This window comes from Lethenteron reissneri, chromosome 54 (genome assembly GCF_015708825.2).
Source record: "Lethenteron reissneri isolate LAM-NWPU_2019-01 chromosome 54, ASM1570882v1, whole genome shotgun sequence".
NCBI classification, from domain to species: domain Eukaryota; kingdom Metazoa; phylum Chordata; class Hyperoartia; order Petromyzontiformes; family Petromyzontidae; genus Lethenteron; species Lethenteron reissneri.
This window is the reverse complement of record NC_083832.1, coordinates 4,443,730-4,494,639: the sequence shown is the minus strand read 5'-3', so window position 1 is coordinate 4,494,639 and position 50,910 is coordinate 4,443,730. Positions and strand designations below refer to the sequence as shown.

The 50,910-nt window shown below is 49.6% G+C and overlaps 2 protein-coding genes across 2 annotated transcripts; both read left to right on the top strand.

Moving 5' to 3' along the window:
* Positions 1–3,767: 3,767 nt before the first annotated feature.
* Positions 3,768–43,812, top strand: LOC133356571 (N-acetylglucosamine-6-sulfatase-like). The gene is made up of 14 exons (XM_061574157.1): positions 3,768–4,998; positions 9,934–9,993; positions 10,696–10,899; positions 12,554–12,619; positions 14,802–14,900; positions 15,454–15,627; positions 17,734–17,816; positions 19,349–19,467; positions 19,930–20,033; positions 21,875–21,976; positions 24,402–24,518; positions 26,317–26,427; positions 39,672–39,836; positions 40,198–43,812. Exons 1-14 carry the CDS (start codon positions 4,831–4,833, stop codon positions 40,201–40,203), a joined length of 1,578 nt encoding a protein of 525 aa, XP_061430141.1. The 5' UTR covers positions 3,768–4,830; the 3' UTR covers positions 40,204–43,812.
* Positions 43,813–45,488: 1,676 nt separating this feature from the next.
* On the top strand, positions 45,489–49,301 carry LOC133356576 (uncharacterized protein SPEM3-like). Its single transcript, XM_061574164.1, has 2 exons — positions 45,489–48,688; positions 48,727–49,301. Exons 1-2 carry the CDS (start codon positions 47,897–47,899, stop codon positions 48,856–48,858), a joined length of 924 nt encoding a protein of 307 aa, XP_061430148.1. The 5' UTR covers positions 45,489–47,896; the 3' UTR covers positions 48,859–49,301.
* The last annotated feature ends 1,609 nt before the right edge of the window (positions 49,302–50,910 follow it).

Here is a 50,910-nt window from a genome sequence, read left to right as displayed (position 1 = left end):
AGACGGGCCTCACGCCCATCAAGTGGTGGACCCGCAACCCCCATCCAGAGCCACGTGATCTCAACGTGGCCGTGCCACGGCGCGCGGCGCGCGATTTGCTCGTGAATGATTCCAGACTTGGGCGCTTTTCCGCCTTGTGGGAAAGATAACAACAACGCCGCCCGGTTCGTCATAATGTCGCCCTCGATCAAGGGGTGGGAAACGTCCGGCCCGCGGGCCGTATGAGGCCCACGAAATCATTTGGTCTCTGGCCCTGCCAAGGCAACCGCAAGCGGGACTCGGAATTCAACAAATCTAGGAGCAAACCTGGAAAAGCAGTTGCGAGTAGCAACATCGTCAATACCAGCTAACATCACACGCCTCGCCAAAGAGAAGCAGTTCCAGCCCATCGCATTAGGGGGGGGGGAGTTAATTAAATGTTTGACTAAATATAACGAGCTAATTTTTTAATTGATCATTTTGTATGGCCCGCGAATGGTGCTATAGATATCCAAATGGCCCTTGGCAGATAAAAGTTGTCCAACCCCTGCCCTAGACCGTCACGGAATAAGAAAGGTCATGTGCTCGTCGGCAAACGGGAATGTACAGCGTGGTCCAGATGTCTTGTGACCCAAATTTCATTCTCTATAAACGTAATTTTTCTCAAAAGTAAGGTGTATTTAAAACGGCAATGAATATGCAAAGGAACACACAAGACATCTGGACTACCGCCTTGCTTAGAAGGGGGGCATTGCGGAAGGGATCTGTCAGATGCGGTTGTTCCAGCTACGGATATATCTTGTGGGTTACTGAACCCGGTCAGATGGTTCTAGATTTGAAGCTTTCGTGACTGCAGGGATTCATACTCTTAGTTTTATCGGTAAAGTCACGTAGGTAAAAAATGAAATTAAAATTAATGAAAATAAAATACTAAAAATCAATTACTCAGCTGAGTAATTAACCTCGGTGATTTTTATTATTTAATTTTCATTAATTTTAATGTCAGCTGAGTAATTGACCTCGGTGATTTTTATTGTTTTATTTTCATTAATTTTAATGTCATGTTTTACCTACGTGACTTTACCGAAAAAAACTTAAGAGTACCGGCCAAATGTGGCTGAAGTTAAACCCTGGTCATCAATGCAGTGGTGGGCTTAACGATAAACCCACCCCACCCCCAACCCCTGTTTAAGAATGTGGAATTTCCTCCCGTGCAATCACACGGGCCATAGTCGCCAGCTCAGACACGGGCCGGTTCGAGCCGTCCCTCTGTGAAAAACAAAGCAACGATTAAACTCGACTGCCAATTTCATGCCCTTGCATTCTCTGCCACGTGACCTCTCCCTGAAGAAGAGTTCAGGTTAATGAGACACCGGAGGTGGTGAATTGTGTTAGGCAACAGCCAAAGGCCGCGTTGTTGCCCCTCTATCCAGTGCCAGATTATCGTAGTAGCACAAGTAGCTACATATGTGTAGTAGCTACTACTACACATGTGTAGCTACTACACATGTGTAGTAGCTACAACACGTTTAGCAACTACTACACGTGTAGCAACTACTACAAGTGTAACAGCTACTACACGTGTAACAGCTACACATGAAGCAGCTACACATGTAGCTGCTCCACATGTAGTAGCTACTACATGTGGAATAGCTACACATCTCGTAGCTACACGTGATATGTAGCTACTACACATGTAGCTACGAGATATGTAGTTATTACATGTCCAGTAGTAACACGTGTAGTAGCTACTACTATTGTCACACGTATAGTAGCTACTATTGACATTGTAGTGCGTATTTAATGTGGCTCTGCACTCTTGATATTGTAGGAGTGTTGTTATAAACAATTAGTGTTGTTCTAACAATTCCACATTTATTAAAAGTTGCGCATTTCGATGTGACGTCACATTTCTCAAACACCCCCCCACCACCCCCCACACATCGTCACAAATGTCTGACCCCCTAGGTGCGTGACGTCATTTATGGACGGCCCCTTTGTGCGCGTGCGACTCCGTGCGAGGCCGCGCGCGTTCCCTGAACGGTCGGCAGAGGGCACGTGGAGCCTGGCAGGAGAGAGGGAGGGAGCCCACGTGTGTTGGGATCATATGATCGCAGCATCATCATCATCGTCAGCTTCACCCAACTCACGACAACTTCCTTGTTGTTAACCAGCGACGGCCAAACCCCACCCCACCCGCTCTCCTCTCGCCATACAATCAGCAGCAGCATCAGCTGTGCTGGCGTGAGTGCTGTCAAGTACTGCTGCTGGCATCTGTAGTACATTCAGCAAGGCAGCGAGGTCTTGGTGGCTGTGTTGGTTACACAAGCAGCAGTAGCAGCAGGTAGTGCTGGCGTGAGTGCTGTCAAGTACTGCTGCTGGCATCTGTAGTACATTCAGCAAGGCAGCGGGTCTTGGTGGCTGTGTTGGTTACACAAGCAGCAGTAGCAGCAGGTAGTGCTGGCGTGAGTGCTGTCAAGTACTGCTGCTGGCATCTGTAGTACATTCAGCAAGGCAGCTGGTCTTGGTGGCTGTGTTGGTTACACAAGCAGCAGGTAGTGCTGGCGTGAGTGCTGTCAAGTACTGCTGCTGGCATCTGTAGTACATTCAGCAAGGCAGCTGGTCTTGGTGGCTGTGTTGGTTACACAAGCAGCAGTAGCAGCAGGTAGTGCTGGTGTGAGTGCTGTCAAGTACTGCTGCTGGGATCTGTAGTACATTCAGCAAGGCAGCGGGTCTTGGTGGCTGTGTTGGTTACACAAGCAGCAGTAGCAGCAGGTAGTGCTGGCGTGAGTGCTGTCAAGTACTGCTGCTGGCATCTGTAGTACATTCAGCAAGGCAGCGGGTCTTGGTGGCTGTGTTGGTTACACAAGCAGCAGTAGCAGCAGGTAGTGCTGGCGTGAGTGCTGTCAAGTACTGCTGCTGGCATCTGTAGTACATTCAGCAAGGCAGCGGGTCTTGGTGGCTGTGTTGGTTACACAAGCAGCAGGTAGTGCTGGCGTGAGTGCTGTCAAGTACTGCTGCTGGCATCTGTAGTACATTCAGCAAGGCAGCTGGTCTTGGTGGCTGTGTTGGTTACACAAGCAGCAGTAGCAGCAGGTAGTGCTGGTGTGAGTGCTGTCAAGTACTGCTGCTGGGATCTGTAGTACATTCAGCAAGGCAGCGGGTCTTGGTGGCTGTGTTGGTTACACAAGCAGCAGTAGCAGCAGGTAGTGCTGGCGTGAGTGCTGTCAAGTACTGCTGCTGGCATCTGTAGTACATTCAGCAAGGCAGCGGGTCTTGGTGGCTGTGTTGGTTACACAAGCAGTAGCAGCAGTCGAGTTGAGCGGTTTCGTAATCGGCAGCAGCAGCGCAAAGTGGATTAGCAACAGAAGCAACAGTCTCGAAGGGGGCAGCAGGGGCTGTGAGTCCCAGCAAGATACACACGCAGCTGGTGACTTCATTAGCAGCAGCAGTAGTTGTTGTTGACCGTAGTAGTTGTTGTTGACTGCAGCAGTAGTAGCAGCAGTAGTAGTAGCAGTAGTTGTTGTTGACTGCAGCAGTAGCAGCAGCAGCAGTAGTAGCAGTAGTTGTTGTTGACTGCAGCAGTAGTAGCAGCAGTAGTAGTAGCAGTAGTTGTTGTTGACTGCAGCAGTAGCAGCAGCAGCAGTAGTAGCAGTAGTTGTTGTTGACTGCAGCAGTAGTAGCAGCAGTAGTAGTAGCAGTAGTTGTTGTTGACTGCAGCAGTAGCAGCAGCAGCAGTAGTAGCAGTAGTTGTAGCTGCAGCAGTAGTTGTAGCAGTAGTTGTAGCAGTAGTTGTTGTTGACTGCAGCAGTAGTAGCAGCAACAGTAGTAGCAGTAGTTGTTGTTGACTGCAGCAGTAGTAGCAGCAGTAGTAGTAGCAGTAGTTGTTGTTGACTGCAGCAGTAGCAGCAGCAGCAGTAGTAGCAGTAGTTGTTGTTGACTGCAGCAGCAGTAGCAGCAGTAGTAGTAGCAGTAGTTGTTGTTGACTGCAGCAGTAGCAGCAGCAGCAGTAGTAGCAGTAGTTGTTGTTGACTGCAGCAGCAGTAGCAGCAGTAGTAGTAGCAGTAGTTGTTGTTGACTGCAGCAGTAGCAGCAGCAGCAGTAGTAGCAGTAGTTGTTGTTGACTGCAGCAGTAGTTGTAGCAGTAGTTGTAGCAGTAGTTGTTGACTGCAGCAGTAGTAGCAGCAGTAGTAGTAGCAGTAGTTGTTGACTGCAGCAGTAGCAGCAGTAGTTGTTGACTGCAGCAGTAGTAGCAGCAGCAGTAGTTGTTGTTGACTGCAGCAGTAGCAGCAGTAGTTGTTGTTGACTGCAGCAGTAGTAGCAGCAGTAGTAGTAGCAGTAGTTGTTGACTGCAGCAGTAGTAGCAGCAGTAGTAGTAGCAGTAGTTGTTGACTGCAGCAGTAGCAGCAGTAGTTGTTGACTGCAGCAGTAGTAGCAGCAGCAGTAGTTGTTGTTGACTGCAGCAGTAGCAGCAGTAGTTGTTGTTGACTGCAGCAGCAGCAGTAGTTGTTGACTGCAGCAGTAGTTGTTGTTGACTGCAGCAGTAGCAGCAGTAGTTGTTGTTGACTCCAGCAGCAGTAGTTGTTGTTGACTGCAGCAGTAGTAGTTGTTGACTGCAGCAGTAGCAGCAGTAGTTGTTGTTGACTGCAGCAGTAGTAGTTGTTGACTGCAGCAGTAGCAGCAGTAGTTGTTGACTGCAGCAGTAGCAGCAGCAGTAGTTGTTGTTAACTCCAGTAGCAGCAGTAGCAGCAGTAGCTGTGTTGACTAGAATAGCAGCAGCCGTAGTGGTGAAATAAGTTCCACATTCGCACGAGAACGGCAGCAGCAGCTGCTGCAGCTGCAGCAGGGACCATGAAGACCTCGCGGCTGCTCCTGCTGCTGCTACTCGGCTCCTGCTGCTTCTTCTCCTGCTGCAGCTGCAGCAGCGCAGCGCGGAGTGTGGAGGGGGGTCCAAGCCAGGGGGGGCCCAACGTGGTGTTCGTGCTCACTGACGACCAGGACGTGGTCCTGGGGGGCATGGTAAGCGGGGCGGGGTGGGGGGGTGTCTGTGTGTGTGTCTTGATGTGTGTCTGTGTGTGTGTCTGTGTGTCTGTCTGTCTTGATGTGTGTCTTGATGTGTGTGTGTGTCTGTCTTGATGTGTATCTGTGTGTGTGTCTTGATGTGTGTCTGTGTGTGTGTCTATCTTGACGTGTGTCTTGATGTGTGTGTGTGTGTCTGTCTTGATGTGTATCTGTGTGTGTGTCTTGATGTGTGTCTGTGTGTGTGTCTGTGTGTGTGTGTCTTGATGTGTGTGTGTGTCTGTGTGTGTGTCTTGATGTGTGTGTGTGTCTGTCTTGATGTGTGTGTGTCTGTGTGTGTGTGTGTGTCTGTGTGTGTGTCTGTGTGTCTTGATGTGTGTCTGTGTGTGTGTCTTGATGTGTGTGTGTGTCTTGATGTGTGTGTGTCTATCTTGATGTGTGTGTGTGTCTGTGTGTGTGTCTGTCTTGATGTGTGTGTCTCTGTGTGTGTGTCTATCTTGATGTATGTGTGTCTGTCTTGATGTGTGTGTGTGTCTATCTTGATGTGTGTCTGTGTGTGTGTCTGTCTTGATGTGTGTCTATCTGTGTGTGTCTTTGGGGAGCGGTGGTGTGTCGGTTAACGCGCTGCCCTGTGATCCCGGCGACCCGGGTTCGATTCCCGCTCACGGCCAACACCAGTGACAATTATCTGAACCGGTCCTGGGCCCCCCCCTAGGTCGACTCAGCCTCAAATGAGTACCTGGTGCGGTGTGTAGTAAACATTGCCGTTGGGGAGACACATTTGTTGATAACAACATACATGCCAGATCATTGTCTCGTGTTTGAATTCCTCTCGTTGTCTCTCTCTCTCTGCCTGTCCATCCGTAATGTCCGCCTGAATCACTGTCTGTCAACTTGTCTCATTGGTGGCATCACCAGCACGTGTCTCTGCCCACCTGTTTGATCGCCCGCCTGTCTCTCCAGCACATCATCTGTCTAACTGCGAGTGTCTCCCTGCCCGCTGTCCCATTCCCCGATTACATGCAAGTCCTAAGCGCCTGGCATTTGTGTTGTCTCGTTAAACACGTGGCCGTGCCCTGTCGACATTCACAATGTTTGTAGTAGTGATTATAACAATAGTGATTATAACAATAGTGATTTATAACAATAGTGATTATAACAATAGTGATTATAACAATAGTGATTATAACAATAGTGATTTATAACAATAGTGATTATAACAATAGTGATTTATAACAATAGTGATTATAACAATAGTGATTATAACAATAGTGATGTATAACAATAGTGATTATAACAATAGTGATGTATAACAATAGTGATTATAACAATAGTGATGTATAACAATAGTGATGTATAACAATAGTGAGTATAACAATAGTGATTATAACAATAGTGATTTATAACAATAGTGATTATAACAATAGTGATTTTTAACAATAGTGATTATAACAATAGTGATTATAACAATAGTGAAGACTTCCCGGCTCTGGGGGCCACGTGTGGCTCACTCAAGGGGCCGTCCATAAATGACGTCACGCACCTGGGGGGGGGGGGGGGTTGAGAAATGTGACGTCACATCAAAAAGCGCGACTTTAAATAAACGTAGACAACACGTTCTACTTAATTAAATCAACTTGTGTGACTTTACCGAAAGAACGAAAGAGAATACTTTATTATCCTTTTGAGACTCTAGTGGTAGTGCCTTACGCCGGCAATGCATACTCCAAGGCAGCCTATTTTAGTAACGTGATTGATTCAGCTCACGGCTAATACCAGTAACGAGTATCTGAACCAGTCCAGCCTGAGCCTGGTACGATGTGTAAACATCGCCTCTAGGGAGACAAAGGCGGCCGGGCGTGGTGGTGACCACCCTACCACCCCATCTTGTGCCGTTCCAGCCTTCATGAGGCGCTAACAAACCCTTGCCTCTATTCGGGGTGGGGGGGGGGGGTCTTTTTTTATATAAATGTATCAGTAAACGTTACGTAATGTGTCCTGAATGAATTGCTGTGACGTGCGTTGACTAATGCTCAACTCGTTTGACGCAATAACGCAGTGGAGTGTGAATACAGAACGCACTGCGTGGCGATGTTTCCACAGTCACGCGCCTGCGTTGACTCATAAAAGCGCAGGAGCTCAGCACGTGATGTCTCAACATTCCCTGAGCACCCTCCACCCAGAGGTCGCAACCGGGTACCCGATACCCGTACCCTACCCGATACCCGGCTACCCGTACCCGGCCGGGTACGGGTACCCGTTTGCGACCCTGGTGCGGCCGGGTACGGGTACGGGTAGACCGTGAGTCCACTGGTGAGTCACCGTTTGTCACTCATTTCCCAACGTCTTGTCTCTTCTCACAATTCAAGTTCCTAGAATCAACCCACCCACGCCTGCAACATGGCCTCATCCCAGAGGTCGCAATCGGGTACCCGATACCGGTACCGTACCCGTACCCGGCCGGGTACGGGTACCCGTTTGCGACCCTGGTGCAGCCGGGTACGGGTAGACCGTGAGTCACTGGTGAGTAACCGTTTGTCACTCATTTCCCAACGTCTTGTCTCTTCTCACAATTCAAGTTCCTAGAATCAACCCACCCGCGCCTGCAACATGGCTTCATCCCAGAGGTCGCAATCAGGTACCCGATACCCGTACCCTACCCGTACCCAGCCGGGTACGGGTAGGGTACGGGTACAGCCGGGTACAGGTACGGGTACCCGTTTGTGACCCTGGTGCGGCCGGGTATGGGTACGAGTAAGGAATCAAAACCCGTTTGCGACCTCTGCCTCCACCCCACCCCTCTAGGTCGACTCAGCCCTAAATGAGTACCTGGCCTTGTCGCCAGGTGTGCAAGAGATCGGCAGTGGGGATACAAAGGCGACCGTGTGTGAATGCTCGCTGCCCCAGTGCATGTTAGTGGCGTAACGCTGCAGGTCTTCTTCATGAATCGGCGATGGGTAACGACACGATATGCTCCCTACGCGTCTCTTAAAGATAACCGCACGTGCGTCTTGCCGGCTACAGACGGTAACCGCTCGGCGTCGACAATGATAACCTGGGGCACGTTACCACACGTGTTGCCACAGTCAGTCGCACGGATCCATTTAGTGCAGCAGCAGCATCGTGATCCATGGGCAGATAGCCCTCAGTCGGTGTCCACTGCACGTTTTCGTCATTCCTTTCCACTTTCCTCTCTGCCTTGTGCCGGTCTTCTCCAGGAGTGGCCAAATCTTCCTGGCGGCAATCTCCTCTTGTGTCGTCGTCATCGTCAAGACGTTCTCTGTGCGGTCTCCCTCTCTTTCCCGGTTACTTCCATTTTACCCAACAGCAACACACTTGAAATCTTCCTGTTGCTGTCCATGCTACGCGTGGGTTGTCCAAATAGTTTCAGTCCTCTTCTCATCACTGCCTGCATCATCAACAATTCTTCTCACTTCTACGCCGGTCACTCTTTGTGTCCAGCAAAGATCCAGCAGTATCCCTCTGTAGCAATGCGTTTCTAATGCCAATATCTGATCTCTGTCGGTCTTTTATTAAGTCTCGCAGGGATGAATGCAGCATAGGGATGTAGGGGATCTGCGAGCCACCCTCACGCACCACGCAAACACGACGTCACACGGGCCAAGGCGTGCCAGACGGGAATGTGTATTAGAGATGGGTTAAAGGGCGCTGTGGGATGTGTGTTCAAGGTTGGTTGTGGAATGAGTGTTGCTGTGCATTGGTGAATTGCACTGGTCAACAACAACTAAAAAAATTTTTTCTGGCCTGGACTTTTGCAGCTGTTTTAGACTAATTTGCTCTATCACATCTCTTTTTTATGCTAGCGACATACCCCATTTTCATTGATTTTACCCGAAATTAACTCTGTCACTTATGATTGCAAGTTGTTGCGAGTCAGTGACTGCTTTAGTGTTAAAATATGGTGCTGTCTTTTTAGAATAGTGTGTTTATAATATCATTTTATGTAGATATCCACATTTATTTAATATTTTTCTTCTGCAGTTTTTATTGAAAATGCAATATTTGATATCTCAAAAACCTGATGTGATAGACAAAAACTGATGCCAGATTTGGAATCAGCACCCCGTTGGAATAGCTTATACCAGAAAAAGTGTGTTGACCAGTGTTAAATAAGTGCTTCAAAACATTCTCGACTCGTCTTCACGGAAACAAAAACAGCGATTCTTAAGCCCAGCATAGAAGGTAAAGGTGCAGCCGTGCAGTTGCTCGCTCTCGTCACTGCTGCTGGAAGGGCTTCCGCTAGGATGCAGCCCCCTCGACATTTGTTGTTGCCTCCTCTTCCACGCTGGCCGAAACATTTTGGAAGAGTTTGGAGTACCCACACTTAGAATGATGGCTTTAATCTAAGTTGTCTTGTGATGGTTGTTGTTGTTGTTTGACTTGCATCCCACTGGGATTTTTGCACACAGCGTTGGTGTACGGCGCTTTTTTCCGGAAGTCTTTGCAGTTTTTTCCTGGATTTTTCTGTTTGTGCATAGCCACTTTAAGACGTTTTCTTGTTCATGTTTTTGTTTGTTGCGGTTGCACACGATTCAAGAGCCGAATGGCTCACAGGGCTACACCAAATAAATGAAACTGAAAACTGAAACACACTTCACCCCCACCACGTGCGATCCGCCGATCCGACTAACCGCGGTGTAACCCACAAGGTACTGCTTGGTGGGCAGAGGGTTTAAGCAACTTTTTTTTATTTTTACCCTTTGACAATCTTCAAACAACCACCTTTATTTGCGAACGTATTCCACCGATGACACGTGCGCGTTGGGAGTAACGTTTGGTTGTGAATCGCGCGCGGACCTGCACGCGCGCGCGTCGTGAGCTCAGGAGTGGCTGCGTCGTGTAAACTCAACAGCTGTGGACGCTGTTGCCGGGTCCAACTGACCGTGGCTTCGTCGTCTTTCTCCCCGCCTCTAGACCCCGCTCAAGAAAACCATCGCCCTCATCGGAGACGAAGGGGCGACCTTCACCAACGCGGTGAGCGCACGGACCGTCGAGTGACCGGCGACTCTCTCGCCGATCACCGCTCCGATTAAGTGACAAATCGATCGGACCGCACCAGGGGATCGGCAGCCAAAGTTCTAGATTTGAAGCTTTCGTGACTGCAAGGATTCATACTCTTAGGTCTTTTCAGTAAAGTCACGTAGGTAAAAAATAATAATTAATAAAATAATAATTAATGAAAATAAATCAATTAAATCACGACGTTTCGGAGGCAACACAAGTCTCCGTCTTCAGGTGGGACCGTCACAGCAAAATTGACTGTATCAAGTGAAGTTCCGTGCCCGGGGAATGGAGCTAGCGCTGTGAACGGGATAGAAAACACAATCGAGGTTTTTTTGGGTTGGATCGCGTAAATATAAACGCGTCGTTAAGCCCGCCACCACCCGACACGGCCGCTTAGTAAGGTTTGTCACGTAAACAGAACGTGCCAATTCTAGCACAGCACTAACCGGTTGTGTGTTGGAGAGCAAATCCACAACATTTACAACCCGAGTACGACGTTTCGACACATTTATATTTACGCGATCTAACGCAAAAAACCTCTTCTGTCATATTAGTCGCGAAAGCCTCCGCGGGATAGAAAACAGCAAACGCGTTCAAAGCCCCGCACCCCCCCGCCCCGCCACCGGCACCCTCTGACCCCTCGTCTACAACCGCCGCTCCTCTCTCTCCCAGTTTGTCGCGAGCCCGCTGTGCTGCCCCAGCCGCAGCAGCATCCTGACGGGCAAGTACCCGCACAACCACGGCGTGGTCAACAACTCGCTCTCGGGCAACTGCAGCAGCGCCGCGTGGCAGAAGCTGCAGGAGGCGGACGCCTTCCCCGTGCACCTCCGCCGCGCTGGCTACCACACGTTCTTCGCCGGGAAGTACCTCAACCAGGTGCGTGCGTGCGTGCGTCCGTGCGTGCGTGTGTGTGCGTGCGAGCGTCCGTGCAAGTGTGTGTGCGTGCGTGCGAGTGTGCGTGCAAGTGTGTGTGCGTGCGAGCGTCCGTGCGAGCGTGCGAGTGTGCGTGCGAGTGTGTGTACGATCGTGCGTGCGCGCGAGTGTGCGAGTGTGCGTGCGAGTGTGTGTACGTGCGAGCGTGCTTGCGAGTGTGCGAGTGTGCGTGCAAGTGTGTGCGTCCGTGTGTGCGTGCGTGCGAGCGTGCGTGCGTGCGTGCGTGCGAGCGTGCGTGCGAGCGTGCGTGCGTGCGTGCGTGCGAGCGTGCGTGCGTGCGTGCGAGCGTGCGTGCGTGCGTGCGAGCGTGCGTGCGTGCGTGCGTGCGAGCGTGCGTGCGTGCGAGCGTGCGTGCGTGCGTGCGAGCGTGCGTGCGTGCGTGCGAGCGTGCGTGCGAGCGTGCGAGCGTGCGTGCGTGCATGCGAGCGTGCGTGCATGCGAGCGTGCGTGCGTGCGTGCGTGTGTGCGTGCATGCGAGCATCCGTGCGTGCGTCCGTGCGTGCGTTGAACTTCTTTTGCGCCCTACCGTAGCCGCCAACCGCGCCCATCGGAGGCTGCGGGGGAAGGACAACCAACTGAAAGACAGAAAGCGTAAAGAAATTAGTTTTAAATCTAGATGATGATTTAAAAGTGCATAGCTCCAGTGGCTTCCTAATATATCGAAAGGAAAAGCGTTCCAGACGGCCGCAGAAGCGCATCTGATGGTTAGCCAAAAGCCGCCGCTGCAAGGATGAGCGGAGTTCGCGTGACGGTTTATGCTTCTTGACGAGATCAGCGAAGTATTGTGGTTCATCTGTGGCAAGCGCTTTGTGTGTAATGAGTGCAACCTCATCATGTATTCGTTTGGCACCCGGCAGCCAACGCATGCAGCTTGGTAATGTTTTTGCCAGACGTCCCGTAGAGTAGTGAGTTGCAAGAAACAGTCTGTTGAAGGCTGCATGGAGGAAATAAAACTCGACTAAACAACTTCAAGGACAGTGGATACATTATCAGAGTTGTTTTTTGTTTGCAATATGACTGCAGGTATTGTGGTCAATGCAAACATGACTCCTTGTAAAAAAGGTGTCAGTTTTGTTGCCAGATAAAAGGGTAAAAAAACATTATTATATTATTATAAACTATTTTAGTTTTACTAGCTAAGGCCCACTGAGCTATGTAGCTCTTTTTCAGAGGCGACGTGGCCACAAACGATAGCCCAACGAAGTGGCTCATCACGTGCAAATGTACAGCAGCCAAATACTCTAAACACACACGTTCATTCTAAAAGTGGAGGGAAAAACCGGAGGACCCGGAGAAAAATCCACGCGACCGCAGGGAGAGAGAAAGAGAGACAAACACAGAATCCAAATATACAGCAGGCCACCGTGATGATGATGAGAGAGAGACACACATACTCCAAATATACAGCAGCAGGCGTCGGGGTCAGGATCGAACCAGCGACATACTGCATACCGACCGAGGTAGTTAACATCTCGGTCATTGCATCAGCGCAGCATGTGTGAGACACCGCTTGTCTCCTCCTCGTCACAATCCCTCCGTTCCCTGTTGCAACCCCTGTCCCCCCCATCCTCCCTCTCCTGCCCCCCCCTCCCCCCAGTATGGTGACAAGTCTGTTGGGGGAGTGGCGCATGTGCCTCCAGGGTGGGACGTGTGGAATGGCCTGGTGAGTGTCGGCACGTTAACACACACGCATTAACACACGTGTTACTACCCACGGTAACACACATGTTAACACACACGTGAACACACACGTTGATACACACGTGAACACACACGTTAACACGCGCGTTACCACACGCGCATTGATGCACGTGTTACCACCCACATGTTAACACACGCGTTAACACACACGCGTTAACACACGCGTTAACACACGTTAACAGGCGCGTTAACGCACGCGTTAACACACACGTTGACACACGCGTGAACACACGTGTTACCGCACGTGTTACTACCCCCGTGCATTCCTTAATGGTCTCTGCCTCGCCCACCATCCTACGGCAGTTTGCGCGGCTTAACGCCGTAGCAAAGAAAGGTGAAGGTCCCCCGCGTAGCGTCAGCAGAGACTCGGGGCAAGTGCTGAAGGCCGGCACGGCACACGAGGGGAGGGTGGGTGGGTCAAGAATGACGTCCAGCAGCTTTTGTCTCCCCAGCGGCGATGTTTACACTGTACCCATTTGACGTTGAGTCGACCTAGGGGGAGGCCCAGGACTGGTTCAGATAATCGTCACCGATGTTGATCGGAAGCGGGAATTGAACTCAGGTCGCCGGGTTCACAGCGCAGCGCACGAACCTGCATGCCACGCGAGGTAGTGGACATCGCCTAGTCACCGTGGCGTGTAGTTGTCTCACTCGGTTCACGCTCTGGACGCAATCTTCTCCGCCGCAGTCACCGACGGACAGACGGAGCTTGCCGTGTCTCTACACGCCTCTCTGTTAACCTGTTCAACCAGACATGGTCTCACTTTGGGCAATTGATAGGCACGACAGTCGGAGAAATTTTTTTTCGTAACCCAAACGGCGCATGCTCTCGTTCGCACAGTTGGCTACGTACGGTACGAAGCAAGTTGCAACAACAACATACAACTATGAGACATCTCCTTTACCAGTGGCAAAATATAGTAATAGGTTTTTACCCTTTCAACTGGTACAAAAACTGACACCTTTATACAAGGCATAATGTTTGCAATAACCACAACACAAGCAGTCAAAATGCAAACAAAAAGAAACAACTCTGATAATGATGATATGCACTGTCCTTGAAGTTGATTGGTCCACACCCGAGACAGCTTTTCTTAGAGCCTAGTCTCCATTGGTGTTGGACCAGATGACGCCAAAAGGCGTACAACTCTAAAACAGTGCACTATCAGTGCATACAAACGTACATGCTGCGACATCCCGTGGGGGAGTAGCCTCGCGGCTTTGTGTTTCCACGCCGCATCTCCGTAATCTCGTTGATTCTGGCGCGAACTAAGGAGCCAACTCATGAACGAACGAGTTGGCAAACGAAGTAACGAACTAACGCACTAACCAGCGAGCGAGCAAACTCACCGCCAGCCACGAGTTTGCTGGAGCCCAGGGCAGCGTTGTGTGGCTCCAGCTCGCACAAGAGGACGTGGGGCCCAGGGCATCGTGGCGGGTCTCTCTCTGCTGCTCTTACTTCGCTCTGTCCCCAATGGTCTCGTTTTGGGGTGGGTGGAGGGGTAGTGTCCAGGGCCACATCCTGGGATTAACACAGTTACCGTGTTCCCTTCGTTACGCACAAACTTGCTCTGTCCGCGATTTTGGCTATCCGCGATGCGCGTCTGGAACACTGCACGACTACTGACTGCATCGAGAGAGAAAGAAAGTGAGGAGATGAAGTGATTAGATGAAGTGAGAAGATGAGAGTTGAGAGAGATGGAGAGGTGAGAGAGAAATTCTCGAAGCTTTAGAAGCGCGTCGGCAGACGTTGCTTTGTACGATATTCGTAGATCCAACAATACCGTTAACCACAAAATGTAGCTACACACGAGCATCTCCGGAACATAATCTCCTCGTCGCGAATATCGAGTCAACGCCCATGACGTCGTGACCCCGTGACCCCGTGACACCAGTGACGCCCGTGACGCCGTGACACCCGTGACCCCATGATGCCGTGACGCCTGTGACGCCTGTGACCCCGTGACGTGACACCGTGACCCCGTGACGTCGTGACGCCCGTGACGCCCGTGACACCGTGACCCCATGACGCCCGTGACCCCGTGACGTCGTGACCCCGTGACCCCGTGACGCCGTGACACCCGTGACACCGATCTTATTTCCTTGCCGGCGCTTGTCCCTTGCGCGCGATCTCTCGTCCACAGGTGCAAAACTCCAAGTACTACAACTACACGCTGTCTGTCGACGGCAAGCTGGAGGAGCACGGAGCGGACTACGGCAAGGACTACCTGACGGACCTCATCGTAAGACTCGGCGCCGCCCGGCGGTCGCGGGCGGCGATGGCGTCCGCTACGAGCGCGGTGGTTTTGCGACTGGGCAGGCACGGGCGCCGTTGTGGATGTGAATTGGGGATCTATAAACGCGATCGATCGATGGGAACGCTTAATTGTTTCCAAGGCGCCTTTCTGAAACCGCGGCCCCTCTACGTGGACGATCGTTCTCCCATGAGCCATGAAATGTAAATATGTTGACGCATTGAAGTTGTTCCTGTTGTTGTTGATGATGGTGTGGGCTCAATCCAGACCCTGACACCTGTTGTATATTTGTAGTTTGCTCTTTCTCTCTCTTTCCCGTAGTCGCGTTGACTTTTCTCTGGGTCCTCCAGTTTTTCTCTCCACATTTAGAATCAACGGGCATTTCGAGTATTTGGCTGCTATAAATGTACACGTGATAAGCCACTTCGTTGAGCTATCATTTGTGATGGCCAGCTCGCTTCTGAAAAATAGCTACATAGCTCAGTGGGGCCTTACCTGGCAAAAGTAAAACAACAAACGAACGAATTCCGTTGCTCGGCAGGCGAACCGCTCCCTGCACTTCCTGGACGGCTGGAGCCGCCGCCTCGCAACGCCGTTCTTCATGATGCTGTCGACGTCGGCCCCCCACTCTCCCTGGGACGCGGCCCCCCAGTTCCAAAACAGCTTCGTCGGAACCAAGGCCCCCCGCGACGGCAGCTTCAACGTGCACGGCAAGGTGCGGGGGGGGGGGGGGGCGATGGCGAGGGGGGAGCGAATCCGGGCATCTGGCCGCCGGGGATGAGGCCGACATCTGTCAATTGTGGCAGGCAGATTGGTCTCGGCCGGCCCACCGTGGACTGCTGTGGCCCTCCGTGGCCCACCGTGGACCGCCGTGGCCCTCCGTGGCCCTCTGTGGCCCACAGTGGCCCTCCGTGGCCCTCCGTGGCCCACCGTGGCCCACCGTAGACCGCCGTGGCCCTCTGTGGCCCACAGTGGCCCACAGTGGCCCGCCGTGGCCCTCCGTGGCCCTCGGTGGCCCTCCGTGGCCCTCTGTGGCCCTCCGTGGCCCACCGTGGCCCTCCGTGGCCCTCGGTGGCCCACAGTGGCCCACAGTGGCCCACAGTGGCCCACAGTGGCCCTCCGTGGACCGCCGCCGGACCAGCGTTTTGACGTCGGTCGTCGTCGCCGCCGGTCCGTTGCGACGTCAGAGCGCGAGAGGGTTTATCGTCGAGCCGTAGCGCCCGCGTGGAGCTCAGGCAGTGCTTGTCGGGACCTCGCTTCTCAGGCTTGTTTACACACGTGACGTTATTTCACTTGCAGCGAATTCGGTGAATTTGATCATTTCGCGGTGGTTTGTATTGTGCTGCCGTGTCCTCGTGTTGAGTTTAATGACTCGTCGTCATGCCGAGGGTCTGCTGCTGTGCCCCGCAGCTTTATGATTAGAATTTTGATGATTGTTATTGTACGTATGATAAACTTCTTTCGTGCCATACTTTGCCAACCGTGCTTATCGGAGATGCGGGGGAAGGACAGCGAACTGTTTACCCTGGCAGGCACGCCGCAGCTTCCATACCGCGAGCTAAAAACCTCCGCAGACAAACGCAGACAAACGCAGGCTAACGCACGCTCGGAGCTTTCGGTGGCCCTGGCAAATCCCAGTGCAACAGAAACGTGTTTTGTACCCACGCCGCACAGTGTTCAAGCTTTGCTAAAAACTCTCCAAGCCCCTCTGGCAAAGTGTTAGACATAGCGCGTGTGTGTGGGTGTGGGTGTGTGTGTGTGTGAGAGTGTGTGTGTGGGTGTGCGTGGGTGTGTGTGGGTGTGTGTGGGTGTGTGTGGGTGGGTGTGTGGGTGTGTGTGGGTGTGTGTGGGTGGGTGTGTGGGTGTGTGTGGGTGTGTGTGGGTGTGTGGGTGTGGGTGTGTGAGAGTGTGTGTGTGGGTGTGTGTGTGTGAGTGTGTCTGGGTGTGTGTGGGTGGGTGTGTCGGTGTGTGTGGGTGGGTGTGTGGGTGTGTGAGAGTGTGTGTGTGTGTGGGCGTGTGTGGGTGTGTGTGTGTGTGAGAGTGTGTGTGTGGGTGTGTGTGAGTGTGTGTGAGTGTGTGTGGGCGTGTGTGTGTGTGTGGGTGTGTGAGAGTGTGTGGGCGTGTGGGTGTGTGTGTGTGTGAGAGTGTGAGAATGTGTGTGTGGGTGTGTGTGTGTGGGTGTGTGTGGGTGTGTGTGGATGTGTGGGTGTGTGTGGGCGTGTGTGTGTGGGTGTGTGTGTGAGTGTGGGTTTGTGGGTGTGGTGTGTGTGTGTGTGTGAGAGTGTGTGTGTGGGTGTGTGTGTGTGGGTAAACATCGCCACTGGGGAGAGAAGGGGCGTGGTGCTGGCCACCCACCCCCGAGTGTGCCGTGCCGGTCTTCATAGGTGCTATTGTCTAACGCAGGGGTGGGGAACCTTTTATCTGCCAAGGGCCATTTGGATATCTATAACATCATTAGCGGGCCATACAAAATTATCAACTTAAAAATTAGCCCGTTATATTTGGTCAAATATTTAATTAACTCACCCCTAATGCGATGGCTGGAACTGCTTCTCTTTGGCGAGGCGTGTGATGTTAGTTGGTGTGATGATGTTGCTACTCGCAACTGCTTTTCCAGGTTTGCTCCGAGACTTATTGAATTTCGAGTCCCGCCTGCGCTTGCCTTGGCAGGGCCACACCAAATGATTTCGCGGGCCTGATACGGCCCGCGGGCCGGACGTTCCTCACCCCTGTTCTAACAGGACTTGTCCCAACAGCCTGTTAAGGCTACATGGGGGATCTTTGTCTTTGCATGACTTTTTACAAACTCGTCTTATTCCAGGACAAGCACTGGCTGATCCAGCAGGCCAAAACGCCGATGTCCAATGACTCCATCAACTTCCTGGACAACGCCTTCAGGAAGAGGTGGGTGGTGGCGTTTCGCGTTCCTCCTCTGCCTGGGCAAGTGCTCTAACGTCTGTTCTGGTCTGAGAATGGATGATGCCTGAGACCCTGGGGGGCAGAGATTGAAATGGGCTCCTTTGGACCGTGGGCCCAAGTGTGGTGGTGAGATGTTAACTACCTCGCCTGGTGTGCAGGAGGTCGTGGGTTCGATCCCGACCCTGACGCCTGCTGCTGTATACTTGGAGTCTGCGTGTCTCTCTCTCTCATCATCATCACGGTGGCTAGGAAATGTTGACTACCTCGCCTGGTGTGCAGGAGGTCGTGGGTTCGATCCCGACCCTGATGCCTTCTGCTGTATACTTGGAGTTTGCGTGTCTCTCTCTCCCCCCGTGGTCGCGTGGATTTTTCTCCGGGTCCTCCGGTTTTTCCCCTCCACGTTTAGAATTGAACAACGTGCTTTTAGAGTATTTGGCTGCTATAAATTTCCACGTGATGATGATGATGATAAGCCATTTCGTTGAACTGTCATTAGTGATTGCCAGGTCGCTTCTAGATTAGAGATACACAGCTCAGTAGGCCTTACCTGGTAAAATAAAAAAATAGTTTAGTTTTAGTATTTTGTGTTTTTATGAGATAATAGTGTTAAAATGTATTTATTATTTGACTATGCATAATGATCATGTGTATAAACGTTGCTGACGCTGCTCTTGACCTCTGGCCGAGTCACCACTGTCCTGTGGTCAGACCCGAGGGCAGAAGGTTCCGGTTCAAATCACGCTTGGGGGAGAGTGGGGAGCAGGCAGGTCATCGCAAATCACAATCCCCTTCGAGGGGCGGGGGGGGTCAAGAAAACGAGTCCCAAACTCTTTGGTTCTTTCGGCAAAGTCACGTGGGTACAAAATAAAATTCTCAAGACGTTTCGATCGCAACACAAGCAATCATCATCAGGTGAAAAACCACTGCAAGAAAACATTTTTGCTCAAATTTTTTTTTCTTGCTGTGGTTTCCCACCTGATGATGATTGCTTGTGTTGCGATCGAAACGTCGTGATTTATTTGATTTCTCTACCCACGTGACTTTACCGAAAGAACCAAAGAGTATGTATCCCTGCAGTCACGAAAGCTTCAAATCGAGATTAAACGAGTCACACTTTGTCCGCGAAGTCGCCAGCGGTCGTCGAGGTGAAGAGAGTCCGGTCCCCTACCAGAGGAACCTCGAATTACCAGGGCCGCTCTCGGACAAAACTGTCAGCCACAAGCAGGGGACGCACGGCCCAGAGGACGCGCACCGTAGAGATGGAGCGACGGAGGTTTTCGCCTGGACGAGTAAAAATAAATGAGAGCCGTCGCAAGGCGGCGTTGGCCTTCATCCCGCGGTGGATTGAGAGCAAGATGTCACAGCGGCGATCGTTTTTCGTCGCGAGCGAAGCTCTCAGCGCGGGGTGGGTGGGCGGTCCGGCCGAGACCAATCGATCCCGGACACCCGGGTTGGAACCCAGCCTCTGTGACCTCCCCCCTAATCTCGTCGTGCCGCCGCCGCCGCCGCGACCGCAGGTGGCAGACCCTGCTGTCCGTCGATGAGCTCGTGGAGCGGCTCGTGAAGAAGCTGTCGTCGCTCAACCTCCTCAACTCCACCTACATCTTCTTCTCCTCTGACAACGGCTACCACTCAGGTGGGGGGGGGTCACTCACGTGGGGAGGGGGTCACTCAGGTGGGGGAGGGGGGTCACTAAGGTGGGGGAGGGGGTCACGCAGGTGGGGGGGGGGGGGTCACTCACGAGAGCCCTCCCTCCCCCCCTCGCTTGTCTCCGACAAATGCAATGCGCCGGTTCCTACCAGTATAAATGTGTGACATCATATCGTACGTGAGAGTCGTTGGTGAACAAGCACGTGTAAAATGTAAATCCATCCGGTGGCCTCCAACGATATGAGAGACCTTTCTAAAGTCACCGGTCGTTCACAATGCGGTCTCCGAGGGTAACCAGCGAGCGCGAACGAATGACGTCACGCGTGCGGAGCGTCTGCTGAATTCGTTTTTGTTTCGCTTGCAGTTACTTAGCGAGTTTGCCGGAGTGGCACCCACGCCACTGTGATCGACTAACCACCCCCCCCCCCACCCCCCCCCCCCCCCCCAGGGCAATTCTCGCTGCCCAACGACAAGCGGCAGCTGTACGAGTTCGACATCCGCGTGCCCATGCTTGTGCGCGGGCCGGGAATCAAGGCCAAGCAGATCCTGCGGGTGAGCGACGCTCGGGGTCAAAAGGTGGGGGGGCGGGGGGAGCGGTGTGCTCATTCCTGCGTCCTCTTTACAGCGCCGAGCCGCTGGCGGATATTCCACATTGTTGTGGCAGGGGTGAGCGAGACAAAACTCGACGTAAACTATTTTGATTTAAAGCTTTCGTGACTGCAGGGATTCATATTCTCGGTTCTTTCGGGAAAGTCACGTACAAGGGAAATAATAAAATGATATAAATATTAAATATAAAAATGCTCACGACGTTTCGACTGCAACACGAGCAATCATCATCAGGTGTGAAATCCACAGCAAGAACATTTAAAATTTTCTATGGATTTCACACCTGATGATGATTGCTTGTGTTGCAGTCGAAACATCGTGATTTTTATTGTTTTATATTTATTTTATTTTATTATTTCCCTTCTATGTGACTTTACCGAAAGAACCAAGAATATGTAAACAATATTTTTTATTTTATTTACAAACGACCTGCTCACAAATGATAGCTCAACGAGAAGTGGCTCGTCACGTGGAAATGTCTAGCAGCCAAATACTCAAAAACGCGTGACGTTGATTCTAAATGTGGAGGGAACAACCGGAAGACCCAGAGAGAAATCCACGCGACCGCGGGGAGAGAGAGACACGCAGACTCCAAGTACACAGCAGCAGGCGTCAGGGTCTGGATCGAACCCACGACCTCCTGTATACCAGGCGAGGTAGTTAACATCTCCTAGCCACCGTGATGATGATGATGAGTGAGAGAGACACGCAAACTCCAAATATACAACAGCAGGCGTCAGGGTCGGGATCGAACCCACAGGTTCCTACATTGCAGGCGAGGTAGTTGACATCTCACCACCTCGACACCTCCACAGGATAAGCCACTCTTGGCTTTCCCCACAAGGTGGTGCTTATTTTAACCGACCCCCTGGAGGGATGATGGTGATGATGATAAGCATGATGGTGAGCTATGGCAGGGGCGAGAGTGTATTTACGTGCGTACGTTAAGCTTCTTTCTCACCATACGTAACCAACCGTGCTAATTGGAGGCGCGGGGGAAAGGACAACAAACTAAACACAAATAAGTAATATTTAAAACACGCTTTAATGAAATGTACCGTACTCGTAATGGCAACACTCCACGACTCCAGGAAGTGGCCCCGAAGTTTGCCGTAACATCAGGGACAGTGGTGATTTACAGCCAACGTAAGTTGAGCGTGGACAATTACACCCAAGCCGAAACATAACATATTAAAAAGAATGTTTACAAATATTTGTTTTATTTTTTATGATAGAATATAGTATTGTCATCAGTGTGACATAAGTATACCAAGTTTGCAGTCGATACCACATTGGGAAGTGGGTTAAAATTGAGTTACAAGATTTGAGTGTAAAAACAGAAAATGGTCCTCATTTTACCGACACTGCGGAGGGCTGATGGGCTGAGTCAACGGCCAACCAGGATTTAGACCTCGCAGCCCCCCCTCCGATTGCGAGCCGCTACTGGCCAATTATTACCACGCAAGTAGCCCCCTACAAAGTAGTCCCTACGTGAGTAGTCCCTACGTGAGTAGTCCCTACGCAAGTAGTCCCGACTCAAGTAGTCCCCTTACATACATACAAAACCTGAGCGGTGGCGCAGCGGTGAGCGAACTGCGCTTTGAACCCGGCAACGCGAGTTCGCGGCGGCGAATATTCGAACCGGTCCTGGGCCTCCCCGAGGCTGTCCCGGCGTTAAATAAGCGCCTCGGAGTGCCTTACGTGGTGGAGATGTTAAAAATAAATATTTCCGTGCTCATAGTTGTAGTTGAAACCTGACCTGACTCTGGGTTGCACCTCCGCAGGCTCCCGTCATGAACATCGACCTGGGGCCTACCTTCCTGGAGCTGGCCGGAGTGAACGTCTCCCAGACGCGGATGGACGGCATGTCCATGGTGCCTCTGCTGGTGAGCGACGGCGGGAGGGCGCGGACGAGATGTGAACTACCTCGCCTGGTCTACAGGAGGTCGTGGTTTCGATCCAGACCCTGACGCCTGCTGCTGTATATTTTGAATATGTGTGTCTCTCATCATCATCATCATCATCACGGTGGCTAGGAGATGTTAACTACCTCGCCTGGTACACAGGAGGTCGTGGGTTCGATCCCGACCCTGACGCCTGCTGCTGTATATTTGGAGTTTGCGTGTCTCTCTCTCATCATCATCACGGTGGCTAGGAGATGTTAACTACCTCGCCTGGTCTATAGGAGGTCGTGGGTTCGATCCCGACCCTGACGCCTGCTGCTGTATATTTGGAGTATGTGTGTCTCTCTCATCATCATCACGGTGGCTAGGAGATGTTAACTACCTCGCCTGGTACACAGGAGGTCGTGGGTTCGACCCCGACCCTGACGCCTGCTGCTGTATATTTGGAGTCTGCGTGTGTCTCTCATCATCATCACGGTGGCTAGGAGATGTTAACTACATCGCCTGGTACACAGGAGGTCGTGGGTTCCATCCCGACCCTGACGCCTGCCTACATTTGGAGTATGTGTGTCTCTCATCATCATCACGGTGGCTAGGAAATGTTAACTACCTCGCCTGGTATACAGGAGGTCGTGGGTTCCATCCCGACCCTGACGCCTGCCTATATTTGGAGTATGTGTGTCTCTCTCTCATCATCATTACGGTGGCTAGGAAATGTTAACTACCTCGCCTGGTCTACAGGAGGTCGTGGGTTCGACCCCGACCCTGACGCCTGCTGCTGTATATTTGGAGTCTGCGCGTGTCTCTCTCCCCGTGGTCGCGTGGATTTGTCTCTGGGTCTTTTTCCTCCACATTTTAAAAAGTGCATTCAGACTATTTGACTACTCTAGATTTCCACGTGATGATGATGAGCCCACTTTGCTGCGCTATCATTTGTGATCGCCAGGTCGCTTCTGAAAAAGAGCTACACAGGTCAGTGCGGCCTTACCTGGGAAAATATAAATAGTAAAAAAAAATAAGTGAGTTTTAGTTTAAACGCCGGCGTTCCCTGCCGACCCAGGAAGTGTAATTTATCACCAAGGTGCTGTGAGGTCCGTTGCGTCGTTCGTGCAAAACTGCATCTCACATCGCTGTAGAAGATAGAAAAGCAACAGAATAAAGCAAGGACATCGCACCTGGCAAGACACAGAAGCCGCGTGGTACAGTCAAACCACGTGGCACAGCCAAACCACGTGGCACAGTCAAACCACGTGGCACACCCAAACCACGTGGCACAGCCAAACCACGTGGCACAGTCAAACCACGTGGCACACCCAAACCACGTGGCACAGTCAAACCACGTGGCACACCCAAACCTTGTGGCACAGCCAAACCACGTGGCACACCCAAACCACGTGGCACAGCCAAACCACGTGGCACACCCAAACCACGTTTCACAGTCAAACCACGTGGCACACCCAAACCACGTGGCACAGCCAAACCACGTGGCACACCCAAACCACGTGGCACAGCCAAACCACGTGGCACACCCAAACCACGTGGCACAGTCAAACCACGTGGCACAGCCAAACCACGTGGCACACCCAAACCACGTGGCACAGTCAAACCACGTGGCACACCCAAACCACGTGGCACAGTCAAACCACGTAGCACACCCAAACCACGTGGCACAGTCAAACCACGTGGCACACCCAAACCACGTGGCACAGCCAAACCACGCTCAAGCAATTAAAGTTCTGAGGTCAACGAAGAAATGTTTTAAATGGGACTTAAATAGTGAAAGGGACTTAATTGGACACATATAATACAATTATCATATCATTATTATAAGTGAGGTCTCAAAACACTGCTCAATCATTATACGATAATTATTTAATCAAAAATTTCTTCCGCACCTCCGATTAGCGCGGTTGGCTACGTACGGTGCGAAAGAAGTTCAACATAAATACTACACTGTACATGATAAATGTATCGTTATAATCAGTGTAAATGCTTACCCCGAGCTCTCAATACACTGATAGTGCGCTGTTATTGAGTTGTACGCCTTTTGGCGTCATCTGGTCCATCACCAATGGAGACTAGGCTCTAAGGAAAGCTGTCTCGGGTGTGGACCAATCAACTTCAAGGACAGTGCATTTTATTATCAGAGTTGTTTGTTTTTGTTTGCATTTTGTCTGCTTGTGTTGTGGTTATTGCAAACATGATCCCTTGTATAAAGGTGTCAGTTTTTGTACCAGTTGAAAGGGTAACAACCTATTACTAAATCACTGCTGAGTTGTAAATAGGCCTCAATCATTACACGGTCATTGTTTAATTATGAATCCATTGCAAGTTATGAACGTATCATTGCGACCGCTGCTGCCGCTGCTACTGCTGCCGCTGCTGCTGCTGCGTGCAAACTCTGCAGCACCCCGTGGACAAGGCAGCGGCGGCGCCAGCGTGGCGCTCGGACTTCCTGGTGGAGTACCAGGGGGAGGGACACGACGCCGACCCGGCCTGCCCCAAGCTGGGCCCAGGAGTCGCGGTAAACACCGCCCCACGCCCCCCCACACCCTACCGCCCCCCCCCCCACGCCCCCCCACACCCTACCGCCCCCCCCCCCCACGCCCCCCCACACCCTACCGCCCCCCCCCCCCACGCCCCCCCACACCCTACCGCCCCCCCCCACGCCCCCCCACACCCTACCGCCCCCCCCCACGCCCCCCCACACCCTACCGTCCCCCCCCACACCCCCCCACACCCTACCGCCCCCCCCCCACGCCCCCCATCCCCACGCCCCCCCCCCCCACGCCCCCCCCACACCCTACCGTCCCCCCCCACACCCCCCCACACCCTACCGCCCCCACGCCCCCCCACACCCTACCGCATCCCCCCCCCACTCCGCTACCGTGGGTGACGCGCCGCGGAGGGATGAGCGTCAACATCGCCTCTCGGGCGGCCGGGCGGCCGGGCGTGGTGCCGGCCACCCAGCTCCTCGTGCGTCGAGGGCGGCCTTCGGAGGTGCTGCTCGCTAACGGCGCTTGCCCCAAAAGTCTGTTGAGGATACACGGGGGGGGGGGGTCTTTGTGGCACCACGGTGGCTAGGAGATGTTAACTACCTCGCCTGGTGCACAGGAGGTCGTGGGTTCGATCCTGACCCTGAAGATGCCTGCTGTGAATTGAGTCTGCATCTGTCTCATCATCATCACGGTGGCTAGGAGATGTTAACTACCTCGCCTGGTGCACAGGAGGTCGTGGGTTCGATCCTGACCCTGAAGATGCCTGCTGTGAATTGAGTCTGCATCTGTCTCATCATCATCACGGTGGCTAGGAGATGTTAACTACCTCGCCTGGTGCACAGGAGGTCGTGGGTTCGATCCTGACCCTGAAGATGCCTGCTGTGAATTGAGTCTGCATCTGTCTCATCATCATCACGGTGGCTAGGAGATGTTAGCTACCTCGCCTGGTGTACAGGAGGTCGTGGGTTCGATCCCGACCCTGAAGATGCCTGCTGTGAATTGAGTCTGCGTCTGTCTCATCATCATCACGGTGGCTGGGAGATGTTAACTACCTCGCCTGGTGCACAGGAGGTCGTGGGTTCGATCCCGACCCTGAAGATGCCTGCTGTGTATTGAGTCTGCGTCTCTCTCATCATCATCACGGTGGCTGGGAGATGTTAACTACCTCGCCTGGTATACAGGAGGTTGTGGGTTCCATCCCGACGCTGATGCCTGCTGCTGTGTATTTGTATTTTGCATGTCTCTCTCTCCCCGTGGTCGCTTGGATTTTTCTCCGGCTCCTCTGGTTTTCCCCTCCACATTTAGAATCAACATCACGCGTTTAAAGTATTTGGCTGCTAAACATTTCCACGTGCAAGGCCGCTTCGTTGAGCTGTCATTTGTGATGGTCAGGTCGCTTCTGAAAAAGAGCTACATAGCTCAGTGGGCCTTACCTGGTAAAACAAATCTAGTTGAGTTTACTCCTTGGTTCTTTCAGTAAAGAGAAAATAATTTAAATTTTAGAATACGACGTTTCGATTGCAACACAAGCAATCATCATCAGGTACAAAACAAACCTAGTAAACTTAGAAATACAATGCAATACAACACAGAGAGTCGGCTAACACAACAGTCAACACTCTACGTGACTTTACCGATAGAAGCAAAGAGTAATTCCTGCAGTCACGAAAGCTTCAAATCGAGTTGAGTTTAGCTTCATTCCCTCCGTGTAGCCTTTAACGGACTGTTTATTGCGACTCGCTACTCTACGAGACGTCTGGCAAAACACATTACCGAGCCAAAATAAAAACGGCGTGTTTGCACGCGGTGCCGCCCTGTGTGCAGGAGTGCTTCCCCGACTGCGTGTGCGAAGATGCGTTCAACAACACGTACGCATGCGTCCGCACGCTCTCCGGCACCGTCGACCTTCAGTACTGCGAGTTTGCCGACGCCCAGGTGTGTGTGTGTGGAGGGGGGGGGGAAGGGTTTGGGTTTTTTTATTTTCCAAACAGGGCGGTGACGCGGCACGGGAGCAGCGGTGGCCAAGCGGCGTCTCTTGAGCTGCACGCGGATCTTTCATCCGCCCACGCGCCGCTCTGTCGAGGGGGCCTAACGTAGGACGTGTCATCGCGGTGGCAAAGAAGAATGAACGTCTTCTTGGTTCTAGATTTGAAGCTTTCGTGACTGCAAGGATTCATATTCTTAGGTTTTTTTCGGTAAAGTCACGTAGGTAAAAACATTAAAATTAATAAAAGTAAAATAAAATAAAAATCACGACGTTTCGGAGGCAACACAAGCTTCCGTCTTCAGGTGGAACCGTCACAGCACGATTGCTGTTTACAGGTGAAACCGTCACAGCTGAATACAGCTAAGAATATGTCTTCTTGGTTCTTTCGGTAAAGTCACGTAGAATGGAAATAATAAAATAATACAAATAAAACATAATAAAATAATTCTCACGACGTTTCGGCCACAACGCAAGTAGCCGTCCTCAGGTGAAGAACAGGTCTGTCGATAAGACAGAGTCTGAATGACTCTATATTCGTTGAGCTACAGGTCTGTCGATAAGACAGAGTCTGAATGACTCTGTATTCAGACTCTGTCTTATCGACAGACCTGTTCTTTACCTGAGGACGGCGGCTGCTTGCGTTGTGGCCGAAACGTCGTGAGAATTATATTATTGTTTTATTTTATTATTTATTATTTCCATTCTACGTGACTTTACCGAAAGAACCAAGAAGATGAATCCCTGCAGTCACGAAAGCTTTAAATCGAAATTTAAGAATGAACGTGTCCTGTCCTGTGCCGAAAACTTTTACTATATATAAACACACACATATATTTATACACTTGGCTACTTGCAGAATCCACGGGTACTTGTCGGCTCCCGGTCTGTTACAGGTTGGCCACCGCTCCTTGCTTACTGCCCGCTTGTTCACGGTTCAAGTCGGGCAGCGAGATGTTAACTACCTCGCTTGGTATACAGAAGGTCGTGGGTTCGATCCCGACCCTGACGCCTGTTGTATATTTGGATTAACTACGTCACCTGGTATACAGGAGGTCGTGGGTTCGATCCCGACCCTGACGCCTGTTGTATATTTGGAGTTTGCTGTCTCTCTCATCATCATCATCACGGTGGCTATGAGATGTTACCTACTTGACCTGGTATACAGGAGGTCGTGGGTTCGATCCCGACCCTGACGCCTGCTGTATATTTGGAGTTTGCGTGTCTCTCTCATCATCATCATCACGGTGGCTAGGAGATGTTAACTACTTGACCTGGTATACAGGAGGTCGTGGGTTCGATCCCGACCCTGACGCCTGCTGCTGTATTTGGAGTTTGCGTGTCTCTCTCCCCGTGGTCGCGTGGATTTTTCTCCGGGTCTTCCGGTTTTTCCCCTCCACATTTAGAATCAAGGTCACGCGTTTAGAGAGTTATTTGACTGCTATAAATGTCCACATGAGGATAAGCCACTTCGTTGAGCTACAATTTGTGGCCAGGTTGCTTCTGAATAAGAGCTACATATTTCGATTTAAAGCTTTCGTGACTGCAGGGATTCATCTTCTTGTTTCTTTCGGTAAAGTCACGTAGAAGGGAAGTAATAAAATAATAAAATAAAACATAATAAAACAATTCTCACGACGTTTCGGCTACAACGCAAGCAGCCGTCTTCAGGTGAAGAATGAGACACTACCAAACTAGGAGCTTATATATAAGCTGCATTGGGGGTTGAAGAGCGCCTTAACAAAAAGAATGTGCATGTGAAGAGGAATTTAGCATATTCATGGAAAATGCGTAGGCGTTGGGCGGGGGGGTGTCAAAGTCATATTATGCCCATGCATTATGCAGGATCAGCAGCAACCAAGGGGGGTGCAGGGATTAGCAGTAACAAAGGGAAGGAATGTTAATGATATGTAGCTGCAGTTACTCAACAACCACGTAGAAAACTAAAGTATAAACTACATAAAAAAAAAAAACTAAAGTATAAACTGCATCGCACCATCAGTATACTTACTATACTCTATAATAAGCTGAGTTACTAACAGCAAGTAATACATTACCATTCTACCTCGTAAAAATTCTATAATATGCTTCCATCTAGACCTTATTCTCTTACATCACACGAGCATATACCGTACTATATACTGCCATAGATAAACCCAACATTAAATTATATACTGTATTGCTGTAAACCAACCTATATCTTATACATTTAATATAACACTATGTATTATTCTACACACCCTAATGTGTGTCGAAATGGTTTATTACGTCCTTCCAATGATTGCTGAGCCAGAATCCATCTTCTCGGTTAAAATTGTCTCTGTGTTTGTATATGTGGATCGCCTCATGAACGAATCTCTCATGATAGCCAGATGGCTTGCAGAGAACCTCTGTCTTGGAGAAGTCAATATCATGTGAGCCCACTGAGTTGTAACAGTGATCTGCCACGGCTGAGGTGTTTGTCCTACCGTGTTTCAGGTCAGCTTTATGTTCACGGATGCGGTCCGAGACATGTCGTTTGGTTTCCCCAATGTAACTGCTACCACAGAGGCAACTTAGTTTGTAGACGCCAGGGTACTGTATGTCTGGAACCACATCTTTTACAGACGGTACCAGATCACGGATTTTATGTACTGTGTTGAATCGGACCTGGATCTTGTGTTTAATCAGGATTTTGGAGATCTTTTTTGTGACCCCAGCAATGTAGGGTAAGGTGATGGTCTTGAAAGGCTCCTCAACAGGATCCTTCTTGATGGTTGGAGTGATGGCTTTGCGGATTGTATAGTCGGAGTAACCATTTGCCTTAAGAGCTTGGCGTACGTGTTTGAGTTCACTGGAAATGTGTTCATGGTCGGAGATGCATTGGGCTCTATGATATAGAGTCTTGATGAGGGAATTCTTCTGGGATGGATGGTGGTGGGAATCCGGTTTTAGATAAGCATCCGTGTGGGTGGCTTTCCTGTAGACAGAGTGGCTCATTGAACCATCAGGTCTCCTTTTGATTAGGACATCCAAAAAGGGTAGCTTGCCATCATTTTCGACTTCCATGGTGAATCTGATGGCTGGGTGTATGGAATTGATGTGGTCGAGAAATTGGTCTAGAGCAGGCCGGCCATGTGGCCAGATGACAAAAGTGTCGTCTACGTACCTCTTCCATAAGGTCGGGCGTAGAGTGGCAGTCTGGATAGCGTCCGTCTCAAATTTCTCCATGAAGATGTTGGCTACAACCGGAGATAGGGGGGAGCCCATTGGGGTGCCCTCAATTTGCTTGTAGAAGGTTCCATTCCAGGTGAAGTATGTATTGGTTAAGCAGTGTCTCACCAGGGGGGGTACCCCAGCATTCAGTCCTTGATGAACCAAGTCTTCAATGATTGCGATGGTGTCAGGCACAGGTACCTTGGTGAACAAGGAAACCACATCAAAACTGACAAGCAGGTCGTCTGGGGACAGGGCAATCCCCTTGATTGTCGATACCAGGTCAGTAGAGTTTAGTACTGCAGAGGTGGTTTTTCCAGTGAAAGGCCGTAGGATTTCGGACAAAAAACGAGCCAGTTTGTAAGTGGGGGAGTTGATAGTAGAGACAATGGGACGAAGAGGTGTATCTTCTTTATGTATCTTTGGCAAGCCGTACAATCTTGGTGGTCTGGCTGCAGAAGGTTTCAACGAGAACTGTTTGGTCTGATCAATTAATGCGGTTGAAGCAGAAATGATGTTGTTGGTTTTGGAGACGAGGCTGTTGGTGGGGTCTCTTTTTATTTTTGTATAGCTGCCATCGTTTAATAGTTCTTGAATTTTGTTGTTGTATTCTATTTTGTCCATGATGACAGTGGCATTGCCTTTGTCGGCTGAGAGGATGACAATGTCATCCCTCTTTTTTAATTGAGCTAATTCAAAACGCTCCTCTTTGCTGATGTTGCTAGCTGGCATCTTAGCGTTTTTGAGGGTTACAGAGATTTCAGATCTTGCTACGTCTGCAGCGATGTGACTCAAGCCCTTGAGAGCTACATCTACTCGAGCAATTATATCATTAACTGGTATGTGTCTAGGTGTGACTGCAAAGTTTAGTCCTTTAGCTAAAACGGATTTCAAACCTTCAGAAATAGGACTGTTACTGCGATTAATTACGACTTTGTTAATATCTAGCTTTTCAATGTGTGGGTCCGGTTTCTTGTTTGAGAGGCGATTGAATTTGGAAATCAAGTTGTCCTTACATTTAGTCGACATAGCGGCAGCTGAAGAGGCAGTCATTTTTTCCACATGTTCCCAATCCGATGTGGACATTGTTACACTCAAAGATAAGTGTGATTTGTAGAGTGTCTTGTCTAACTGATCTAGTTCGGTGCGCGTAAGTCTGATTTTCTCTGAGATAAGAGCTAAGCTAGTTCTAGACAGAATTCGTTTCGCATTAGAAGAAGTTACAGCAGCAGATGTTAGTGTAAATGCGTTTGGTATTACCTTAGAGTCGCGGCATCTCTTCAGAAAGGTGAGAGACTCGATTAGCTGAGCCTTCTTATCCCGGAGCTTGTTGAAGGATCTCAAAGTTATGTGGAAACCCTCCCCGTAGAGGCGGTTAAATTTCGATTTAAAGCTTTCGTGACTGCAGGGATTCATCTTCTTGTTTCTTTCGGTAAAGTCACGTAGAAGGGAAGTAATAAAATAATAAAAATAAAACATAATAAAACAATTCTCACGACGTTTCGGCTACAACGCAAGCAGCCGTCTTCAGGTGAAGAATGAGGTCGAAAATGATGGCAAGCTACCCTTTTTGGATGTCCTAATCAAAAGGAGACCTGATGGTTCAATGAGCCACTCTGTCTACAGGAAAGCCACCCACACGGATGCTTATCTAAAACCGGATTCCCACCACCATCCATCCCAGAAGAATTCCCTCATCAAGACTCTATATCATAGAGCCCAATGCATCTCCGACCATGAACACATTTCCAGTGAACTCAAACACGTACGCCAAGCTCTTAAGGCAAATGGTTACTCCGACTATACAATCCGCAAAGCCATCACTCCAACCATCAAGAAGGATCCTGTTGAGGAGCCTTTCAAGACCATCACCTTACCCTACATTGCTGGGGTCACAAAAAAGATCTCCAAAATCCTGATTAAACACAAGATCCAGGTCCGATTCAACACAGTACATAAAATCCGTGATCTGGTACCGTCTGTAAAAGATGTGGTTCCAGACATACAGTACCCTGGCGTCTACAAACTAAGTTGCCTCTGTGGTAGCAGTTACATTGGGGAAACCAAACGACATGTCTCGGACCGCATCCGTGAACATAAAGCTGACCTGAAACACGGTAGGACAAACACCTCAGCCGTGGCAGATCACTGTTACAACTCAGTGGGCTCACATGATATTGACTTCTCCAAGACAGAGGTTCTCTGCAAGCCATCTGGCTATCATGAGAGATTCGTTCATGAGGCGATCCACATATACAAACACAGAGACAATTTTAACCGAGAAGATGGATTCTGGCTCAGCAATCATTGGAAGGACGTAATAAACCATTTCGACACACATTAGGGTGTGTAGAATAATACATAGTGTTATATTAAATGTATAAGATATAGGTTGGTTTACAGCAATACAGTATATAATTTAATGTTGGGTTTATCTATGGCAGTATATAGTACGGTATATGCTCGTGTGATGTAAGAGAATAAGGTCTAGATGGAAGCATATTATAGAATTTTTACGAGGTAGAATGGTAATGTATTACTTGCTGTTAGTAACTCAGCTTATTATAGAGTATAGTAAGTATACTGATGGTGCGATGCAGTTTATACTTTAGTTTTTTATGTAGTTTATACTTTAGTTTTCTACGTGGTTGTTGAGTAACTGCAGCTACATATCATTAACATTCCTTCCCTTTGTTACTGCTAATCCCTGCACCCCCCTTGGTTGCTGCTGATCCTGCATAATGCATGGGCATAATATGACTTTGACACCCCCCCGCCCAACGCCTACGCATTTTCCATGAATATGCTAAATTCCTCTTCACATGCACATTCTTTTTGTTAAGGCGCTCTTCAACCCCCAATGCAGCTTATATATAAGCTCCTAGTTTGGTAGTGTCTCATTCTTCACCTGAAGACGGCTGCTTGCGTTGTAGCCGAAACGTCGTGAGAATTGTTTTATTATGTTTTATTTTTATTATTTTATTACTTCCCTTCTACGTGACTTTACCGAAAGAAACAAGAAGATGAATCCCTGCAGTCACGAAAGCTTTAAATCGAAATTTAACCGCCTCTACGGGGAGGGTTTCCACATAACTTTGAGATCCTTCAACAAGCTCCGGGATAAGAAGGCTCAGCTAATCGAGTCTCTCACCTTTCTGAAGAGATGCCGCGACTCTAAGGTAATACCAAACGCATTTACACTAACATCTGCTGCTGTAACTTCTTCTAATGCGAAACGAATTCTGTCTAGAACTAGCTTAGCTCTTATCTCAGAGAAAATCAGACTTACGCGCACCGAACTAGATCAGTTAGACAAGACACTCTACAAATCACACTTATCTTTGAGTGTAACAATGTCCACATCGGATTGGGAACATGTGGAAAAAATGACTGCCTCTTCAGCTGCCGCTATGTCGACTAAATGTAAGGACAACTTGATTTCCAAATTCAATCGCCTCTCAAACAAGAAACCGGACCCACACATTGAAAAGCTAGATATTAACAAAGTCGTAATTAATCGCAGTAACAGTCCTATTTCTGAAGGTTTGAAATCCGTTTTAGCTAAAGGACTAAACTTTGCAGTCACACCTAGACACATACCAGTTAATGATATAATTGCTCGAGTAGATGTAGCTCTCAAGGGCTTGAGTCACATCGCTGCAGACGTAGCAAGATCTGAAATCTCTGTAACCCTCAAAAACGCTAAGATGCCAGCTAGCAACATCAGCAAAGAGGAGCGTTTTGAATTAGCTCAATTAAAAAAGAGGGATGACATTGTCATCCTCTCAGCCGACAAAGGCAATGCCACTGTCATCATGGACAAAATAGAATACAACAACAAAATTCAAGAACTATTAAACGATGGCAGCTATACAAAAATAAAAAGAGACCCCACCAACAGCCTCGTCTCCAAAACCAACAACATCATTTCTGCTTCAACCGCATTAATTGATCAGACCAAACAGTTCTCGTTGAAACCTTCTGCAGCCAGACCACCAAGATTGTACGGCTTGCCAAAGATACATAAAGAAGATACACCTCTTCGTCCCATTGTCTCTACTATCAACTCCCCCACTTACAAACTGGCTCGTTTTTTGTCCGAAATCCTACGGCCTTTCACTGGAAAAACCACCTCTGCAGTACTAAACTCTACTGACCTGGTATCGACAATCAAGGGGATTGCCCTGTCCCCAGACGACCTGCTTGTCAGTTTTGATGTGGTTTCCTTGTTCACCAAGGTACCTGTGCCTGACACCATCGCAATCATTGAAGACTTGGTTCATCAAGGACTGAATGCTGGGGTACCCCCCCTGGTGAGACACTGCTTAACCAATACATACTTCACCTGGAATGGAACCTTCTACAAGCAAATTGAGGGCACCCCAATGGGCTCCCCCCTATCTCCGGTTGTAGCCAACATCTTCATGGAGAAATTTGAGACGGACGCTATCCAGACTGCCACTCTACGCCCGACCTTATGGAAGAGGTACGTAGACGACACTTTTGTCATCTGGCCACATGGCCGGCCTGCTCTAGACCAATTTCTCGACCACATCAATTCCATACACCCAGCCATCAGATTCACCATGGAAGTCGAAAATGATGGCAAGCTACCCTTTTTGGATGTCCTAATCAAAAGGAGACCTGATGGTTCAATGAGCCACTCTGTCTACAGGAAAGCCACCCACACGGATGCTTATCTAAAACCGGATTCCCACCACCATCCATCCCAGAAGAATTCCCTCATCAAGACTCTATATCATAGAGCCCAATGCATCTCCGACCATGAACACATTTCCAGTGAACTCAAACACGTACGCCAAGCTCTTAAGGCAAATGGTTACTCCGACTATACAATCCGCAAAGCCATCACTCCAACCATCAAGAAGGATCCTGTTGAGGAGCCTTTCAAGACCATCACCTTACCCTACATTGCTGGGGTCACAAAAAAGATCTCCAAAATCCTGATTAAACACAAGATCCAGGTCCGATTCAACACAGTACATAAAATCCGTGATCTGGTACCGTCTGTAAAAGATGTGGTTCCAGACATACAGTACCCTGGCGTCTACAAACTAAGTTGCCTCTGTGGTAGCAGTTACATTGGGGAAACCAAACGACATGTCTCGGACCGCATCCGTGAACATAAAGCTGACCTGAAACACGGTAGGACAAACACCTCAGCCGTGGCAGATCACTGTTACAACTCAGTGGGCTCACATGATATTGACTTCTCCAAGACAGAGGTTCTCTGCAAGCCATCTGGCTATCATGAGAGATTCGTTCATGAGGCGATCCACATATACAAACACAGAGACAATTTTAACCGAGAAGATGGATTCTGGCTCAGCAATCATTGGAAGGACGTAATAAACCATTTCGACACACATTAGGGTGTGTAGAATAATACATAGTGTTATATTAAATGTATAAGATATAGGTTGGTTTACAGCAATACAGTATATAATTTTAATGTTGGGTTTATCTATGGCAGTATATAGTACGGTATATGCTCGTGTGATGTAAGAGAATAAGGTCTAGATGGAAGCATATTATAGAATTTTTACGAGGTAGAATGGTAATGTATTACTTGCTGTTAGTAACTCAGCTTATTATAGAGTATAGTAAGTATACTGATGGTGCGATGCAGTTTATACTTTAGTTTTTTATGTAGTTTATACTTTAGTTTTCTACGTGGTTGTTGAGTAACTGCAGCTACATATCATTAACATTCCTTCCCTTTGTTACTGCTAATCCCTGCACCCCCCTTGGTTGCTGCTGATCCTGCATAATGCATGGGCATAATATGACTTTGACACCCCCCCGCCCAACGCCTACGCATTTTCCATGAATATGCTAAATTCCTCTTCACATGCACATTCTTTTTGTTAAGGCGCTCTTCAACCCCCAATGCAGCTTATATATAAGCTCCTAGTTTGGTAGTGTCTCATTCTTCACCTGAAGACGGCTGCTTGCGTTGTAGCCGAAACGTCGTGAGAATTGTTTTATTATGTTTTATTTTTATTATTTTATTACTTCCCTTCTACGTGACTTTACCGAAAGAAACAAGAAGATGAATCCCTGCAGTCACGAAAGCTTTAAATCGAAATTTAACCGCCTCTACGGGGAGGGTTTCCACATAACTTTGAGATCCTTCAACAAGCTCCGGGATAAGAAGGCTCAGCTAATCGAGTCTCTCACCTTTCTGAAGAGATGCCGCGACTCTAAGGTAATACCAAACGCATTTACACTAACATCTGCTGCTGTAACTTCTTCTAATGCGAAACGAATTCTGTCTAGAACTAGCTTAGCTCTTATCTCAGAGAAAATCAGACTTACGCGCACCGAACTAGATCAGTTAGACAAGACACTCTACAAATCACACTTATCTTTGAGTGTAACAATGTCCACATCGGATTGGGAACATGTGGAAAAAATGACTGCCTCTTCAGCTGCCGCTATGTCGACTAAATGTAAGGACAACTTGATTTCCAAATTCAATCGCCTCTCAAACAAGAAACCGGACCCACACATTGAAAAGCTAGATATTAACAAAGTCGTAATTAATCGCAGTAACAGTCCTATTTCTGAAGGTTTGAAATCCGTTTTAGCTAAAGGACTAAACTTTGCAGTCACACCTAGACACATACCAGTTAATGATATAATTGCTCGAGTAGATGTAGCTCTCAAGGGCTTGAGTCACATCGCTGCAGACGTAGCAAGATCTGAAATCTCTGTAACCCTCAAAAACGCTAAGATGCCAGCTAGCAACATCAGCAAAGAGGAGCGTTTTGAATTAGCTCAATTAAAAAAGAGGGATGACATTGTCATCCTCTCAGCCGACAAAGGCAATGCCACTGTCATCATGGACAAAATAGAATACAACAACAAAATTCAAGAACTATTAAACGATGGCAGCTATACAAAAATAAAAAGAGACCCCACCAACAGCCTCGTCTCCAAAACCAACAACATCATTTCTGCTTCAACCGCATTAATTGATCAGACCAAACAGTTCTCGTTGAAACCTTCTGCAGCCAGACCACCAAGATTGTACGGCTTGCCAAAGATACATAAAGAAGATACACCTCTTCGTCCCATTGTCTCTACTATCAACTCCCCCACTTACAAACTGGCTCGTTTTTTGTCCGAAATCCTACGGCCTTTCACTGGAAAAACCACCTCTGCAGTACTAAACTCTACTGACCTGGTATCGACAATCAAGGGGATTGCCCTGTCCCCAGACGACCTGCTTGTCAGTTTTGATGTGGTTTCCTTGTTCACCAAGGTACCTGTGCCTGACACCATCGCAATCATTGAAGACTTGGTTCATCAAGGACTGAATGCTGGGGTACCCCCCCTGGTGAGACACTGCTTAACCAATACATACTTCACCTGGAATGGAACCTTCTACAAGCAAATTGAGGGCACCCCAATGGGCTCCCCCCTATCTCCGGTTGTAGCCAACATCTTCATGGAGAAATTTGAGACGGACGCTATCCAGACTGCCACTCTACGCCCGACCTTATGGAAGAGGTACGTAGACGACACTTTTGTCATCTGGCCACATGGCCGGCCTGCTCTAGATCAATTTCTCGACCACATCAATTCCATACACCCAGCCATCAGATTCACCATGGAAGTCGAAAATGATGGCAAGCTACCCTTTTTGGATGTCCTAATCAAAAGGAGACCTGATGGTTCAATGAGCCACTCTGTCTACAGGAAAGCCACCCACACGGATGCTTATCTAAAACCGGATTCCCACCACCATCCATCCCAGAAGAATTCCCTCATCAAGACTCTATATCATAGAGCCCAATGCATCTCCGACCATGAACACATTTCCAGTGAACTCAAACACGTACGCCAAGCTCTTAAGGCAAATGGTTACTCCGACTATACAATCCGCAAAGCCATCACTCCAACCATCAAGAAGGATCCTGTTGAGGAGCCTTTCAAGACCATCACCTTACCCTACATTGCTGGGGTCACAAAAAAGATCTCCAAAATCCTGATTAAACACAAGATCCAGGTCCGATTCAACACAGTACATAAAATCCGTGATCTGGTACCGTCTGTAAAAGATGTGGTTCCAGACATACAGTACCCTGGCGTCTACAAACTAAGTTGCCTCTGTGGTAGCAGTTACATTGGGGAAACCAAACGACATGTCTCGGACCGCATCCGTGAACATAAAGCTGACCTGAAACACGGTAGGACAAACACCTCAGCCGTGGCAGATCACTGTTACAACTCAGTGGGCTCACATGATATTGACTTCTCCAAGACAGAGGTTCTCTGCAAGCCATCTGGCTATCATGAGAGATTCGTTCATGAGGCGATCCACATATACAAACACAGAGACAATTTTAACCGAGAAGATGGATTCTGGCTCAGCAATCATTGGAAGGACGTAATAAACCATTTCGACACACATTAGGGTGTGTAGAATAATACATAGTGTTATATTAAATGTATAAGATATAGGTTGGTTTACAGCAATACAGTATATAATTTAATGTTGGGTTTATCTATGGCAGTATATAGTACGGTATATGCTCGTGTGATGTAAGAGAATAAGGTCTAGATGGAAGCATATTATAGAATTTTTACGAGGTAGAATGGTAATGTATTACTTGCTGTTAGTAACTCAGCTTATTATAGAGTATAGTAAGTATACTGATGGTGCGATGCAGTTTATACTTTAGTTTTTTATGTAGTTTATACTTTAGTTTTCTACGTGGTTGTTGAGTAACTGCAGCTACATATCATTAACATTCCTTCCCTTTGTTACTGCTAATCCCTGCACCCCCCTTGGTTGCTGCTGATCCTGCATAATGCATGGGCATAATATGACTTTGACACCCCCCCGCCCAACGCCTACGCATTTTCCATGAATATGCTAAATTCCTCTTCACATGCACATTCTTTTTGTTAAGGCGCTCTTCAACCCCCAATGCAGCTTATATATAAGCTCCTAGTTTGGTAGTGTCTCATTCTTCACCTGAAGACGGCTGCTTGCGTTGTAGCCGAAACGTCGTGAGAATTGTTTTATTATGTTTTATTTTTATTATTTTATTACTTCCCTTCTACGTGACTTTACCGAAAGAAACAAGAAGAAGAGCTACATAGCTCAGTGGGCCTTACCCGGTTAAATAAAAAAAATAGTTTAGTTTCTACCGCCGGTGTGGGTTACCGTAATGAGAAAACCAGAGTCTGAGAAAACTCTTAAGCGGGTGGCAAATTGAGCCACACCGTGGCTAATTTGAGGAATTGGATGCAGCCGGGAGGAGTGATCTGATGAGAGAGCTGTTGAGTGATATCGTGGACAAAGCTACGTTGAAGGAAGCCGAAGATCATCGACGTCTTTGAGCAATGAGCGGGAGAGTTTTATGAGCGTGGTCATCCCACTACGTGCCGTCCGCTTCACTCACAGCAGACGTGGAAACATCCCCTGACGTAAATTCGCAAGGGCGGACCGTCGTCCGCTTGCGTCGGTCGGAGCTCAACTTTGCCAAATTTAGAAAAAATGACCCCTCCCTTGCGGCGGTATGGCGGTTAGCGCGCCGTGCCGTACTCTGAGGCCGATTCCCGCTCTCGGCCAACACCAGCGACGATTGTCCGAACCGGTCCTGGGCCCCCACTAGGTCAGCTCAGCCTCGAACGAGTACCCGGTGCGGTGTGCAAACAAAACCACTCGGCAGACAAAGGCGGCCGGGCCTGGCGGCAGACGTCGCAAACGGGTTTTGATTCCTTACCCGTACCCGGCCGCACCAGGGTCGCAATCGGGTACCCGTACCCGGCCGTACCCGTACCCTACCCGATACCCGGCTACCCGTACCCGGCCGGGTATCGGGTAGGGTACGGGTATCGGGTACCCGGTTGCGACCTCTGCCTGGCATTGCCGGCCACCCACCCACCCCCGTCGTGTGCCGTGGCGCTCGCCCCCGAAGTCTGCCGAGACTCTACGGCGTGGCGGGGCTCTCTGTCTCTGCAGGCCACGGTGGAGCTGTACAACGTGACCGCCGACGCGCACCAGCTGACCAACATCGTGAAGGCCGTGGACCCCAACCTGCTGGTCTCCATGAACCAGCGCCTCATGGCGCTGCAGTCGTGCGTCGGCGCGGCGTGCCGCAAGCCGGCGAGCGAGGCCCTCGGCCCGGTGAGGGGGACGCTACATCACCATTTATTTGTTTTCATCGTTATTGTAGTTTTTGTTTTTTATAGGAGCCCGATACAGAGCACGAACCGCGACGTAGGGGGGGAAGGGGGGGTTATGGGAACTCCGCGGACCCTTCCCCCGCCGTCCATGCTGTCGGCTCCCTGCTCCCGTTAAACTCCAGGCAGCCTCAATGCCTCTGCCGCTGTCTTTAAAAAGCAAGATTCAATATTGACCGCTGCTGCTGCTGTTGCTTGCACAGCATCACGAGATGCGATCGCATTTGAGACGCTGTATGGATCTCCGTCGTAACTGTGCTGTAACGTATGTGTGTTTACTGTGCGTGTGTGTGTGTTGGCGACAGCTCTAAACACCGAAGTCACCGCAGCGTGGACGGACGGGAGGAGACGATCTACGTTTCTTAAACACCTTCGACTAAAGGCGACGGGGGAGACGACGTGTGAACGGACGCGGCTCTCGGCACGCCACGGTGGCTATGAGATGTTAACTACCTCGCCTGGTCTACAGGAGGTCGTGGGTTCAATCCCGAGCCTGACGCCTGCTGTACATTTGGAGTTTGCGTGTCTCTCTCCCCGTAGTTGCGTGGATTTTTCTCCAGGACCTCCGGTATTTTCCCTCCACAATTAGAATCAACATCAGACGGTTCAGATTATTCGGCTGGCTATAAATTTCCACGTGATGATGACGATGATGATGAGCCACTCCGTTGAGATATCATTTGTGATTGCCACGTGGGCTCTGAAGAAGAGCTACGCAGCTCAGCGTGGCCTTAGCCGGTAATTGAACATGTTTAGTTTAACACGTAGGCTTTCGCGACCAATATTATTCGCGCTTCAACACACCGGTGGGCTAAAGCAGTGAACTAATTTGTCTTTTGTCAACGTGACACTTTTTTACTGATTGGCCGTGTCGGGTGGTGGAGGGTTACGACACATTTATAAATAACGCAATCTAAACCTAAAAACGTTGATTATATGAACATGTTTAGTTTAGTTTAGCAAAGAGGACCGATTACCGCCCGCGCCGTCCGCAACCCGCGAAGGTCGTCACGCGGGCAGCAGGGATTTTCTCGCACTTTCGTCCAAACCAAGGTCGCTACCGTCGTCACGCGCGTCCGTGACGATCCGCAAAAGGGAATGTGTCCCGTCTCCACGCGCGCGAGGCTTCGTGCGCGTGGCGACAACGTGCGGTGCTCGCAGAGGCTCGTACCGCACGTTGGGGAACGGCAATTAGACATTTTACGTAACGTTCTGGGGTGTTGGCGGGGCAGGGGAAACATCTGGTACCCATAACGTAGATTCCTGCCACGGCGCCATGAGGCTCCCATTGAAGCAACGCGGTGGTTTCAAATCCGCACGCCCCTTTTTTTAACGAGCACATCTCATTCCAGGGGCACTGTGGTGGCCAGGAGATGTTAACTCCCTCACCTGGTGTACAGGAGGTCCGTGGGTTTGATCCCGACCCTGAAGATGCCTGCTGTGTATTGAGTCTGCGTCTGTCTCATCATCACCACGGTGGCTAGGATATGTTAGCTACCTCACCTGGTGTACAGGAGGTCCGTGAGTTCGATCCCAACCCTGAAGATGCCTGCTGTGTATTGAGTCTGCGTCTGTCTCATCATCATTACGGTGGCTAGGAGATGTTAACTCCCTCGCATGGTGTACAGAAGGTCCGTGGGTTTTATCGCAACTCTGATGCCTGCTGTATATTTGGAGTCTGCGTGTCTCTCTCATCATCATCATCATCACGGTGGCTAGGAGATGTTAACTACCTCGCCTGGTATACAGGAGGTCCGTGGGTTTTATCCCAAACCTGATGCCTGCTGTATATTTGGAGTCTGCGTGTCTCTCTCTCCCCGTGGTTCGTGTGGATTTTTCTCCGGGTCCTCCGGTTTTCCCCCCCTCCACATTTAGAATCGACGTCACGCGTTCAGAGTGTTTGGCTGCTGTACATTTCTACGTGACGGTCAGCCCACACTCCGTTGAGCTATCATTTGTGAAACAATTAGCTACATTGCAACTCAGTGGGCCTCGCCTGGTAAGAGAAAGCCATCCCCCGCTCGGCCGACACTGGGCTAGTTTGTGGGCTGCCTTGGCAGTTTCTACCTTTACTCATCCAGTGTCGCCTAACCCTCAGCATCCGCCAAGCCCTCAGGTTCATTCCACTCGCCGTACGGCTGACGCAGATGTGCAGAGCAGCAACTGCAGTGTCACATTCAGGTGCGTCAAGCCAGGCAACCGCGCTAAGAGCGACGGAGTGGACCATCGTCTAGATTTGAAACTTTCGTGAATGCAAGGATTCATATTCTTAGGTTTTTTCCGTAAAGTCACGTAGGTAAAAATTTTAAATTAATATTTTATTTTACTTTTATTAATTAAATTTTTTTACCTACGTGACTTTACCGAAAAAACCTAAGAATATGGACCATCGTCGCCGCCGAGATGTCCGCTTCCTCTGTGCGGATCGGGCATTGCGTCGTTGTACGTTGCGCGGGGTCTGTGAACCCTGTTGATAATTGAAAGAATGTGGGATTGTTTACCTCCGGGAGTGTGGCGCACGGCATGGGAGCGAGTTCACAGAGCTCACGTGGCTCTTGAAGATTCGTTGCGAGAAACGAGCCACGTCCTTGAAGGGGCCAGCGCTGGAAACGCAGCGTCACCGACCGTCGCGCTCGCACGGACAATCGGGAACAACCCCCACCCGGAGCTCCTCGTGGTCTCGTTTAATGAGCGTGCGGCGACGCTGAAAGGACCGCGGTCATCGGCCGGACCCTGCAGGGTGACGGTGATGGACCTCGGTCTCGTGGTTTATTGTTTTCAGCCATGGGCACGAAAAAAAAGGATTATCGGTACCCATCATATGTGGCGAATGCTCTCCGTGATTTTCTTGATGCTTTGTATCCCTGAATTAGAAATGTGTACGATGGCGAGACCAGCGCGGTCGCTTTGTACGAGATGAATGCCGTTTAAAGAGTTGCCGTGGTACGTTTGACGGAGAATATAGCATCGTTTTGGCAGAATAAGGAAGAAAATGAGACGGTACATCTGCGAAGCTTTCTGCACGTGGTGGAAGCTCACGGCGTTTGCCACCTCGCGCTGAGTTGGTACCGACCACCGAGACTCCCGTGGCTCACGGGGCCCAAAAAATAAAAAATCTGCCCGTTGGCGGACGTTGCGCAACGTCGAGACTTCGACTCTCGCCAGCCCCAACTGCTCGTCATCATCATCGCCGTCGCTGTCGTCATCATCGTCATTGTCGCTGTCGTCATCGTCGCTGTCGTCATCATCGTAGTCATTGTCGCGGTCGTCGTCATCGTCACTGTCGTCGTCATCATCGGCGTCATCGACGCTGTCGTCATTATCGTCGTCGTCGTCATCATCGTCGTCATCGTCACTGTCGTCATCATCATCGTCACTATCGCCGTCATCACCGTCATCGTCATCATCATCGTCGTCATCATCGTCGCCGTCGTCACGCGTCCAGTTGTGTGCAGCGCGTTCGACCGGCTCGAGTTGTGTTTACTCGCGTGGAGGTTTGCGTTTGATGGTTTTTGCGGGGGGGGGGCGGGTTGTGGGGCGAGGTGCGTTTCCGCAGATTTTTCCGATGGCAAAATGTGAATGTTCGTCTGTGACGCTGTGGTGCCTTACCTTGGGGGGGAGCGCGAAACGTCAGGGACGACGCCCTTGAGGGGGTTTTTTTTTTGGGCGTCGATGGCACGCGCGCGTCGTTTTTCGCGGAGATTGACCTCCGCCAATCGGCCAATCGGCTCTCCGACGGGCAAATAATAGCGACGGAATCGCCGCCTCCTTCCTCTCACGCTCGGCGTGGGACGCTCCACCGGCGTTTCCTCTCGAGGGTTGGCGATGACTTTGTTGGGCCCTGGGTTCTTTTTGTCTCTCTCTCTCTTCTGCCGACGCGATTCATCTCGGCGGATCGATGTGAACGCGCGTGTCGGGCTGGGTGGTGGGTGGGGGGCTGGATGGGTGGGGGGCTGGGTGGGTCGGTGGGGGGCTGGGTGGCTGGGGGGCTGGGTGGGTGGGTGGGGGGCTGGCTGGGTGGTCCACATGCCGCTAGCCCAGCGGTGGGCAACCTGCGGGTCCGGAGCCGCGTCTCGGCTTTTCGAGGGCTGCTTCGCGGAGTGATTTAATGAGGAACCACCCAGTCACGAAATCTTTTAAGTCACGATGTAACCACCCACCGCCTCCTCGTATTCGCCGCACAGTGCGTTGTTGTGGCCCTTGGAATATTGAGGGGTTTTTTTTACACGGAATTTTTTTTTAAATGCCTCCTTCTGCTTCTTGGTTCTTTCGGTAAAGTCACGTAGAATGGAAATAATAAAATAATAAAAATAAAACATAATAAAATAATAAAAATAAAACATAATATAATAATTCTCACGCCGTTTCGGCCAAAACGCAAGCAGCCGTCCTATAGGTGGAGAACAGGTCTGCTTGCGTTGTGGCCGAAACGTCGTGAGAATTATTTTATGTTTTATTTTTATTATTTCATTATTTCCATTCTACGTGACTTTACCGAAAGAACCAAGAAGATGAATCCCTGAGTCACGAAAGAAGCTTTAAATCGAAAAATGCCGCCTCCTTGTTACTTCGTTTGCGCGACCACCGTCTGCGCCAAACCCAATGAAGACGCTGACCCCCCCTGCCAAGGCTAACGCAAAGGGACACTCCACCCAGCGCGACGCCGCTGCCCTGCTCGTGTTGACGGTGACCGCACCGGGTTCACCAATCGCGATCTCCCGGCGCGGCAGTACAAACAAATGGGCATTGAGACCACGCGACCCAGCGTCTGTCCCCCGGTTTAAATGTGGTACGGCACGCTCAGCCCTGTCGGCAGGACGCGCGTGGTGCGGTGAAGTGTGGGTACGGCCACCTCTTCCGCTGGTGTCTGACCAGCGTGGAAGAGTAGGCCAAAGGATATATAATGGGAATTTCGAGCTCCCTCGAGTGGAGGCAATCATCCGGCAGCGGTGGTGTCCGCGAGCAATTGCAGGGCTGCACATTTAAGTTTTTTTCGGAATCGGAATGTCTTTACTCTTTGGTTCTTTCGGTAAAGTCACGTGGGTATAAAATAAAATAGATCACGACGTTTCGGGCGCAACACAAGCGTCCGTCATCAGGTGTGTTGCGCCCGAAACGTCGTGATTTATTTTATTTTCTACCCACGTGACTTTACCGAAAGAACCAAAGAGTTTGGATTCCTGCAGTCACGAAAGCTTCGAATCAAGACAGAATGTCTTTATAGTGGAGGAATCTGATGAGCTCTAAAGGTCTTTTTTCCTCCACGCATGTCCGTAGGTGGTTTATATGAGGCATTCATTCTAGATTTGAAGCTTTCGTGACTGCAAGGATTCATACTCTTTGTTTTTTTCGGTAAAGTCACGTAGGTAAAAATTTTAATGAAATAGATGAAAACAACTAAATTAAATGCGCCCGAAACGTCGTGATTTAATTTAGTTGTTTTCATCTATTTTATTTAACTTTTTACCTACGTGACTTTACCGGAAAAAAACAAAGAGTATTTATATCATAATTGGTTCTTTACCCTTCTATCTGGCAACAAAACTGACACCTTTTTTTCCAAGGAGTCATGTTTGCATAGACCACAATACCTGCAGTCATAATGCAAACAAAAAACATAACTCTGAAAATGTGCACTGTCCTTGAAGTTAATTGGTCCACACCTTCAAGGACAGTGCACACATTTTCAGAGTTATGTTTTTTGTTTGCATTATGACTGCAGGTATTGTGGTCTATGCAAACATGACTCCTTGTAACAAGTATAACCCGTAAAAACAAAGTTTTTCACTATAAATCCTTTATATGCGTGGCGGCTGGAGTCCTCTCGTCCTCTGGCTTGAGATGGCTGCCACCTATGGGTCAGATGATTGCATTGCACCATTAAGCAATTGGTAATTAAATATAATATTTTTGTCCTAAAAAGTGTAAAATTTTGGAAATCTTTTTTTCACGAACATTAATTGTCACGCACAACGAGTCTGTGTGAAAAATGTCAGCTCAATTGGGTCACGGGAAGTGGGTTAAAAAACGACCGAAAGGTTTGCACGGTCGTAAGCAAGCAAGCACGCAAGCAAGCAAGCGAACTTAATATAAAGGATTTAGATATATTCGCCTGTGGAGGACGCGGGGATCGATCCCGCGACCTTTGGCATGGGAAGCGAGGGCGCTACCAACTGTGCTACTCCACCACGGCCTGTGGAGGGGTTACGCTCTGGGCTCTTACACTCTGACGTTCAGCCAAAGCCATAAATGCGTTCTATTTGAATATATGTAAAATACATTTTTTTTCCCTAAAAAGTGTAAAATTTTGGGAATTTGTTTTCACGAACAATAATTGTCTGGCACAACGAGTCTGTGTGGAAAATGTCAGCTCTATTGGATCACGGGAAGTGGGTTAAAAAACGACCGAAAAATTTGCACGGTCCTAAGCAAGCAAGCAAGCACGCGAACTTAATATAAAGGATTTAAAAAGGTGTCAGTTTTGTTGCCAGATAGAAGGGTAAAGAACCAATTATCATATTTTTACTGGCAAACGAGGTTCCAATGGTGAGTATTTATATCAGGCAGTCGTGTTGGGCGGTTGGAAGATGATGGCACAGAGCAATAATCTCGCGACTTGACGATCCTCGGGCGAACGAAGCCGCATTTATTTATCGCAGTGCGCACACTGGCGACGAGACCTCTGCCAGCTCTGCTTGTTTGAAAGACAAAACAAAAACTGCTGCTCGAAACTCGGCCGTGTTCGCGCGCTGCTCGACCTCCTCGCGTGGAAGTTGTCACGTTTCGATTGCGCTGAACGTAGCGCCGAGTGGGTGGCCGCAACGGGAAGACGCGTCCCGAAGGACGACGTGTAAATAACTCCTCGAGCTGTCGATTACTCGGCTGCAATAATCGCCCCCCGGCAGGCAGACTCCTGTGGCAGCGTGGAGGCCAGACGCTAAGCAGAGGTCGCAACCCGATACCCGATATCCGTACCCTACCCGATACCCGGCTACCCGTACCCGGCCGGGTACGGGTACCCGGCCGGGTACCCGTTTGCGACCCTGGTGCGGCCGGGTACGGGTAGGCCGTGAGTCACTGGTGAGTCACCGTTTGTCACTCATTTCCCAACGTCTTGTCTCTTCTCACAATTCAAGTTCCTAGAATCAACCCACCCGCGCCTGCAACATGGCTTCATCCCAGAAGTCGCAATCGGGTACCCGATACCCGTAGGGTATGGGTACGGCCGGGTACGGGTACGGCCGGGTACGGGTACCCGTTTGCGACCCTGGTGCGGCCGGGTACGGGTAAGGAATCAAAACCCGTTTGCGACCTCTGACGCTGAGTCACCTCGTGCAGCAACAGGAGACGGCTGCCCAACTGGGGGGGGGGGGGGGGTGGTGCTCCCTTTCAAATGTGTTGAGGTGGCGAGACACGAGATTTAAGGCGCCCCCGATATGCAGATCAAAACGAATTGACCCTCGCACGCACGATGCAGATATGCGTACCCTGCACGTAAGAAAGGATCATCGACGCTTTGTTAGAGTTGAGCTTGTGTGGTGGGTTGGCACCACTCGTGTCACCTTGACGAATCTAACCTCGAGAGGGTAGAAAAAGCACTCGGCAGAAATTGTGTCGGCGTGCCCATAAGAGACGCCACCCAAAACCATCGCGCGCTGTCGGGATGCGCTTCTGTGGCCGTCTGGAACGCTCTTCCGATATTCGGAAGCCGCCACTGGAGCTATTGTGTACTTTCACGTCATCTCGATTTAAACTGATTTCTTCAGCACCCTGCTTTTTGTGTTTCGTTTGTCGCGGTTGGCCACGTACGGTACGAAATAAGTTCAGATTGAACTCAACTAATCGTTTAAAATCGATCCCTCTGCTCACGGGGTACAGGCGTCGAATTAATTATTGGCGATTTGTGAACACGCGCAAAAAGAAGACGCGCGCTCATGGAGCGAGCGAACAAAGGAGACGCGGCACGGGAGGGGTGGTCATCAACACGGGCGATCCGCGAGACAAATGAGACCAACCCGATTCTCGAATAGAATCGTGATCCGGAATCGCAAACAATGCGCGTTGAATCACCCGCAGAGACACGGAGACACACAGAGGCACGCACGGACAGACACAGACACGGAGACATACAGAGGCACACAGAAGCACAGACAGACAGACACAGGCACACACAGACACGGAGACACACAGAGGCACGCACAAACAGACACGGGCACACACAGACAGACACAGGCACACACAGACACGGAAACACACAAAGGCACGCACAGGCATACACAGACACGGAGACACACAGAGGCACAGACAGACACAGGCACACACAGACACGGAGACACACAGAGGCACAGACAGACACAGGCACACACAGACACGGAGACACACAGAGGCACACACGGGCACACGGAGACACAGAGGCACACAGAGGCACAGACAGACACAAGCACACACAGACACGTAGACACACAGAGGCACGCACACAAAGACACAGAGGCACACACACAAAGACACAGGCACACACAGACACGGAGTCACACAGAGGCACACACAGACACGGAGACACACAGAGGCACACACAGACACGGAGACACACAGAGGCACACACGGGCACACACGGAGACACAGAGGCACACACGGGCACACACGGAGACACAGAGGCACACAGAGGCACAGACAGACATAGGCACACACAGACACGAAGTCACACAGAGGCACACACAGACACGGAGACACACAGAGGCACGCACACAAAGACACAGGCACACACACAAGGACACAGGCACACACGCAAAGACAGAGGCACACACAGACACGGAGTCACACAGAGGCACACAGAGGCACACACAGACACGGAGTCGCACAGAGGCACACACAGACACGGAGACACACGAATGCTTTTCCATCATCGTACAGGTGTTATATTCTGCGTTATATCGGGGGGGGGGGGTTGCTGTATTGGCAGGACATAACTTCGTGCTACGTCAGGGATGGTGAAAGATGTCTACAACTGTGACGATTCGTTGCACGTGGCGATTGTAAGTGCGTGCGACGCTTCCTTGCGTGATGCGTGATGAGCGTTGCGTAGACGAATGCGGTCGAGTGTGACGATTACTCCAACCCCTCTTAGCAATTGTCGGGAGTTACAATTTGATTTTTTTTAAACTTCGAAATTTTTTGTCTACATTGTCCGCAGGGATCATTTTAAACCCCCATTTAGGACAACACATAAATAACAACATTAGTCGATTCGCTCACGTGCATCTATGCATTGTCGCACACCCTACTGTTGTGGATTTTTTGTACGTTTCAACGTAAAGAAAAAAGTGGTTTTAATTGTCCTGTTAAGGTCCTCGGATTGTTTACCTTTTTAATGTACGGGCCTCACATTTGTATTAAAGCGAAAGTGTCTTGAGATGTGAGTCGCGTTTGTCCGATGCTCACTGCAACGCTTGGTGACGTACAACCCAATCGGTGGTTGGTTTGTCAACCTTTTCGGTTTGTACGTCCGGATGCACGTTGGACTTCTTTCGCACCGTACGTAGCCCACCGAGCTTATCGGAGGAGCAGGAGAAGGACACCAAACGGAACACACAAAGCGGTTCTACAGAAATGAGTTTTAAAATCTACTCTATGAGATCTCTTTTACCAGTGGCAAAATATAGTAGTAGGTTTTTACCCTTTTAAACTGGTACAAAACTGACACCTTTATTCAAGGCATCATGTTTGCAATAACCACAACACAAGTAGTCAAAAAAGCAAACAAAAAGAAGCAACTCTGATAATGATAGTGCATATTATTATCAGAAGCAGCACATGATGATGGCGGTGACCGCTGTCTCTGCGGTTTGTGAGCGAGACCAATCGTCTGGTGACTCCGAGAGAGACTGGGAGTGTGTCCCGTGGGTTCTACAGCTCGGCCAAAGCTACCAAGTCAAATTTCGATTTAAAGCTTCTTTCGTGACTGCAGGGATTCATCTTCTTGGTTCTTTCGGTAAAGTCACGTAGAAGGGAAGTAACAAGATAATAAAAGTAAAACATAATAAAATAATTTCGATTTAAAGCTTTCGTGACTGCAGGGATTCATCTTCTTGGTTCTTTCGGTAAAGTCACGTAGAAGGGAAGTAACAAAATAATAAAACATAATAAAATAATTCTCACGACGTTTCGGCCACAACGCAAGCAGCCATCCTCAGGTGACATTCTTCACCGGCTGCTTGCGTTGTGGCCGAAACGTCGTGAGAATGTCACCTGAGGATGGCTGCTTGCGTTGTGGCCGAAACGTCGTGAGAATTATTTTATTATGTTTTATTTTTATTATTTTATTGCTACCAAGTCACTTCAACCCTGGTCCTATTGACCTGAGCGCCGTCAGTAAGCGACGATCTAGCCCCTTCCTGATGGTAATTATTGCATTCTAATTTTTTTTCTTCCCCTCCCCCCCCCGATGAACATTTTTAAATGGGCACCTGAGTAAGTTGCCTAAGAGCGAACTGGAGCGTGATAATTGTTTTTTACCCTTCTATCTGGCAACAAAAGGTGTCAGTTTTGTTGCCAGATCGAAGGGTAAAAAAACAATTATCATATTTTGCTACTGGCAAATGAGGTTCCAATGGTGTAAATGCTTACCCCGAGCTCTCAAACTCTGATGGTGCATTGTCTTTGAGTTGTGCGCCTTTTGGCGTCATCTGGTCCAACCCATGTGAGTCTAGGCTCTAAGAAAAGCTGTCTCGAGTGTGGACCAATCAACTTCAAGGACAGTGCATACATTATCAGAGTTATGTTTTTGGTTTGCATTATGACTGCAGGTATTGTGGTCTATGCAAACATGACTCCTTGTAAAAAAAAAAGGTGTCAGTTTTGTTGCCAGATAGAAGGGTAAAAAAACAATTATCATATTTTTTTACCGGAAAATGAGGTTCCAATGGTGAACTGGGGTGTGTTGAGTTTTTGTTGTGTGGTGTATCGGGTTGTTGTCGATACGACCGCGATTGTCACCGTGATAGCAGCGAGTCGGACTTCCA

Bases quoted from the DNA above. Each gene is read 5' to 3' on its own strand.
- LOC133356571 (XM_061574157.1), top strand. From the start codon at position 4,831: ATGAAGACCTCGCGGCTGCTCCTGCTGCTGCTACTCGGCTCCTGCTGC. The intron at 17,817-19,348 runs GTGGGTGGTGGC...CCGCGACCGCAG, and splicing joins GACAACGCCTTCAGGAAGAG to GTGGCAGACCCTGCTGTCCG. The intron at 21,977-24,401 runs GTGAGCGACGGC...CAAACTCTGCAG, and splicing joins TGTCCATGGTGCCTCTGCTG to CACCCCGTGGACAAGGCAGC.
- LOC133356576 (XM_061574164.1), top strand. From the start codon at position 47,897: ATGAGACCAACCCGATTCTCGAATAGAATCGTGATCCGGAATCGCAAA. The intron at 48,689-48,726 runs GCACACACAGAC...AGGCACACAGAG, and splicing joins GCACACACGCAAAGACAGAG to GCACACACAGACACGGAGTC.